We start from the raw sequence: 72,089 nt of genomic DNA, 5'->3' as shown, positions 1-72,089 counted from the left end.
GGACCACAGAGGAGGGAACATTTAAGCTGGGACTTTGAAAGTGGATAATATGATTTATTAGTTCAAGTAAAACTGAATTGCTGTCCCTCTATCCACTGGGTTTTTAAAAACATGCCTCAAATCTGTGGCTTAGTCACACTTCCTCCCATACAGCCCTAAGAAAACTGTTATAAATTCCTGTCCTTTACATTATTTTTCCTTCCAGTTTTATTGAGATATTGACATACAGCACTGTATAAGTTTAAGTACAGCATAAAGATTATGTACAGCATAAAGATTTGACTTACACACATCATGAAATAATTAACACAGTGAGTTTCAGTTCAGTTCAGTTCAGTTCAGTCGCTCAGTCATGTCCAACTCTTTGTGACACCATGAATCCCAGCACGCCAGGCTTCCTTCTCCATCACCAACTCCCGGAGTTCACTCAGACTCACGTCCATCGAGTCAGTGATGCCATCCAGCCATCTCATCCTCTGTCGTCCCCTTCTCCTCCTGCCCTCAATCCCTCCCAGCATCAGAGTCTTTTCCAATGAGTCAACTCTTCGCATGAGGTGGCCAAAGTACTGGAGTTTCAACCTTAGCATCATTCCTTCCAAAGAACACCAAGGACTGATCTCCTTCAGAATGGACTGGTTGGATCTCCTTGCAGTCCAAGGGACTCTCAAGAGTCTTCTCCAACACCACAGTTCAAAAGCATCAATTTTTCAGCGCTCAGCCTTCTTCACAGTCCAGCTCTCACATCCATACATGACTACTGGAAAAACCGTAGTGAACATCATCTCATATAGATACAAAATTAAAGAAATACAAAAAAATTTTCTTTTGATGAGAACTCAGGATTTATTCTAGTTACAGCTTTCATAACATACAGCAGTTTAATTATATTTATCATGTTGTATATTACATCCCTAATGTTTATTTACCTTATTACTAGAAGCTTGTACTTTTTAGTCAAAAGGACCACCTTCAGCCAATTTCCTCAGCTCCTATCCCTCCACCCCTAGTAACCACAAATATGATCTTTTTTCTGTGATTTTGTTTATTTGATTGTTCTTGAGGTATAATTGACCTACAATACAATGTTATTTTCCTGGTACACAACACAGTGATTCAGTCTTTCCATATACATTTTTATTGGCCATGCTGTTGGGATGTGCGATCTAAGTTCCCTGACCAGGGCTCAAACTCATGCCACCTGCAGTCAAAGCATGTATTCTTAACCACTGGACCACCAAGGAAGTCCTTATTTCTATACTTTTAAAAATGATCACTATGATAAGTCTAGTTGCAATATCACCACACAAAGATATTATTTAGATGTTGGCTATACTCCCTTCTCTGTATATTTCATGTTTGTGACTCATATTTCTCTCTGCCCCTCAACCCTCTATACTCTGGCAACCACCTGTTTGTTCTCAGTATCCATTATGCTCTGTTCATTGATTTTTAGATCCCACATATAAGTGATATAGCACAGTATTTGACTTTCTCTGACTTATTTCATTTTGCAAAATATCCTCTAGGTCCAGTGCACCTTACCAGTCAACGTACAAGAAACATAGCAGAATCACTCTGATTAACTGTGTGAATGTGCATAGCTGTGTATGTAATAAGGGACTGGAAGGCCTGATTCTGCCTCTTGTGCAAAGTAAACTTCAATTATACCTACTATATCCATTTAACACTGCTGCCCAGGCAATGTTCTCAAATCTATACTCATTGATACTTTTAATCTGCACATCCTTCCTATGTTGTGGGTTTGCTTTAGTCCAGTTTTACAAAGGAAAGAAGAGAGGCACAGAAGGATGATTGTCCTAGTCCAAGGATATCAGGTAGGTAAATGTGGTCTTTTAGCAGGAGCTTTAAACCATGGTACTGATCTTCTAGAAGTTATACTTTTAACTGGTCCACAATAATCTTTCTGCTAATAGAGTTAATAAACCCAACCAAAACTTTGCTAAACAGAAGATATCCTGCCTTTTAAAATAAATAATTTCTTACAAGCTGTATCCTAGCAATCTCTTTCATCTTGACCTTGTGTTTCTCCTTGTGCAGCATCAGCTAGTACCAGGAATTACATTGATGATAGGTTCAAAGTTTACAAGGAGGAGGGTGACTTAGTGAAACTGGCAAAAATCATATTTTTAAGGTTCCTCCTTAAATACTGGTGCTATGTATAGTTGGTCATTCTGTTCCAGTTGACTTAAGAGATACTTGTTGCTATTGTTCAGTCGCTCAGTTGTATCTGACTCTTTGTGAACCCATGGACAGCAGCACACCAGACTTCCCTTTCCTTTACTAAATCCCAGAGTTTGCTCAAACTCATGTCCATTGAGACGATGATGCCACTCAACCATCTCATCTTCTGTAACCCACTTCTCCTCCTGCCCTCAATCTTTCCCAGCATCAGAGTCTTTTTCAGTGAGTCAGCTCTTCACATCAGGTGGCCTAAGTATTGGAGCTTCAGGGGCAGCATCAATCCTTTCAATGAATATTCAGGGTTGATTTCCTTTAGGATTATCTGGTTTGATCGCCTTGCTGTCCAAGGTACTCTCAAGAGTCTTCTCCAACACCACAGTTCAAAAGCATCAGTTTTTGGTGCTCAGCCGTCTTTATGATCCAGTTCTCACATCCATACATGACTACTGGAAAAACTATGGCTTTAACTATATGGACCTTTGTCAGCAAAGTGATGTCTCTGCTCTTTAATTTGCTGTCTAGGTTTGCCATAGCTTGAGTCAGGATCAAAGTAAGGAGGACTCATGGGAAGTGGGAAAAGTTCCCCACATGAGAGGAAAAGGTGAACATAGACCACATTCAATTCTGAAAATGTTTTTCTTTACTCAGGTTATCAAGGCTCTACTTCCCATCTTCAAAAGAGTCTTTTTTTTTTTTTTTCATGAAACCTCATAAGATTGAGTGAAAATGTTGACTTTTCGAAATGTAAAATCATCATAACCGTTGTGTTGAAGCTGTGTGGGCCTCAAGGTGATGACTAAATTAGCTCTTTAAGAATTTTCATCAAATTGACTGACTTGTTATTGATAGCACATTCAATGTATCTGTATTCTTATTTGGTTAGTGTTAGTGGTTATAGTTTGCAACAGTAGGTACAGTGTGTAAACATTAGGTTATTAAGTAATCCATGAGATAATTAATGAAAATTATATATTTTGAGAAGTTATGCATAATACTGAAGAGACCTCAACAGGAAAAAAGTTACAAAAAAATATTCAAAGGAGTCCTGGGAGCAAGGAAAATAGACAAGCTGTACAGCAACACATCATCAGATGGAACAGTGTTCTTACAGTTGTTTCCTGGGCAATAATGTTCATCCATGGAGAGAAACAATAAGACTATATCCACAGATTTTATTCTCCTGGGGCTCTGGCCTGGGTCCAGCCACCTTGTGATCCTTATCTACCTTATCCTTTTGGTCTACTGTATGGCTGTTATGAGCAATGTTGTTCTCATTCTCCTCATCTGGCTAGATTTGCATCTCCACTCCCCCATGTACTTTCTGCTCAGCCACCTCTCCCTCATTGACTTGGCCTTGATTTCAACTTCTGTCCCCAAAATGGTCACAAACTTCTTCTCAGGGGAAAGAGTCATATCACAGGTAGGTTGTGGAACCCAGATCTTCTTCAGCTTAACCCTGGGAATTGCTGAGTGCCTCCTGCTAACTCTCATGTCTTATGACCGCTACATTGCCATCTGTAACCCACTTTGTTACTCAGTCATTATCAGCCATGTCACCTGCAAAAAGATGGTCATTGTGTCCTGGGCAGGGGGAGCAATAACTTCCTTGGTTCATACAGCCTATGCTATGCATTTTCCCATTTGTCACCCCCGAGAGATCCTGCATTTTTTGTGTGAGGTCATGGCCCTCTTGAAGCTCACTTGTGAGGACATTTCAGCCTATGTGAAGTCAGTGGTGGTCTCAAGCTTTCTGGTGGTCCTCATCCCTCTAAGTCTCATCCTGGCCTCCTACACCCTCATCTTTCTTGCTGTCCTCCACATGAACTCCTCTGAGGGCAGGAACAAGGGTCTGGCCACCTGCTCCTCCCACCTTTGTGTGGTCAGCCTCTACTTTGGCCCTGCCATATTGGTCTACATGAGACCAGGGTCTTCTAAGACTCCCAGATTAAATCAATCTCTTTTTATGTTTAATGCCATCCTTACCCCTATGCTTAACCCACTCATCTATAGTCTGAGAAACAAGGATGTTATACAAGCTTTGAAGAGTAGAGTCATCAATAGATTCCCCCTGAGGAAGATGAAAAGACATCTACATTGCTATACATGATTATAATCTTATGTTAGCATATTTATTTAAATTGCTTTCAGGAGCCTTTAAGACTTGAAAAATTCTGTTATAAATTATAGAAATGTTAAAAGTATTTATTTCAATCCTTTTGTTGTGTGAAAATAAAACACAAAAGAATCTGTCCATGGTCTCAGAGCACCATCAAAGAGCCAGTTCTTCTGACATGAAATTCTGAAAACACACTTATTTTCTAAATAACACAGAGCATCATTTTTGCTCATGTATGCCCAAGTTATGAATGCACTCATCCACTTAAATATACCTGTGAAGAAGGCATGAGCTGCTCCTCAGAACGAAGCAGAACTTCTGATATATACTTTCAACAACTGTGATATTAAAATAGTCTGATCTTTCTTGAATGAAGAAAAGCAGCTTTTAGACTGCCAAAATATCATACACATTCAACCTAATGTCAGCATTTTGTTTCATGGGAAACAAAGGGTAAATCTGTCTTTTCTTTCTCTTGGCTCCAACAAAGGTTTTTTTTTCTTTGTGCTCCTCCTTCTGAGATCAGACCCATTGTCTAAGGCAAACACAGCACTAAATAAGACTACAAAATTCTGACAATTTGAGAAACTGGGATAAAATGATGGTACCTTCTATCTAGCACTGCTAAGAGGATTAAACAAGTTATAGTGTGTAAATCAGAAAAGAAAGCAGGAAATGAGTGCTATGTTACAAATGTCTGCGCAACTGAAGGCCGGGCACTAAACTTAGCATTCAGTAGGGAAGTAAGAGAACTAGACTCTTTAAAGCCTTCCTTCTAGGTATGGCATATTGAACTTTATTTTAAAGATAATAAAGACTTACTATATTCACTTTAGGAGGAATGCAAAATGAGTGCTAAAATCAGCCCTAGTCAAAGCTGAGAGAAAAAAATTAAAAACTTTCTCCTACAATGTAAATAAATTAATCTGTATCATTTCTCTATATTCCATATATATATGTATTAATATATGATATTTGTTTTTCTCTTCCTGACTTACTTCACTCTGTATGACAGACTCTAGGTCATTCCACATCACTACAAATGACCCAATTTCATTCCCTTTTATGGCTGAGTAATATTCCATTGTGTATATGTAAAATAAATCTAAAATTGTATTCAAAAAATATAAATGATATTGGTGCTTTATTTTAAAAAGTTGTAGTGAAATTTTAAAATATTGTAATTATTGTAGAGAATGATAATTTCTCAGCATTATCAGCTCCTATAATCACTGTATGGTAAATATTTAAACTGATAAATATCTTTTACTATTTTGATTATGTAACTATTATTCACTTAATACCATTATACCACTATTGGTCAACACAAAATAATAGAATTCTATATCACTAAAACTACCATTCAATAGAAAAACATGTAATTATTTTTAAAAATCCAGATGGGTATCAGAATTATTTCAGAATTTTTGGAAAAATACAAATGCCCATATATTGACATTTTTCCCCCAAGGCTCCAGGTGTGTTTTTAATGAGCAGCCATGTTTCAAATTCAAATTGTGGCGCCAGAGAAGACTCTTGAAAGTCCCCTGGAGAGCAAGGAGATCAAACCAGTCAATCCTAAAGGAAATCAACCCTGAATACTCATTGGAAGGACTGATGCTGAAACTGAAGCTTCAATACATTGGCTGCCTGATGTGAAGAACCAACTCACTGGAAAAGATCCCAATGCATGAAAGATTTAAGGTAAAAGAAGAGGGTGGCAGAGGATGAGATGGTTGAATAGCATCACCAGTTCAATGGAGATGAACCTGGGCAAACTCCAGGAGAGTGAGGGACAGGGAAGCCTGGCATGCTTCAGTACAGGGGGTTGCAAAGAGTTGGACATGGCTTAGGGACTGAACAACAACATGTTTAAAAACAACTGGATTACATGATGATGTTTTACTTTTATCTAGTTTGTTTTACCTTTTCTACTTAATATTCAGTGCTCCCATTTCATTTAGTTTAGTTTTTCAATTTCTCTCTGTTTTGTTGTTGTTCTTTCTCAAGGCTTTATCAAGCAGAGAAGAAAAGTTTTCGTATATGTATGTATGTTGTGGTCATTCAGTCGCTCAGTGGCGTCTGACTCTTTGTGACCCCATGGACTGCTGTATGCCAGGCTTCCCTGTCCATCACCATCCCCAGAGCTTGCTAAAACTCATGTCCACTTAGGCAGCAATGCCATCCAACCATGTTGTCCTAGGTCATCCCTATCTCCTCCTGCCTTCAATCTTTCCCAGTATCAGGGCTTTTTCTAATGAGTCGGCTCTTCTCATCAGGTGACCAAAATATTGGCACTTCAGCTTCAGCATTAGTCCTTCTAATGAATATTCAGGACTGATTTCCTTTAGAATGGACTGGTTTGATCTCCTTGCAATCCAAGGGACTCTCAAGAGTCTTCTCCAACACCACAGTTCAAAGGCATCAAATTCTTCAGTGCTCAGCTTTCTTTATGGTCCAACTCTCATATCCATACATGACTACTGGGAAAACCATAGCTTTGACTAGAAGAACCTTTGGTGGCAAAGTAATGTCCCTGTCTTTTAATATGCTGTCTAGGTTTGTCACAGTTTTTCTTCTAAGGAGCAAGCATCTTTTAATTTCATGGCTGCAGTCACCGTCTGAAGTGATTTTGAAGCCCAAGAAAATAAAGTCTATCACTGTTTCCATTGTTTTCCCATCTATTTGCCATGAAGTGATGGGACTCGATGATGTGATCCTAGTTTCAGGGTAGCTACAAACAAAAAGAAGATACACACAAAAGATAGAAAGAAATCAAAGCATGACATTACAGAAAATCATCGAAACACAAAGAAATGTAGCAAGAGAGGAAGAAAGTAACAAACAAACCAAGAAATAACCAGAAAACAACAAAATGACAAATATAAGTCCATACTTATTAATAAATATTTAAGTGCAAATCACTTCATGGGAAATAGATGGGGAAACAGTGGAAACAGTATCAGACTTTATTTTTCTGGCCTCCAAAATCACTGCAGATGGTGACTTCAGCCATGAAATTAAAAGACGCTTACTCCTTGGAAGAAAAGTTATGACCAACCTAGACAGTATATTCAAAAGCAGAGACATTACTTTGCCAGTTAAGGTCTGTCTAGTCAAGGCTATGGCTTTTCCTGTTGAGGCTGAAACTCCAATACTTTGGCCACCTGATGCGAAAAGCTGACTCATTGGAAAAGACCATTATGCTGGGAAAGATTGAGGGCAGGAGGCGAAGGGGACAACAGAGGATAAGATGGTATTATGGCATCATCGACTTGATGGACATGGGTTTGGGGGGACTCCGGAAGTTGGTGATGAACAGGGAGTCTTGGCATGCTGTGGTTCATGGGGTCACAGAGTTGGACATGACTGAGTGACTGAACTGACTGAATGCAGAAAAAAAAAGAAGACCAAAATTTTGCTGTCCATAAGAGACTTACTTCATGTATTAGGCCACACATAGCTTCCCTGGCAGCCCAGGTGGTAAAGAATTCATCTGCAAAGTGGGAGACCTGGGTTTGATCCCTCAGTTGGGAACATCCCCTGGAGCAGGGCAAAGCAACCCACTCCACTATTCTTGCTTGGAGAATCTGCATGGACAGAGAAGCCTGGTGGGCTACAGTCCAAGGGGTTGCAAAGAGTCAGACACTACTGAGTGACTAAGCACATAGACTAAAAGTGAAGAGATGGAAAAAGATATCCCATAGAAATAGAAACAAAAGAGATCAAGGGCAGCTATACCTATATCTGTATAAGTATATAAGGAGGAGAAGTAAAAGTATATAAGGAGGAGAAAGGGACGACAGAGGTTGAGATGGTTGGATGGCATCAGCTACTCGATGGGCACAAGTTTGAGCAAGCTCTGGGAGTTGATGACGGACAGGGAGGCCTGGCTTGCTGCAGTCCATGGGGTTGCAAAGAGTCAGACACGATTGAGCGACTGAACTGATAACTTGTATCGCATTAAATAGGCCTTAAGAAAAAGCTATTACAAGAGAAAAGGAAGATTATTATATAATAATAAAGGTGTCAATTAATCAGAATGAGATAAGAATCATAAATGTATATTCACCCAACATTGAAAAGTGAAAGTGTTAGTCACTCAGTTGTGTCTGACTCTTTGCAACCCCATGGACTGTAGCCCACCAGGCTCCTCTGTCTGTGGAATTCTCTAGGCAAGAATACTGGAGTGGATAGCCATCCCCTTCTCCAGGGGAACTTCCCGAACCAGGGATCAAACGTGGGTCTCCTGCATTGTAGGCAGAGTCTGAGTCACAACATTGGCGCACCCAAATATATAAAGCATACAGATATTAAGGGGGAAATTGAGAGTAAAAAAATAATGGCAAGGGATTTCAATAGCCCACATTTAACAATGGATAGATCATGCAGATGGAAAAATCTATAAGGAAACATTGGAATCAAACTACTTAATATCAGATTTAAACAGTAGAATATACATTGTTCTCAAGCTCACATGGAACATTTTCAAGGATAGGATATATTAGGCTGCAGAGCATCCCTAACAAACTAAAAATGATTGAAATCATATCACACATCTTTCCAACCACAATGGTATGAAACTAGAAATCAATTACAAGAAGAAAATCTACAAATATGTGGGAATTAAACAACATACTTTTAAACAACCAGCTGGCTAAATAGAACTAAAAAAGAAAATCAAAAGTCAAAGACAAGTGAAAATGGAAATACATTATATCAAAACTTAGCAGCAAAAGTAGTTCTAAAAAGTTTATAGTGATAAATGCATATATTAAGGGAAAAAAATCTCAGATAAAAATTACTTTATAGACATTCCTGGTGATCCAGTGGTTAAGAGTTCACCTTCCAATGCAGGGGACACAGGTTCAATCCCTGGTCTGGGAAGATTCCACATTCTGTGGGACAACAAAGCCAGTGTGCTACAACTGCTGAGTCTGTGCTCCATAGCCCATGAGCTGCAACTGCTGAGACTGCATGCCTCAACTACTGAATCCCATGTATTCTAGAGCCCATGATCTGCAATAGGAGAGGCCACTGCAATTGGAAGCCTTTACACCACAACTAAGGGTAGCCCCCTGCTTTCCACAACTGGAGAAAGCCCACACACAGCAATGAAGACCATAACCAATACAGCCAAAAATAAACAAATAGTAACAGCTAATTTCTTTAAAAAAAAAAACAAAAAACTAATTTTAAACCTCAAGGAAAAAGAAACTTTGAGAATCATAAGAACTACTATGAACAATTACATGACCACAAATTAGATAACCTAGAAGAAATAAATTCCTAGAAATGTAAAACCTACCAAGATTTAATGAAGAAACAGAAAATCTGAACAGACCAATTATTATTTAATTAGTAAGAGGATTGAATTCATAGTCAAATACCTCCCACCAAAGAGAAGTTCAGAATCAGATGACTTGAAAAATGGAATCTACCAACATGTAAAGAATAATTAATGCCAGTTCTTCTCAAACTCTTTCCAAAACTGAAGAGGAAGGAATATTCCCAAACTTATTTTATGAGGCCAGAATTACCCTAATAGCAAAATCAGAAGAACACTGAAGGACAAGAAGATTACAGACTAAAATCCTTGATAATATAGATACAAAAAAATCCTTAACTAAATAGAGTCCCTTGGACAGCAAGGAGTTCAAACCAGTCCATCTTAAAGGAAATCAACCCTGAATATTCAGGGTTGAAAGGACTCATGCTGAACCTGAAGCTCCAGTCTTTGGCCACCTGATGCAAGCAGCCAACTCATTGGAAAAGACCCCGATGCTAGGAAAGATTGAAGGCAGAAGGAGAAGAGAGTGACAGAGGATGAGATGGTTGCTTGACATCAAGAATGCAATGGACAAGAACTTGGGCAAACTCCGGGGGATGGTGAGGGACAGGGAAACCTGATGTACTACAGTCAATGGGGTTGTGAAGAGGCAGACATGACTTGGGGACTGAACAACAACAAAAATACTGGTAATCACTTCAACAGCACATTAGAGGAATATATACCATGATCAAGTGAAATTTGTGCCTAGGATGCAAGAATGTTTCTACATACTCAAATCAATAAATATAACATATCACATTAATAGAATTAAAGGTAAAAATTATATGATCATCTCAATAGATAGTGAAAAAAACATTTGGCAAAATTCCCAATCCATTCATTACAAATACCCTCAAAAAGTGGAAATAGAAGTAACATATCTCAACATAATAAAGGCCATATGTAACAAGCTCACAGCTAACACCGTATCCAATCATAAATGGATTCTTCATTCATTCAGACTGAATGTTTTCTTTTGGGATTAGGAATAAGAAAAAGGTGTCTATTATCAACTCTACTTTTCAAGATAGTACTAGAAGTCCTAGCAAGAGAGATCAAACCAAAAAATGAAAGATAGACAAACTATGAAGTAAAATTATTTGTTTGCAGATGGAATTGCCTTCTATAAAGGAAATCCTAAGGACTAAAACAAAAAAAAAACAAACAGTTATAACTAATAAACAACTCAGTAAAGTTGTAGAATAACAAAATCAACATAGAAAAGTTAGTTGTTTTTCTATGCATCAAAAATGAACTGTCTAAAAAAGTAATACAGAAAACAGTCTCATTCATAACAGCATCAAAACAATGACAGACTTAGAAGTAAACTTATCCAAGGAGGTGAAAGATCTGTACAATAAAAATTATAAGACATTGACAAAGAAAACTGAAGAAAACACTAGCAAGTGGAAAGATACCCTGTGTTCAGTGGTTAGAAGAATTTATATTATAAAAAATATCCATACCTCACAAAGCCAACTATAGATTCAATGCAATTCCTATCAAGATTCTAAGGGCATTTCTCACATAAACAGAAAAGACAACCCTAAAATTTGTATGGAACCACAAAAGATCCTGAATAGACAATGAAATCCTGAAAAAGAACAAAAGTGAAAGCAGACATCACACTACTTGATTTGAAACTATAATACAAAGCTATAGTAATCAAAACAGTATGATAATGGCATAAAAACTGACACATAGACCAATGGAACAGAATGGAGAATCCAGAAATATATTCAGGCGTATACAATCAACTAATACTTGAAAAGGGATCCAAGAATACTTGATGTTGAAGTGATAGTTTCTTCAATAAATGATTGGATATGCAAATGCAAAGGAATGAAATTGGACTCCTATCTTGCATCATTCACATAAAATTCATAGGAGAAAACCTAGGAGAAAATCTTCCTGACATTGATTTTGGCAGTGATTTTTTTTGGATATGACCCCAAAAGCACAAGCCACAAAAGCAAGAATCAACAAGTAGGACATCAGATGAAAAATCTCTGCACAGAAATAGAAACAATCAATAAAAATAAATAGGAAACTTACAGATTGTGAGAAAAAAAATTTAAAAACCACATATCTGATAAAGCATTCCAAAATATATTGAAGAACTCATACAACTCAGTAGTGAAAACTCTAATAATCCATTTTTTTTAAAGGGGCAAAGGACCTGAATAGACATTTTTCCCAAAGAATACATTCAAATGGTCAACAGTTTCTTGCAAATATGCTCACCACACTAATTTGTCCCAAATGCATGAAGAAAGTAACTGAGGATAGGGATGGTTATGATTCATTTTTTGGTAAAATTTCTAACTTGAAACCATGTAGTCTAAAATTTTAATTTATCAATGAGGACACAGAGCTCTAATAAGGCTCTGTTTTCAGATGGTATCATGCTATTAACTCACTCAGCCTAATGTCTAACACACAAGTCGGAAAATCCAGGAAAATAAAACTTCAAAAAACAGAGCCAATGCCACTAGGATCTCTGTCTGGGATCTGGGATATGGAACCTACTGCTCTAATCCCCAAAGGTGATTGGAACTACCCAATAACCAGGTTGAATGGCACTTTTCCTGCAAACCCTAAACCAACAGTAATACCAAGTTAACAACTATTATTGAGCACATTTGTGGGTAAAGGTTTTATATCAAGTCTCTGCCTGTATCCATACATACTCCAGCATGGAGGACAAACACATTCAGGGTCTTTCATTTTCACCCTCCATGTCTCCTAAGAGCAGCAGATTTAATCATCTATTGGGAGGAAAGAGGAAACAGTGTTTCTTTATGTTACCTACATATTAGAACAAGGGTGGGAGAAAAGTTACTAATGGTAAGGATATACCACCCTGTTCTTGAATGATGCAGACAATTTCTCCCTGCAGCCAGCGTTAAGATCTACCACCAGGAGCTCTGTCCTCCACTATCACTTTTTGGTGAGCAAGTAAATCTTCCATTAATCAGTTTTTTGCCACATTTGTCTGGTGGTAATGACAAAGAGACCTTGATAAATACACATATTCCTGACATTTTGATTCAGGAACATTAGAATTCCTGTGTTTCCTCAATCGTCAGGTGATATCTACAACTGAACACGCTGGGGAGACACTGGTATAGAAAAGACACTACAGGAGTAACCTGGGCTATTTTTACCTAGTGATATCGGCAGTGGGAGGGACAGTACACCGACTCTCAGTTGTGAGTTAGGGTAATTAAGGCTCTGATTGGTTCTGTTATAGAGAAGATTTGTCAAATTCTGGAGAAGATTTGGCTGCACAAGATCTTCCTGTGTTGAGCACCTTATTATTTGATCCACTGCAGTGCAGTGAGGAGGCTCAAGGAGAAGTGAAAAGAATAATCTTGATGAAGACCAAGTCAGTCATCCAGATGCCACCAGGTCTAGACCTGTACTGAACAGAGCAACAACACCATGAAGGGACCGTGAGGATTTCAGGTGAGATGAGGCACAAAATGACAATACTAGTAAGGATACTTTCTAAACATTCACATTAAGATTGGAACTTTCTGCTTTCCAATTTTGACTTCACTAAGTATGATATGCAGGTCAGGAAGCAACAGTTAGAACTGGACATGGAATCACAGGCTGGTTCCAAATAGGAAAAAGAGTACGTCAAGGCTGTCTATTATTATCCTGCTTATTTAACTTATAGAGTACATCATGTGAAATGCCGGGCTGGATGAAGCACAAGCTGGAATCAAGATTGCTGGGAGAAATATCTATAACTTCAGATATGCAGATAACACCACCCTTATGGCAGAAAATGAGGAAGAACTAAAGAGCCTCTTGATGAAAGTGAAAGAGGAGAGTGAAAAAGTTGGCTTAAAGCTCAACATTTAGAAAACTAAGATCATGGCATCTGTTCCCATCACTTCATGGCAAATAGATGGGGGGACAGCGGAAAGAGTGGCTGACTTTATTTTTCTGGGCTCCTAAATCACTGCAGATGGTGATTGCAGCCATGAAATTAAAAGACGCTTACTCCTTGGAAGGAAAGTTCTGACCAACCTATACAGCATATTTGGAAAAGGAAATGGCAACCTACTCCAGTGTTCTTGCTTGGAGAATCCCAGGGACAGAGGAACCTGGTGGGAGGCTGTCTATGGGGTCGCACAGAGTCAGTTGGACATGACTGAAGTGACTTAGCAGCAGCATATAGCATATTAAAAAGCAGAGACATTACTTTGTCAACAAAGGTCCATCTAGTCAAGGCTATGGTTTTTCCAGTGGTCATGTGTGGATATGAGAGTTGGACTATAAAGAAAGCTGAGCTGAAGAATTGATGCTTTTGAACTGTGATATTCCCTGGTGGCTCAGATGGTAAAGCATCTGCCTGCAATGCAGGAGACTCGGGTTCGATTCCTGGGTTGGGAAGATCCCCTGGAAAAGGAAATGGCAATCCACTCCAGCACTCTTGCCTGGAAAATCCCATGGAGAAGGAGCCTGATAGGCTAGAGTCCATGGGCTCACAAAGAGTAGGACACGACTGAGCGACTAGACTTTCACTATTGGAGAAGACTCTTGAGAGTCCCTTGGACTGCAAGGAGATCCAACCAGTCCATCCTAAAGGAAATCAGTCCTGAATATTCATTGGAAGGACTGATGCTGAAGCTGAAACTCCAATACTTTGGCCACCTGATGCAAAGAGCTGATTCATTTGAAAAGACCCTGATGCTGGGAAAGATTGAGGGCAGGAGAAGAAGGGGATGACAGAGGATGAGATGGTTGGATGGCCTCACAACTCAATGGACATGGGTTTGTGTGAACTCCAGGAGTTGGTGATGGACAGGGAGGCCTGGTTCATGGGGTCGCAGAGAGTCAGACACGACTGAGCGACTGAACTAAGCTAAACTGAAGTATATGATATTACATCTACAAACCCAGGTAGAAGAGAAATGTTCTCCATGTATGCATTGTCCACAAAAGAATTAAATTTTACTATCCTATTTTGCAATGGGCTTTATAAGAGTTGAGCCTTTGATCTGCCTCTCAAAGAATCGGAACATTCCATTCTTCTTCCACAGAAAGCAAAAGTGTGTCTCCTGAAATTAAAGGAGACAGAACATCCTATATCTAATGACAATGAAATTTTCTTGCCCAGATAGTGTTCTACATCTAGCGGCTATGTACAAAATGCTATAAAATTGGGTTTACAGTGATAAGTGAAAACCATATTCTCCACCTAAACAAAGTATGCAAGAATTTTGATGTTCTCTGTTTGTTAGAGAGTGGGAGGAAAATAACCTACTGAATGAAATATAAGACTAAGAGGCCATCTAAAGTATACATAAGTAAATGAATCACCTAAAAAAATTCATACCTATGTTTACACACAAAATACACATACTCCTCCAGAGATGAGATTTTAAATAATTTAATTACAAAAACAATGACTTACAAAATGTATTTATACATACTTTCCTGTTACCTAAACAAAATATTCCATGTTTAATCAGTTGCATGTCAATCATTCTCACAAAGTGCATTCCAATTGTTTGATTCTATTCCCCTCTAGTTTGTGTTTCCTCATGTCCATGTTCTGGTTTTTTGCTCTTCTCAGCAATTTCTTTTGAATCTATCTTGTGCATTTCCTGAATTAACATTGGCATTGATCTGAGAGTTTTTGTTTTTTAGATTCCTTTTATACTTTGTTTTTAATAAGAATATGGTCTATATAATACTTTCCTTGTAAGGTGCAGAATTAGCATACCTTTCATCTTCTAGATTTGACTAACTGCTCATAAGACATCTTCTTCTATTATACCTTGGGAGAATAGCCATCCTTACCTCTTTCCAAAACTGTTTTCTATCCTGGAACTTCACTTAGCTTTCACCAGCCTCTTACTACAGACGTTTATTTAATGCCACACCACTTGTTCAGAAATGAATAAGAAATAAACACTTACTCCTCAGACTTTCAGTTTCAGACAAGAGAAAAATTCTCACTTAGTTTTCCCTTGATATTCTCCTCACTTGCCGGAATAATTAAAACTCTAATATCCCTCCGTGGCTAGAGTATTTTTGGTGTTAATTATAGAAAGCATTTTGTTAAAATAGAGAATGAAAATCACTGTATTACTATCATCTTACTTGCACAGGAGAGTGCATTTTGAGAGGAAGATACACTTGAGCACAAGATTCCGTAGGTTCAAGCATCTTTTTTCTGACCAACAGCTCACTTAACTTCTTGGAGTATAAACTTCTTAGTTTATGGTATAGAGGGGGGGAACACCTGCTGTCTCTATCCCAGTGGTTTTTGTGGCTCATCCAACCAGATAATATTTGTAAACAACCAGATTCTGTACAGAAGAAAGCGGTTCAGTGATGAACTTGTCAAGTGCTTATTTCTCCTAAGTAGTTCTGTATCAATTGTTCCTCAAGCTAAAGCATCTCCTTCTGGACACACCAACTTCACTGTACAGCTAAAGTGAGTGAAAACACTGTCATCCAGTGAATGAGCTGGACCATACTGTATTGGGCCAATGAAGTAAATTAAAAACAAAAAGCTTTAGCTTGGCATATCTGAATTCCCACTTCTTTACTGCCTTCTGGGGAAGAGCCACCATGCAAAATGGTTTTGCTGGTTCCTGGACGTGTTGTATCTGCTCTAGACAGCCAGGATTCCAGGGATATTCACGCCTTCTACATGTGGATCATGAGAAATAACACTGGAACTTTTTTCCTTCATCGAGCCATTCAATCTAGATTAGAATGGACACTGAAGAAATGAACAAATAAGCTAATCTTTTTGTGTGCTTTCTCAAGATATTTCATGTACATAAATATTATGATCAGGCTACCCCTCCCCCCAAAAAAAGAATCTTTTTAAAAAAGAGAGAGATAGAGATAGAGAAAGAGATAAATTCTCCTGTAGAGTCTGTGCTCCAGGGACCAGAATTAAGATATGTTAGACTTCATTTATATTATCAGTCAACTCATATGACAGTTTTTTTAAAAGAACAAAACACTGGTATGTGGCCTCAGAATCTAAAAATATTGGTAAAAGTAGAAGAAAGAGAAAACCTCAAAAGGTTACCAGTTTCAGTGTGAAAGTATTTCACAGTATCAGTTAGGTTTGGTGCTCAATTGTCTTAGAATCAAAGAATATTGAACTAGATGAGCTCTTAGGTTCTAGACCAGAGGCTCTTAAATGTTTTACTTAAGAAGAAATAGATAATCAATAATTAAAGATTGACAAGATAGAATTGTATTGGTGGAAATAGTGTCTTGCTATTTAACATGGTGAATAGTAGAAATGGGTTGCTGCAAGTAAGATTAAATGTAACCCTAATATATGGATTAACTATTAAAAGTTGTCTTAGATACATTCTCTACTCATGAGCAAAGCTTGGTTATGTGTATGCTTTCTTTTAATTATGAGGGATCTAGGCTAAACTCACCAGCCAGGCCATACCAAGCCTTAAACTCTGGATCCTGTTTGCACAACGCTGGCTTTCTGGATGCTAGAAACCTACCTCTCATTGTTGAATGAATGAAATGAATCGTTCATACAGAAGATGTTGAGAACATCTAGGAAGACTAGGCTTCCTTGAACTCACAGAATGGGTTCCAGAATGTTTCTTGTGAGCCTGTTTCTTATACATGTTTGGTCAATAAATACCTGTAGGTTTGGCAGGATTTAGTCTGAAACTTGCGAAGTTGCTTCCTTATTTATTTTCCCCCAGTTTTAGTGGGGTCATGGGGAAAAGAGCTAACCCTCTGTCACCTCAGTACATCTTTGGCTACTTCCATAATCTTTAATACATACACACAAAGTGTAGTTGGTTTAGGAAGATTTATAGAAGTGGTAAAATTCATACTGTGGGCCTTTGAAACTACTTATTGGAAAATTTGGAACAACAACTTATATCAAGTCACCAATATGACTGTGTTCTCCATAGTTTGTTAAGGTAACACACTGAAGCAATAAATTATTTTGGCATTGATCATTCATACAAAGGCATCAAGCTGGTATCAGTTCACTTTGGTGACTCTGAGAGGCAAACTCCATTGACAGTAATAAATTCTTCATTTGAAAGAGAGAATGCAGACTATTTTAATCACCTGGGCATCCATGAAATGTATGGACATCAAGGTATATAATAGCATTTTATCAGATCTATTGACTTCAGTTAATAAATCTGATATGTGACACAGAACTATAGTAATTATTCCACTACTGCCTGTGGTTACAGGATCAAAGCTCTGCAATAATCTAAAGGTACCAATCAATTCAGTTAGTTATGTAGTTTAAGAGAAAATATGAAATACAATTTATGCATGTGTCTCTGGGGTTAAGAGGAGAATGTAACACAATGCACAGATATCACTACTGAATATGGACCCTATAGCTTAGCCAGGGGGCTTCCCAGGTGGCACTAATGGTAAAGAACCTGCCTGCCAAGGTAGGAGATATAAGAGACTTGGGTTCAATCCCTAGGCCAGGAAGATGCCGTAAAGGAGGGCATGGCAACCCACTCCACTATTCTTGCCTGGAGAATCCCATAGACAGAGGAGCCTGGAAAGCTACAGTCCATAAGGTCACAAAGTCAGACATGACTGAAGTGACTTAACACGCATACACAGACCTTCTCCAGGACCAGGCTTCTCAAGCACAGCCTATATTTCCAACATCAGAATCACATGGGCTCCACTTACAGATGAAGGTTTCAGGATCTCATCCTAGACCTAAGCATCCAGTTCTCTGGGAGTACGTTTTATTAATAGTAAGCAGTCCATGTGGTCCTGGTACATAGTGAAGTCTAAGAGCCACAAGTAAAAGCTCAAAGTGGTCCAAGAAACCAAGTAGAAAGAAAGAGACAGGGCGGCACCTCCTCCCTCTGGCTGAGGGACTCAAGGCAGAGGCCATTGTGTTCACAGAGATTCAATAAACTACTTGATCTGCATTTCACTCAGATATTTGGGTATTTCTTTTTCTGATGGATTAGGTTGGCCATCAGTGCAAAGGGTAACTGGGGGAAGCTGTAAACCCTTGAGGCAATTTCCTTGTTTCTCTCTATATAAATGAAATAACATTCCATCCAAGTTGACTCTAAAATACAGTAAGAATGGGCATCAACTTTAAAAGTTGTGTCCTTTCTTATCCTTCCGAGAGATATCAAATTTAATCTTTGATGCTTGTTTAATCTCTGAATACATTTGGTGCAGGAAGACTTAGAAAACCCATCCTACTCAGGGCAAATTTTTCTGAAGACCTAGTATATTTCAGCATTCATTGGCCCCTATCCTGAAGGAAATTCAACATCAAGTCAAATATGTGATATTAGAGTTTCCCAAAACACAATTGTTAACTTCAGGAGATGTGTTTAGTTCATGTTATACCTAAATTATAGATTTATTTCATTAAGGTATCCTTGTGTGATACCAAGATTGCATTGACTGAAACTAGGAATATGAAAAGATGCAGAAATATTAGAATTGTTCATATTATCAGAAGAAGATAATTAAAAGTGAAAACACTTGCCTACAGGAAGGGTTAGGACACTGGTGGGGAAAAAAACCTAGTGTCACTTTTATGCTCTAGTTATTAATTTTTCTCCTATGGTTTTAGCATTTTTATGAAGCAGATAAAATTCTGTTTTCAGTCCTTCCAAAATGTTCTATGTTATGCCATCACTTACTAAATTTATGTTTCTGGTTTAATTCCTTTCTCATTTACACATGTGTTTAAAAGTCTCCGTTTTCTTTTAGGTGAAGCTGGTAAGGAGACAACATGGAGACAGGAAACAAGACATTGAGCACAGATTTCATTCTCTTGGGCCTTTTCCCAGGAATGAGACATACTGATCTCCTTGTCTCTGTTGTCCTCCTCATCTACATCGTTGCTATCATAGGAAATATCAGCGTGATTCTTCTCATCTGGACAGATCCCCACTTTCATACCTGCATGTATTTTCTGTTTAGCCAATTCTCTCTCATTGACCTGATTTTCATCTCTTGCATAGTCCCCAAAATGTTGGTCAACTTTTTCTTAAGGAAGAGAATCATTTCCCTGATTGGCTGTGGGGCCCAGATCTTTACCTCGACTCTTGGGATGGCAGTGTCTCTTCCTGACACTCATTGCTTATGACCGCTATGTGACTATCTGTCATCCTCTCAAATACTCAATCATTATCAGCCACTGGGTCTTCCAGCTGATGGCTGTGGGGTCCTGGGTGGGAGGGGCTCTGGCATCCTTGGTCCACATGGCTTATGCCATGCACTTTCCCCTCTGTAGTTCCTGAGAGCTCTACCACTTTTTTTGTGAAGTCAAAGCCCTCATGAAGCTGTCTTGTGAGGACATATCTGCCTATGAGAAAGGACTAGTAGTGACCAGCATTGTTGGGGTTCTTCTCCCCACAAGCCTCATTCTGACTTCCTATACTCTCATCTTCCTCCAGGTCCTGCAAATGAACCCCCCCGAAGGCAGGAACGAGGCCCTGGCTACTGCTCCTCCCATCTTACTGTGCTCACGTTTTATTATGTCCCAGCCATGCAAATATACACGAGGCCTGGATCTTCTCACACCTCTGTTCTGAACCAGGCTCTCTTTGTTTGACACCATCCTCACCCCCATGCTGAACCCCCTCATCTATAGCCTAAGGAACAGGGAAGTTGTGGGTCAATAAGGAAGATGCTCAGGATGTACCCTATTTCAAAACAGGCTCCTATGTCCCACTGAGTAGACAGTTCAGAGTTAAAATCTCCCTGGAGGCAGTAGGATCTGATAAAACCCAATGAAACTCTCCCTGTCTTCATTTTCTCTCTACAAATGTTGGCTTTATACCCTCTCTCCTGATAAAGTTAGTTTTAAGTAACTAAATCAGTGAGTTCTCTGAGAGCAGAGGAGCACAAAACTACACCACTTCAAAGTAAATATATACGAGGCCTGAATAACAACCCGTTCTCTGTGTAAAAATAGCCTTTCTCCTAATCCCCTCAGCTTGCTTCATTTGTGTTGCTGGAGTGATAGGTCCCTCTTCTTTCATTCATTTTTTAAAACTTATTTGATGACTGGAGGAAAATTGTTTTGCCATGTTGGGTTGGTTTCTACCGCACAACAACACAATTCAGCCATCAGTTCAGTTCAGTTGCTCGGTCGTGTCTGACTCTTTGCGACCCCATGGACTGCAGCATGCCAGGCCTCCCTGTCCGTCACCAACTCCCAAAGTTTACTCAAACTCATGCCCATTGAGTCGGTGATGCCATCCAACCATCTCATCCTCTGTTGTCCCCTTCTCCTCCCGCCTTCAATCTTCCAGCATCCAGGTCTTTTCTAGTGAGTCAGTTCTTCAAATCAGGTGGCCAAAGTATTGGAGTTTCAGCTTCAACATCAGTCCTTTCAATGGATATTCAGGACTGATCTCCTTTAGGATGGACTGGTTGGATCTCCTTGCAGTCCCAGGGATCTCAAGAGTCTTCTCCAACTCCACAGTTCAAAAGCATCAATTCTTTGGTGCTCAGCTTTCTTTACGGACCAACTCTCACATCCATACATGACTACTGGAAAAACCTTAGCTTGGACTAGATGGACCTTTCTTGGCAAAGTAATGTCTCTGCTTTTGAATATGCTGTCTAGGTTGGTCATAACTTTCCTTCCAAGGAGTAAGCATGCTTTAATTGCATGGTTGCAGTCACCATCCGTGGTGCTTTTGGAGCCCTCCAAAATAAAGTCTGTCACTGTTTCCACTGTTTCCCCATCTATTTGCCAAAAAGTGATGGGACCAGATGCCATGATCTTAGTTTTCTGAATGTTGAGTTTTAAGCCAACTTTTTCACTTTCCTTTTTCAAATTCATCAAGAGGTTCCTTAGTTCTTCTTCACTTTGTGCCATAAGGGTGATGTCATCTGCATATCTGAGGTTATTGATATTTCTCCCAGCAATCTTGATTCCAGCTTGTGCTTCATCCAGCCCAGCATTTTTCATGATGCACTCTGCATATAAGCTAAATAAGCAGGGTGACAATATACAGCCTTGAAATACTCCATTCCCGATTTGGAACCAGTCTGTTGTTCCATGTCCAGTTCTAACTGTTGCTTCCTGGCCTGCATACAGATTTTCAAGAGGCAGGTCAGGTGGTCTGGTATTTCATCTCTTTAAAAATTTTCCACAGTTTGCTGTGATCCACACAAAGGTTTTGGCATAGTCAATAAAGCAGAAATAAATGTTTTTATGGAACTCTCTTGCTTTTTCAGTCATCCAGCATATGTTGGCAATGTGATCTCCGGTTCCTTTGCCTTTTCTAAATCCAGCTTGAATATTGGAAGTTCATAGTTAATGTACTGTTGAAGTCTGGCTTGAAGAATTTTGAGTATTACTATACTATCATGTGAGATGAGTGCAATTGTGTGGTAGTTTGAGCATTCTTTGGCATTGCCTTTCTTTGGGATTGGATTGAAAATGGACCTCTTCCAGTCCTATGGCCACTGCTGAGTTTGCCAAACTTACTGGCATATTGAGTGCAGCACTTTCACAGCATCACCATTTAAGATTTGAAATAGCTCAGCTGGAATTCCATCACCTCCACTAGCTTTGTTCATCGTGATGCTTCTAAGGCCCACTTGACTTCGCATTTCAGGATGTCTGCCTCTAGGTGAGTGATCATACTATCGTGATTATCTGGGCTGTGAAGATCTTCTTTTTATAGTTCTTCTGTGGATTCAAATGAGTCATCTCTTCACATCAGGTGGCCGAAGTGATCAACATCAGTCCTTCCAATGAACACCCAGGACTGATCTCCTTTAGGATGGACTGGTTGGATCTCCTTGCAGTCCAAGGGAATCTCAAGAGTCTTCTTCAACACCACAGTTCAAAAGTATCAATTCTTTGGTGCTCAGCTTTCTTTATAGTCCAACTCTCACATCCATACATGACTACTGGAAAAACCATAGCCTTGACTAGACGGACCTTTGTTGACAAAGTAATGTCTCTATTTTTTAATATGCTGTCTAGGCTGGTCATAGCTTTCCTTCCAAGGAGTAAGCATCTTTTAGGTTCATGGCTGCAGTCACCATCTGCAGTGATTTGGGAGCCCACAAAAATAAAGTCTGACATAGTTTCCACTGTTTCCCCATCTATTTGCCATGAAGTGATGGGACTGGATGACATAATCTTAATTTTCTGAATCCAGGTCAAATCAATATTAGATATTTTGTAATGTGATTGACTCCAAAAAATTCATCTTAAGGCTATTATGGCCAATTAGGATATACTGTTCACACTCAGTATTACATTTAGCCATGAGGGCAATTCGATGAGAAAGTCTATTGTTATCACCAATTTGTAGATGAGGAAACAGAAGTGAGGAAGTCAGTGGAAATTTCCCAGGTCATGCAGGTACTAAAAAGTGGTGAATCAGAGTTTAAATTTCACTTTGCTTTTTAACCATCATCCTGCTGAGCAGATGGCTGAGAGTGACTTTTTTCCCTGAATGAATTTGGCTTTGCCCCCTGGTAGCTGAGCTAATTACCTACCAGGGCTGGACTGAGCTGACACATTCCCCAGAGTGTTCACGGTATCTCTCTTGTCCACAGTGCTGTATTTAATCTCTGCTTCATGGCCTACCAGAGATATTCTGGATCAGCTATGAGCTTGCAGTACCAACTTCACCAAGATCGTCAGTTGTAAGACTTTATTCCACTCATAAAGAGCCTAATGTTTGACTTGATGAGCTGCACAATACAAAGGAAGGTATAGAAGAATTAAGAATCTCCAGAAGGTGACAAGGATGACAACACGTATGATAACAAGGTAGCCCACAGTGGAGAAACAAGTAATTGTCTTACGCTCTTGTGGGGAGACACAAGAATTAGAAATAATTTGTGACCCTCTGTGTGGGTTAACATCTTCAAAGTGCTTCAGAATAAACTCCCAGCTGTATGATAAAACCCTCCTGGAGAGTTGAGCAGCTGCATGAGAATTCAGTGAATTGCCAGACCCTGAGGCAGATTATCGGAGAAGGCAATGGCAACCCACTCCAGTATTCTTGCCTGGAAAATCCCATGGAGGGAGGAGCCTGGTAGGCTGCAGTCCATGGGGTAGCTACAAGTCGGACACGACTGAGCGACTTCTCTTTCACTTTTCACTTTCATGCATTGGAGAAGGAAATGGCAACCCACTCCAGTATTTTTGCCTGGAGAATCCCAGGGAGCGGGGAGCCTGGTGGGCTGCCGTCTATGGGGTCACTAGAGTAGGACACGACTGAAGCGACTTAGCAGCAGCAGCAGCAGCAGCAGCAGAGGCAGATTATATGTGATAAGTTCATGGGTCATCTGTATTTACATATACACAGTTTATAATGCTATTAAACTGATCAACTACTAGTTAGTAACTGGTGAGTTTAAGAAAAATAGTTAAACTCTTTGTGTTATAAACACTGGTGCAATCCTTTGTTCTCAGAAATGTGGTTTAGAGTCCCTTTTTTGCCCACCTGAAAATAAACATTGTTAATTGTCTGTATTCCAATATAAAATAAAAAGTTTTTCTTTTAAGTTATCTTTGTTGTTTTCTAGGCTTTGGAAAGAAGTTCTAACTAAGCCAGATTTCAAAAAGAGCATCTTATTATTCAGGCTTCCTTGGTGGCTCAATGGTAAAGAATCCGCCTGCCGATTCAGGAGCTGTGGATTTGAACCCTGGGTCAGAAAGATCCTCCAGAGAAGGAAATGGCAACCCACTCCAGTATTCTTGCCTGGGAAATTCCAGGGACAGAGGAGCCTGGTGGGCTACAATCCACAGAGTCCCAAAGAATCAAACACATCTTAACATCTTTGTTGTTTTCTAAGCTTTGGAAAGAAGTTCTAACCAAATCTAGTTTCAAAAAAAGAATATTATTCAACATAGTCATAAATATTTAAAATACTGGCTTCAGATTTACACATTCACCAATGTATGCTCAAATTCATGCTTGAATTTGTAAATTCAACATACAGTCATAAAGGCCAGGGCAGGGCTGCATAGAACCCTCTCCCTAGTCACTCATTTGTGAGATGAACCCAGTTCATTTGCTTACTTTAACACAAGGCTATCATGTTGGAAAATCACTTTTTCAATTCTTTAAACTCAGAGATATGTGTGAGATAGCCATATCCAGAGCTGGAAAATTCACATTGTTCATTTTGATTTTGCACAGGCCACCTCCCCTAAGTCGAAAGTCAGCTCCACTCCACTCCTTGCTGAGCAACTCTAGGACCTTAGTTGTGCATAGAAGCTGGAGGAGCTGAAGAATGAGGCCAACTTGGATTTGGAAAATCATGGAAAAGGCCAGCAGATAAAGTTTCTTGGGAGTAGAACAGCAATGTCAGCATGTGATTAAGCCATTTATATAATGATACTCTGCTAGGAATTCTGTCTTTATCCCTGTTTTTTCAACTCTCTCTCTATGTATAGAAGCTTTTCATCCTTTTCTGTGTCCCGTAAATTCTGATTGAGTGCCTGGTACCTGCCAGGTTCTTTATTGGCACTGAGGAAACAATACTTAATACTTTGCCCTCAGAGAACCTGCATTTTTATGGGGGGAACAAACAATAGATAAATAAACATGCAAATAATAGTAAGATTTCAGATGGTAAAGGAATATAAAATAAGGGCTAAGGAATAAAGCAAGCCAGTGATACGCTTTCAGTAGAATGATCAGGCAGACATATCGTGCGAATAATGTTTGTGAGAAGATGGATTGAAAAAGGATACTTCTCCCATCACCAGTTGTTACTTGTCATTCTGTGTTGCCATCATGTCTTTCCACTTCCCAGATTTCTCCCTTATCCTTACTTATCCCACCTTCTCTTCTTGACATCTTTCTATACAACTAGGCAGTAAAATTTCTCACCCATAACCAGGCCACCTGCTTGTGATCTCTGAGTTCCCTAAGGATAAATCTAGACTTAGTTGGAGAATCTATAAGCAATAAATATGCTGACATTCCAGATCCCAGTGGTGGCTGTGCATTAAAATCCACTTCAGAAGAAGTCTGGGCGTATATCACACCACCAAGATGTATGGAATTTTCATACTGAATGAAGATCACACTTCTAATCCTTAACAAAATTATAGCCACAATGTGCTAAACAATGCTAAACAATATGACCAAAATATATTTTCTTCATTTGCATTGACTATCCTGTCAGATGGATTGCTAAATAATGTTTTTAAATATCAGTGGATGCCAAATCATTAATCTTGCCCACATTTAAATATACTACTATATATTTGAATTCACTTCATAAATATTTGATTTTCAGGAAAAGATAAAAGTCAGTGGTATATTTACAAAGGAAGGGCAATCTTACTTTCTGTGCTTTTCTCCCTCGATCCTCCAGATCAAACCAGTCAACTAAGACATGAAGCAAGGAAATGAATCCTCCATTACTGATTTCATTCTCCTGGGCCTCTTCTCAGACTCCAGGCATCCTGGCCTTCTCATCACCATAATTCTGTTCATTCTTGGGGTTGCCATCACTGGAAACTCAGTCTTGGCCCTACTGATCTGGGGTGATGCCCACCTTCACACTCCTATGTATTTCCTACTCAGCCAGCTCTCTCTCATGGACCTCACCCTAATCTCCACCACTGTCCCGAAGATGGTCAATGATTTCTTCTCTGGACAGAGTTTCATCTCTCACATTGGCTGTGGAGCCCAACTCTTTCTTTACTTGATCCTAGGAGTGGCTGAGTGTGTTCTCCTGACACTCATGGCCTTTGACCGCTATCTGGCCATCTGTTACCCCCTCAGATACCCAGTCATCATGACCCCCAGAGTCTGTTTGCAAATGGCCATTGGCTCATGGGTTGGGGGTATGCTTATCTCCCTTATGCACACAGTTTATGCCATGAATTTCTCTACTTGTGACTCCAGGGAGGTTCACCATTTCTTCTGTGAGGTTATGGCCCTTCTGAAGCTCTCTTGTGAGGATACCTCAACCTATGAGAAGGTGGTGTTGGCATCTGGCATTGTTTTCCTCCTCATACCTTTTGGACTCATCTTGACCTCCTACATCCTCATCTTTCTCACTGTCCTCCATATGAACGCCCCTGAGGGAAGAAACAAAGCTCTGGCCACCTGCTCTTCCCATCTCAGTGTAGTGAGCCTCTACTTTGGTCCAGCTATGATCATCTACGTGACCCCAGGTTCCTCTCTCCCTGCAGATGTGGACCAGTGTCTCTTTGTGTTTGATGTTATCATCACTCCCATGCTCAACCCCCTTATCTATAGCCTGAGGAACAAAGAGGTATTGGAGGCTCTGAGGAACATTCTATGGAGAAAGCTGATGTTTATAGTGAAAAGATGATGCCACTTACAAAAAAAAAAAAAAAAAACGAACTCATATTCTCTATTGTTCCCCATTTAATACTGGTGCTATTAGGAAAAAATTAACTTTGAATTTCAGTTTTCAACAATATTAAAGAAATGACACTTTTTCTTTCAGATTTCAAGTAATGTGAACCATACTACAAAGGCAACAGGGGAATTCCTATTTAACAGTGTTATGCTATGTGACTGATCATAACATAAATATCCAATTTTCCCAGAGCTCACAAATCAAATTCATAAGGAAACTGATGTAGGCATATATATTCAACAAGCTTTACAAGATTCAAGATAACCTGATAAATAACATGGTCCTAATGTACCTTTTCTAGCTGCTTTGGTGGCTCAGATGGAAAAGAATCTGTCGGCAATGCAGGAGACTCAGGTTTAACCCCTGGGTTGGGAAGATCCCCTGGAGAAAGCAATGACTACCCACTCAAAGTATCCTTGCTTGAAAAACACCATGGAGAGAGGAGCCTGGCAGGCTACAGTTCATGGGGTTGCAAAAAGTTAGACATGACTGAGAAACTAACCATGCATGCACAAAGTAGCTTTTCAATCACATGTCCTACACTTACCATCAATACACTCTAATTTGCACCATATTGGTATATGCAGGTTTGCACTTTTCAGATCATTTCATGAGTTCTCAATTTTATCATTCAGTTCAGTCCCTCAGTCATATCCAATTCTTTGCGACTCCATGGACTGCAGCATGCCAGGCTTCCCTGTCCATCACCAACTCTTGAAGCTTGCTCAAACTCATGTCCTTCGAGTCAGTGAAGCCATCCAACCATCTCATCCTCTGTCATCCCCTTCTCCTCCTGCCTTCAATCTTTCACAGAATCAGGGTCTTTTCTAAGTCAGCTCTTCGCATCAGGTGACCAAAGTACTGGAGCTTCAGCTTCAGCATCAGTCCTTCCAATGAATATTCAGGACTGATTTCATTTAAGATTGACTGGTTTGATTTTGCAGTCCAAGAGATGCTCAAGAGTCTTCTCCAACACCACAGTTCAAAAACATCAATTCCTGGGCACTCAGCTTTCTTTATGGTCCAACTCTAACATCCATACATGACTACTGGAAAAACCATAGCTTTGATTGTGTGGACCTTGGTCAGTAATGTCTCTGCTTTTTAATATGCTGTCTAGGTTTTTCATAGCCTTTCTTCCAAGGAGCAAAATCTTTTAATTTCACCACTGCAGTCACCATCTGCAGTGATTTTGGAGCCCCCCAAATAAAGCCCGTCATGGTTTCCATTGTCTCCCCATCTATTTGCCATGAAGTGATGGGACAAGATGCCATGATCTTTGTTTTTTCAATGTTGAGTTTTAAGCCAGTTTTTTCACTATCCTTTTTCACTTTCATCAAGAGGTTCTTCAGTTCATCTTTGCTTTCTGCCATAAGGGTGGTGTCATGTGCATATATGAAGTTATTGATATTTCTCCCTGCAGTCTTGATTCCAGCTTGTGCTTCATCCAGTCCAGGATTTCACATGATGTACTCTGTACAATGTAAGGCTCACCACACTGAGGTGGGAAGAGCAGGTGGCCAGAGGTTTGTTTCTGCCCTCAGGGGAATTCATATGGAGGACAGTAAAATAAGTTAAATAGGCAAGGTGACATAATACAGCCTTGACACACTCCTTTCCCAATTTGGAATGAGCCCATTGTTTCATGTCCAATTCTAACTGTTGCTTATTGGCCTCCATAGACATTTCTCAGGAGGCCGGTCAGTTGGTCTGGTATTCCCATCTGTAGAAGAATTTTCCACTGTTTGTTGTAAGCCACGCAGTCAAAGGCTTTAGTATAGTCAATGAAGCAGAAGTAGATAAAGCAAGATCACTCTGATGGACTATGTGAATGTGCACAGCTCTGTGATTTACAAGGGATCTGAAGGCAGTGATACCGTCTCTTGTGCAAGGGAAACTTCTAATTATGCCTAATATATGCATTTAACACTGTTGTCTGTGCAATGTTCTAAAATATATACTCAGTAATTCTTTTAATCTGCACATCATTCCTGTGTTGTGGATATGTTTTAGTCCAGTTTTAAAAAGGAAAGAAGAGAGACATCAAAGGACGATTCCTCTAGACCAAGGATATTAGGTAGATGTAGTTATTTGGCACGTGCTTCAAACCCTGGTACTGATCTTTTAGAGATTATATTTTTAAATTGTTCCACAATATTGTTTCTGCTTATAGAGTTTATAAATCTAACCAAGTGTTTGCTAAACGGAAGCTATTCCACTATTTAAAACAAACCACTTCTTGGAAGCTGTTTCTTAACAATCTCCCCCATCATGACCTTGCGTCTCTCCTTGTGCAGCATCAACTAGTACTAGGTTGATGCTGCACAACTTTACACAGGTTTAAACTTTACACAGACTAGGGTGACTTCTGGGAAACTGGCAAAAATCATATTTTTCAGATTCTTCCCCCAATACTGGTGCTATGGTTAGTCATTCTGTTCTAGTTGAGCTGACTTAAGAGATGCTTGAATTGGGAGGATTCATTGGCAAATGAGAAAATTCCATATATGAGAAGGAAAAGGTGAACACAGACCATATTCAATTATGAAAATGCTTTTCTTAACTCAGATTATCAAGGCCTCTACTATCCATCTTCAAAAGAATCTTCTTTATTTTCCATGAGGCCTTATAAGACTGAGTGAAAATAATGACTTTTTAAAATGTGAAATCATAATGCTTCTGTTGAAGCTGTGTCTGCAAAGGACCTCAAGGTGATAATTCAATTAGTTCTTAAAAAAATACACATGATACGTGTGAAATAGAGAGCGAGTGGGAAGTTGCTGTATAACACAGGAGCCCTGTCTGGCACTCTGTGATCACCTAGAATGTGAGATTGGAGGAGTGGAAGTAGGGGATATGTATACACACACACACACACACACACATATAATTACTTTGTCAACAAAGATCCATCTAGTCAAGGCTATGGTTTTTCCAGTAGTCATGTATGGATGTGAGAGTTGGACTATACAGAAAGCTGAGTGCCAAAGAATTGATGCTTTTGAACTGTGGTGTTGGAGTAGACTCTTGAGAGTCCCTTGGACTGCAAGGAGATCCAACCAGTCCATCCTAAAGGAGATCAGTCCTGGGTGTTCATTGGAAGGACTGATGCTGAAGCTGAAACTCCAAAACTTTGGCCACCTGATTTAAAGAGCTGACTCATTTGAAAAGACCCTGATGCTGGGAAAGATTGAGGGCAGCAGGAGAAGGGGACAACAGAGGATGAGATGGTTGGATGGCCTCACCGACTCAAGGGACATGGGTTTGGGTAGACTCTGGCAGTTGGTGATGGACAGGGAGGTCTGGCATGCTACAGTTCATGGGGTTGCAAAGAGTTGGACATGACTGAGCAACTGAACTGGAACTGGATATATATATGTACATGTATACATATATATAAGAAGAAAGAAAGAAAAGATGGAGATCTCAAATTAACAAAATATAATGAAAGAGAAAAAATAATAACCAATATCTCCCAAAATACAAAAAAGAAATCTATAAGAGAATGCTATGAACATTTGCCAACAAATTGCACAACCTAGAACAAATGGACATGTTTCTAGAAAGTTTCTAGACATATACAGCTGACCAAAACTGAATCAAGAAAAAACTAGATAATTGGAACAAATCCATCACTAGACATACAATCAAATTTGCAGTTAAAAAAAAAAATAACAACTCCCTGCAGACAGAAGTCCAGGACTGAATGGCTTCACTGGGGAACTCTATCAAACATACAAAGAAAAACTTATACCAATATTTTTCAAACTCTTCCAAAATATTGAATGAAAAGGAACATTCCCAAAGTCATTCTGAGAGACCACAATCACTATGATTTCAAACCAGACAAACATACTCCCAAAAATATATACATAGGCCAATATCTTTCATTAATATAGATGCAAGGATTCTGAACAAAACATTAGCAAACTGAGTCCAACAGCACATAAAAAGAACCATACACCATGATCAAGTTGGATTCATCCCAGGGTCACAAGGATGATTCAGCACATGCAAATCAATCAGTGTGATACGCCACACGAAACACCACAGAAACACATGATCGCATGAAACACACGATACACCACAGAAGCCACACGGTCATCTAAATAGATGCAGAAAGATTGTTAGACAAAATTCAACATCTATTCATGATAAAAAAATCTCACCAAAGTGGGAATAGAGGGAACATAGCACAGTAAAAATCTCTACATGACAGACTCACAGCCAGCATAATACTCATCAATGAAAAGCTGAAACCATTCCTGCTAAAATTTGCAATAAGACAAGATGCTCACTCTCACCACTTCAATTCAGCATAGTGTTGGAAGTCCTAGTGATAGCAATCACACAAGAAAATAAAATAAAATATATCCATATTGGAAGAAAAGAGGTAGAATTGTCATTATATGTAGATTACAAGACACTCCATATAGAATACCCAATAGACTACATATGAACACTATTAAAAAGGATAAGCAAACTCAACAAGGTAGCAGGGTACAAGATTAACATACAGAACTCTGTTGCATGTCTTCACACTCATAATGAAATACCACAAAGAGAAAGTAAAAAGGAAAAACAACTTTTAAAATCACATCAAAAAATCAAATGAAATACTTAGGAATAAACCTGACCAAGGAGGTGAAATACTCTATGCTGAGAACTATTAAACACTGATTAAGGGAATATTCCATGCTTTCAGATTGAAAGAATTCATATTGTTAAAATGTCCATAATACTCAAAGCATTCTACAATTTAATGTGATCTAGAAGGCACAGTGATAAAGAATCTGCTAGCCAATGCAGAAGATGCAAGAGACATGGGTTTGATCCCTGTGTCAGGAAGATCCCATAGTGTAGGAAATGGCAACCCAATCCAGTATACTTGCCTGGAACATTCCATGGATAGAGGAGCTTGGTGGGCAACAATTATGAGACCACAGAGTCAGATTCGGACATGACTGAGCACACATGCAACTCACTATCAAATTATCCATGACATTTTCACAGAACTAGAGCAAATAATCCTAAAATTTATATAAAACCACAAAAGATCCAGAACTGTCAGAGCCACTCTGAGGGAAAAGAATAAAGCTGGAGGCATAACTTTCCCACACTTCAGACAATACTACAAATAGATAGCAATCAAAAAAGCATGATATTGACAAAACAGACACATAGATCAGTGGAACAGAATAGGAGGCCCAGGAGCAAACACTCACACCTACAGTTAGTTATTCATTTTTTGACCAAGGATGCAAGAGTATACAATGAAGAAAAGACAGTGTATTAAACAATGAGGGTTGGGAAAGCTGGACAGCACAGGTAAATCAACAAAGTTTGAAAGTTCCTTCACACCATACACAAAAATAAGCTCAAAATGATGTAAAGACTTGAAAATAAGGCGTGCCACCATAAAACTCCTAGAAGAGAACACAGGCAAAACATTCTCTAACATAAATTGTAGCAATAATTTCTTAAGTCAATCTCCCAAGGCAAAAGAAACAGAAGCAAAAATAAGGTGGCTCAGACAGTAAAGAGTCTGCCTACAGTGTGGGAGAGCTGGGTTCGATCCCTGGGTCAGGAAGATCCTCTGGAGAAGGAAATGGCAACCCACTCCAGTATGCTTGCCTGGAAAATCCCATGGACAGAGGAGCATAGTAGGCTACAGTCCATGGGGTCGCAAAGAGTCGGACATGACTGAGCGACTTCAATTTCACTTTTCACTTTCATGCATTGGAGAAGGAAATGGCAACCCACTCCAGTGTTCTTGCCTGGAGAATCCCAGGGACGGGGGAGCCCGGTGGGCTGCCGTCTATGGGGTCACACAGAGTCAGACACGACTGAAGCGACTTAGCAGCAGCAGCAGCAGCATGCGGTAGTTTGAGCACTCTTTGGCATTTCCTTTCTCTGGGATTGTAATGAAAACTGACCTTTTCCAGTCCTGTGGCCACTACTGAATTTTCCCAATTTGCTGGCATACTGAGTGCAGCCCTTTCACAGCATCATGTTTTAGGATTTGAAACAGCTCAACTGGAATTCTATCACCTCCACTTGCTTTGTTCATAGTGATGCTTCCTAAGTCCCACTTGACTTTGCATTCCAAGATGATTGGATCTAGGTGGGTGATCACACCATCATGGTTATCTGGGTCATGAAGTTATTTCTGGTATAGTTCTTCTGTGTATTCTTGCCTCTTCTTAATATCTTATGCTTCTGTTAGATCCATATCATTTCTGTTCTTTATTGTGCCCATCTTTGCATGAAATGTTCCCTTGGTATCTCTAATTTTCTTGAAGTGATCTCTAGTCTTCCCCATTCTATTGTTTTCCTCTATTTCTTTGCATTGATCACTGAGGAAGGCTTTCTTATCTCTCCCTGCTAGTCCTTGGAACTCTGCATTCAAATGGGTATATCTTTCCTTTTCTCCTTTGTCTTTCACTTCCCTTCTTTTCTCAGCTATTTGTAAGGCCTCCTCAAACAACCATTTTGCCTTTTTGCATTTCTTTTTTTCTTGGGGACGGTCTTGATCACTGCCTCCTATACAATGTTATGAACTTCTGTCCATAGTTCTTCAGGAATGGCCAGTCAGAGAGGCCCTCATCAAAAAAACCTACAAATAATAAATGCTGGAGAGAATGGGGAGAAAAAGGAACCCTCTTGCACTGTTGGTGGGAATGCAAATTGATACAGCTACTATGAAAAACAGTATGGGAATTCCTTAAAAACTAGGAATAAAACTACCATATGACCCGACAATCCCGCTACTGGGCATATAACCTGGGGAATCATAGTTGAAAAAGACACATGTACCCCAATGTTCATTGCAGCACCATTTACAATAGCTAGGACATGGAAGCAACCTCGATGTCCACTGACAGATGAATGGATAAAGAAATTGTTGTATATGTGCACAATGGAATATTACTCAGCCATAAAGATGAATGCTTGTGATTCAGTTCTAACAAGGTGGATGAATCTAAACCTGTTATATGAGTGAAGTAAGTCAGAAAGAGAAAACAATATTGTATATTAATACATATACATGGAATTTAGAAAGATGGTCCTGATGAACCTATCTGTAGGGCAGCAATGGAGATGCAGTTTAGAGAGCAGACTTGTGGACACAGCAGGAGAAGGAGAGGGTGGGACAAACAAACTGAGAAGGCAATAATGAAACATATACATTACCATACGTAAAATTAGATAGCCAATGGGCATTTGCTCTATGACGCCTAGTGCTCAAATCCAGAGCTCTGCAACAACCTAAAGGGGTGGGATAGGGTGGTTGGTGGGAGGTAGGAGAGGGGTTCATGAGGTAGGGGAATATGTATACCTAAGGCTGATTCATGTTGATATACGGCAGAAACCAACACAATAATGTAAAGCATATATTCTCCAATTAAAATAAAATTAGAATCTCAAAGAGATGTCTGCATTCCCATGTTCACTGCAGCATTTTTCATAATAGTCAGGATATAGAAATAACCCAAATGTCCATTTGACAGGAGAACTGAAAAGAAAATGTGGTATACACATATAATGGAATATTGCTCAGTCTTTTTTAAAAAGAAGGAAATACTGCCATTTGTGACAACATGGATAAACCTAGAAGACATTATGCTGACTGCAATAAGCCAGACAGGAAAACAAACACTGTATGATCTCAGTTCAGTTCAGTTCAGTCCAGTCGCTCAGTCGTGCCTGACTCTTCACAACCCCATGAGCCTCAGCACGCCAGGCCTCCCTGTCCATTACCAACTCCCAGAGTTTACCCAAACTCATGTCCATTGAGTCGGTGATGCCATCAAACCATCTCAACCTCTGTCGTCTCCTTCTCCTCCTGCCCACAATCTTCCCCAGCATCATGGCCTTTTCAAATGAGTCAGCTTTTTGCATCAGGTGGCCAAAATATTGGAGTTTCAGCTTCAACATCAGCCCTTCCAATGAACACCCAGGACTGATTTCCTTTAGGATAGACTGGTGGGATCTCCTTGCAGTCCAAGGGACTCTCAATAGTCTTCTTCAACACCACAATTCAAAAGTATCAATTCTTCGGCACTCAGCTTTCTTTATAGTTCAACTCTCACATCCATACAAGACCAATGGAAAAACAATAGCCTTGACTAGACGGACCTTTGTTGACAAAGTAATGTCTCTGCTTTTTAACATGCTGTCTAGGTTGGTCATAACTTTCCTTCCAAGGAGTAAGCGTCTTTTAATTTCATGGCTGCAATCACCATCTGCAGTGATTTTGGAGCCCCAAAATATACACTGCTTCCACTGTTTCCCCATCTATTTGCCATGAAGTGATGGGACTGGATGCCATGATCACTTATTTTAAGATAATAAAAAAGAAAGACTGGACAAAGAAAATCCCGAGGCAAAGCTCTCATCCACTTCCTCACTACTGTCAATGTCACATCCCTTATCAACAGACTTCCGGTAAATGGGATGCATAACCAACTCAACTCAGCAGTTAGGAAAAAGACAAATGCAGTCCCACTGCCCCTGAAAAGTTCATTGACCTATCACAAATCTCTCTCCATGGAGAACGAAGCCACATGGCAGAAACCACTTCTTTCTGATCTAATTGGAAACCTCTCTCTGTGTGTGTTAGTTGCTTAGTCATGTCCAACCTTTTGCAACCCCATGAACTCTTCTGTCCATGGGATTTTCCAGGCAAGAATACTGGAGTGGGTTGCTGTTCCTTTCTCCAGGGGATCTTCCTGACCCAGGGACTGAACCCAGGTCTCCTGCATGGCAGGCAGATACTTTACCGTGTGAGCCACCAGGGAAATCTCTGAAAATGTCTTAAAAGAGAAGATAAAGTTATCTAGTGCAGAGAAATGAGATACTACAAAAGGTAAAAAAGACTAGGAAAAGACCTGCAACAGAGTGAGGGTAAGGCAGAATGGGAAACCAACTTTTCTCTTTTTAGACTGGAGTTTCTTTGGAAGGGAGAGTCTCTAACATAAACTTAAACCTCACTGAAACAAAAATTAGTCTTTGTAGAAGACTGAAATTGTCACTGGTCCCTTATTGCCCTCTTCCTCTGAAATGAACAATTAGATGAACAGCATCCTCACTATCAGACCAAGCTGCATCACTGAATATAGTAAAGTCATTCTTAAATTCTAAATAATTGATCTAGCATGATTTCAGTTCCTTTATTTGAATCTATTTCCTTCCATGAATGATCTAGATTCCACCTCATTTGCCATTTTTATTGTGATTTAACCAGCCTCCCTGCCCCTCTGTTTTCACTTAACAATATAAATGCTAAGAACTAACTTTCTAATACTATATATATATATATATACACACACACACACACACACACACACATATGTATAGTGTTCCAACCCTGAATGATTCCAGAATTCTGTATTAGAGATGCCCAGTGGTGAACCAATTGCAGAATCATCTCAGGAAAAGAGCATAAACAGCCCCCAAGGACAGGACTTTTCTCAGCAACCATCTCAGGACCTTTCTGTGAGTGACGACTATGCTTTCTCCCAAGTTTTTCTTACAGCAGCCTTAATTTTGAAGACTTCATACAATGCTAGAGATGCAATGACACAAATTTTAGATGAGGAAACCAAACCCATCAATGTGAGAAAGAATTTGAACCAAAGAATTAAAGCTAGAAGGAATGTCAAAGATTCAGAGTGAGGGAAACAGAGACAGAGAGAGACTGAAAAGGAGGAAAGTAGGGAGGTTGAAGATATATTTTCTCTAAGTTAATGTAACACTAGATGACTTTATTCCAAAGATTTGACACTAGAATTTCTCAGATTTAATTCATATGACACCAGCAACAAGAGTGCAAAACAAAACCACTCAGTTACAGTGACAGAGCTACCAAGTTGCTGTCACAGTTGGTTCTGCACAATCATCCACCAAGGATGAACCCAAATGTAGACTGTTACATGCAGTTTTCTGCACTGTCAACTCTGTTCATCCCCACGATGGTTTATTGAAGTACCTGACACTCCTGGATCATTTCTGGACCATGCTCACTAAGATCAAAGCTGTTATGTTCTTGGGGTGACCTAGGTATTGTGTAAGAATATTACATTCTTGAGGTAATCCAGGCAAGAATGGCCTCTTAATCCAAGGTTCATCAAACCAGGTAGCTGTTTAATATCAATTAAAAAATTGCCATCTTCCACACGTTCAAATATTACCACATGTTTGAACATACCTAATAAATAGAGCCAGAAGTAAAATGTTTATATTAACAAGATAGAAAAGCTTTGCAAAAATTTACAAAACCACACACTCTGGTTTTCCTTCCCACAATTTTTCAGATGAAATCAATCAAGGCTAAACTATGAGGCAAGGAAATAAAAGTTGACACAAGACTTCATTTTCTAGAACTATTCTCTAGAACTTCCTTGCTACCTCACTTCCACTCACCTTCTCTTCAGGTTGCTTGTCCTTGGAAACACAGATCTGACTTTCCTTCATTCAATCTGCACCTTCTTCCCTGCCCTGCTTCATCCACCAACATCCCCAAGACAGCCTCCAGCTTCTAAAGAATAAGGAAGCACACTCAAAAGGGCTGCGGAGCACATATTTTCTTTCACTGACATCTTATTTGCTGAATGTTTCCTCTTCTGTGTCTTCTGATCTATGGCTGTCACCCTTCCACTGGTCCTGCTGAGTGCTTGGTTAGGTGGCTTGTTTTTTCTAAACCTTATGGTTTGTGCCATATATTCCACCACCAGTGTTCTGGAGCTGGTTCACACTGACTCACAAGAGCGAATTGTTAAATAATACTGCAAGTTGGTTGTTAAACCATTGATAGCATGGTGGAGGTATTCAGACTATGGCAGCTGAAAAAGACTATAAACTAATGCTTTTTATTTATCTTTTTGTCTTGGAATATTTTTTTCGAGAGCTAATTTACCAACACATCACTGTCTCCACCTACACCTTGAAGGAGAGCATCATCATTTCTTCTGTGAAATCACTGTCCTCCTGAAATTCACTTCTAAATTTCACTAGACATAGTTTTTGATTTCAGGGTTTGTTTAACCTATCCTTTTTATAACTTACCCTCCTCAACCCCTACAAGTACTCCGCCCAAGTGCTGAGCCCCTACTCTTGTGCTGCCACTGTTACAACCCCAGAGACCACCCATGTACACAGGGAATTATTTTTCCCTTTGATTCACTGCACACCAACACCCCTCATTTATCATTTAAGAAACAAGGACAGTTATTCTATCATTCAAGAAATAAGTGAGAGGGTAACAGGCAGGACGACCAGGGGTCTCCAAATGGAGGAAATAGGCTGCAAGCGTCAGACATTTTTTTCTCTCTCTTAAGTGGCAGGAGGAAACAAACTAGCGATACATTTTCCCTCCCCTCCTCTATATAAATTTAAAAAGAGGTTTCTCCTAAAATACTGTGTTGGCATAATGACACCTGGTTCCACCTGAACTTAACTATTCTCAAACCTTGAGTTAACCAATGCATTTTTCTTATGGAAATGTTTGTCTTAAGCTATGTTAATGTACTACACATTTACCCCAGCCTTTGTCTTCAAGTTGGTTCTGCCTAATGGCTCAGAATCAACTTGACAAACCAGTATGTTATACTCAGACATTGTTTCTCTAATCTATGTAAGTGAAACTATTTGTATGGTAATCTGCCTTTCTACAAGATTCAAGTCAATTCGTTTTATGTCCCAGGATGACTCATCTGGTGCCAAGATACATCTTATGGATGAGGGGCCTGGTGCCATTCTCTGAGTTTTAAGACATTCCTTTCTTTCATTAACAGACTGCTAGTAACTATATAATATCCAGCTAAAACTAGCAGGGGGGTATTCTTTCTGCCGTCTTCTGATGTCTATGTCAGAAGCTTTCTCTATCTCCTTTATACTTTAATAAAACTTTATCACATACAAGCTCTGAGTGATCAAGCCTCGTCTCTGGCCCCAGATTGAATTCTTCTCCTCTGGAGGCCAAGAATCCTGGCGCCTTTTCGTGGCTCAGCAACAACCTTTCACAAGGACAGTTCTATCATTCAAGAACAGTTCTGAAGAGTATTAACATTCAACAAGGACAGTTCTGAAGAGTATTAAGATATTTAAACAAAACATTTGATGAAAACTGAACTGACATACCCAAGAAGCTCAAATATTCCCAAGCAATAGGAAGAAACAGGAAGAAAACTACAAAGAACAGCATAATAAAATTGCTAAAAATCAGTGATAAGGAGACAGCCTTAAAGCACCTGGGGAGAAAGACACATTATGTACAGAACCAGGAGAATAAGAATTACAAGAGACTTACCAAAACAACAACAACGCAAGCCAGGAGACAATGAACAGGTATCTTCAGAGTACAGAAAGAAAAACTTGTTTATGCAGCAAAAACAACTTTTCAAAACTAATGTTAGTAAAAATGCCAGAGGAAGGACTTCTGAAAATAAATTTCATACCCATAAAAGCAGTGAAAACACTGGACATTTTTCCACAATCAACTTTTTCAGACTTCTGAAAATTAAACAACAGCTTTCAGCAATCTGGTGACGATTTACTTGAGAAAAATGGCTGAAAGTTACTAAATCTGTGAGTTTTATGGCCTTTTAACTCATCTATTCTTATTGTTCCCTCTCCTGTTTAGCTATAATCCTGAAAAACAACAGCCTGAAATGGAAAAAACAGGAGCAGGGCAATAACTGGAGTGGCAAGTCAAGACTGGATCTCCTTCAAAGACCAATCCCCAGAGAATTATCATGTACTCTGTTTGCTGATTCCCTGGAAGATCCCCACTAGCAAAACCATCTATATTTGATCTGACTCAGCACTCATCCAGTACAAATAGGCTCCATAGGCATTTTGAAAAAAACAATCAAAGGTGACTCTTGGAACATAGTGACTACCAAAGGCAATATATACTATTTGGGCAAAAATTGGTTAACCAAAAGACTTCAAAAGAAAACTTGGGCAACGAGATATCTATAGCAGACTCTGAAAAGCTTTCACACAGTCCTGGGATTCTTGAAGGCCGTGTGCTTTCATAGGATTGTGTACACTGCCAGAGATGTGTGCTTACTCAGGAATACCTCAGAAGCTCTAAGCACTCACTTCTGGTTAACAAGGAGGCTCAACAAAAGCTGGAGGTGAAGGCTGAGGTGAAACTGCACACTGCCTGACTGAATGCTGAAGGCAGGTCCCAACATGCAAACTGCGGTCCACAAAAAAGACTGGGAGACTTATGGGTTATAGGCTGAGGGAAGAGGGAAAATGAGTTGTTGTTCAACTGATACAGTTTCAGTTCTACAGATCTTTTGCACAATAATGTGAACATATTTAACACTACTGAACTATATATACTTAACAATTGTGAAGATAGTAAATTTTGTATGTTTTACATTTGTTATTTTATAAAGACATAATTGTCTGGTAATCAATGAAGCCTTAAGACAAAGTTGTTTTCATTGTTCATTAGAAGAACTTCAATGTTATACATGTTTCCACAGTCTGGTATGCTGTTTTTTGTTTGTTTGTTTTTGTTTTAATTTTGTCCAGCTTCTTAACAACTGGAAGGATTTTGAAATGTCATTCAGAATAATCAGGACAACTTTCATATCCTTTCCAGTTAAAAGATTCGTGAATGGTTCTGCCAGAGTAGACAAGGCAGACACTCTATTCAAGGGCTTCCCTACTTGTGGGATTGGGGACCAACCATAGTTTCATTTTGTACCCTAAATTCCTTTGGGAGCACGCCAACAAGGAATGTCATCTGGCCTTGACTGCCAGTTGTGATACTTGGTACTGTCTACACAGATTCTACTGTAGATCTGGCACCATTCAGTGGCCTGGAATAGTCGGCACATGTTCCTACATCAATTACAACTTGAGACTATCCATCAGTCTCAGCGGCAATTTTTCCTTTAGCTCTTAAGAAAGTGTTAGTCACTTAGTTGTGTGTGACTCTGCGACCCCAGGGACTGTAGCCTGCCACGTTCCTCTGCCCATGGAATTCTCCAGGCAAGAATACTGGAGTGGGTAGCCATTCCCTGCTCCAGGGGAGCTTCCCGACCCAGGGATTGAAGCCGGGTCTCCTGCATTGCAGGCAGATTCTTTCCCATCTGAGCCACCACAGAAGTCACAATTGGCCATTCTGTAGCTTCTGGAAGCTTTACAAACTGTTCTCACAACCATTCAATTAATTCAGTTGGATGATTAGTTAGGTAAAAAATACCTGGTAAGTAAATGCTAAAATCTCAGGATCATTATGATGCAAGAGACGAAAACTGAAAAGTAAAATTTGATCAACAAACTTCTTAAAACAAATGCTTTTAAGTGTCCAGGCTAGATTCCTAAAAATGTGCCAAAGGTATAAATATTTTTTAACGTCCATTTTGAAAGCATTTCAAACCTACAAAAGTTCCAGTGGTACTAGATAGCTAGCTCCTATTACCTATCTTCCCCAGATGTTGCCATCCTACATAATCATAGTACAATTGTCAAAGGCAGGAAATGAATATGAAATGGTGTAACCTCAGACCTTATTCAAGTTTCATCAGTTATCCCACTAAACATTTTTTGTGGAACCTGGCCAGTATCACACATTGTATTTGTTATACTTCATTGGTCTCATCTAATCTTGGACAGATCCTCCTTTTCATTTTCTTTTACAGCCTCAACACTTTCAAAAGGTATTAGCCAACTGTTCTATGAAATGTCCCTCAATTTGGGTCTATCTTGTGTTTTCTCATGATTTAGAATTCAGGTTCTATCTTCAGGGCAGGAATATCACAGTGTACCTACCATACCTGAGGTGAGATGGGTAGCATAGGGCATCTATATCTCAACAGTGGTAGTATGCTGCTGCTGCTAAGTTGTTTCAGTCGTGTCCGACTCTGTGCGACCCCATAGACGGCAGCCCACCAGGCTCCGCCGTCCCTGGGATTCTCCAGGCAAGAATGCTGGAGTGGGGTGCCATTTCCTTCTCCAATGCATGAAAGTGAAAAGTCAAAGTGAAGTCACTCAGTTGTGTCCAACTCAGTGACCCCGTGGACTGCAGCCCACCAGGCTCCTCCATCCATGGGATTTTCCAGGCAACAGTACTGGAGTGGGGTGCTATTGCCTTCTCAACTTTGTTTGATTGTGGTGGTGTGCCTGATTTTCCCACTAAGTGGTTACTGTTTATTCCTTCTGGAAATCTTGTAAGGAAATTCTTGGCCCTAAGGTTAGCATCTATGGATAGTCATTGCCTGCAGAATGACTGCTGTGACATTTGCCAAATAGGAGTATTTTATTTCCATCCTCCCTTCTCCATTTATTTGTTGGGATTCTACTAAAAGAAGGATCTGTCCCTTTTCTCCCTTTTATTTATGTCACAAGGGACCAGACATTTGCTTTTCTGTGGGCATAAACAATTTTTAAGATTTTGGATGGACCTGTTAGATCACCTTCAGAAAGGCTGTGCAGATTCATGCTTCCTCAGGTACTGCATGAGTCTGTCACCTTTCTATACCCATACCAACAGGAATTATGTACAGATAAATTAATTGGTTTAAAAAAGGATATCTCAGTTCAGTTCAGTTGCTCAGTTGTGTCCGACTCTTTACAACCCCATGGACTGCACCACCCCTGGCTTCCCTGTCCATCACGTATGTATCTTCAGTGTTCATCTTCCATTTGTTCTTTTATATATAAGCGCACATTTTATTCTTGCCACCTATGTGTTTATAAGATCTTTTGGCACTGAAGATACTACTACAAATGGAATAATGTGAAACACATCTTCTTAATTTCCTGGTGTTTTCCTTTGCTAATGGATGTTTTAGTTTTATATGGTCAAATATATTAATATACTCTTTTTATTTGTGCTATTGTAGCAAGTTCTTTCCCAAATAAAAATACTCAACATGCTCTCTTAGGTTTTTTATTAAGTCCAAATTTTTATATGTATTTCTTATATTCTTCTGGATTATATTCCACTAGGCTTTCCAATATAAAACTTTTTTCTTTGTTTCAATACTTTCCCCCAAAGTTCAGGAATTTTTAAAGGCAGATATTAAATCATTGGGGAAATATATTTAATCTTTAATAAATGATGCTGACCATCCTTTTGGGTGAAAAAATTCCCTCCTTCACACTATTTATAAAAATGGATTCCATATGGATATACATGTATTAGGAAAATATTTTTTATCAAGAAAATACAAACTCTATAAATCTAGTCAGCTGGATAAATAATGGCAGATTATCTATCCCTGGAAAGTTTGCTAGCATTAGATAAAAGTGAAATAAATATGATTAAGATATCCTTCATCATATTGATACAATATTGCCTATATCAGATTAGTATAACTGATAGCATATACTATAAATTCTTTTTACTGTTCACAAGTTTCTCTAAGGTTTTGGTTACATTCAATTGTCCTTACCAGACAGCTATACCCCAAAGGAAGAATTTTATTTGAATAAAAAGGGCCCATAAGTTGAAATAAATAGCTGTATAAAATATATCTTTACAAAAATTTATGATTACTAATATAAATATTAATGTATATTACATGTAAGCATAATAGAATATAATTAAAAGGTAACTGTAATGAAAATGGGGAAAAACACAAAACCAAATCAAGGACTCAGGTCTCTTTTTGTCAACACCACACATAAGTGCCCCAAATGCTCTATGTAATTAGCTGTAAACATCTCATTGCAAACCAAATATCCAGAGGGCTCCCTTTGCCCATCAGGCATTACCGGATGTGGTATGCCCTGAAGCACTTGGCATGGACGCCCTTCTGGCACTTCTCGCAGCGGGTGTTGGTCTGTGAGTGGCACAGGGCACACCGGGTCCTCTTGTCCTGGTGGATGATCCAGTGCCCAATCATGTCGAAGCGGCTCTCAGTTTCCAACCGCCTGCTTCTCCTCCCTTGGGATGATGTGTCTGCATTGCTCTCTAAGTACACACAGGCCACATATCTTCGGAAGGCCAGGAGGTCCACCTGGGCATCACGGCAGCATATCCTATGCAGCTGCCAAGCATTGTTAAGAGCTGCATCAATAACATAACCAATGAAACTCGAGTACCACTTCATACCCCGGATCTTCACCTTGTACTTGGCAATGTTCTGGTCCATACGGCCGACACCCCCCACCTTCTCCTGGTACAGTCTCAGCAGGGATGGCTGATGAACCTGGGTCTGCATCTTGGCTGCTCCTGAGTGATGGCTCGTCAGCCCCACCGGCTCTATGCCCACAGCATTGGAGCAGATGTTGACCACACTGCTATCGTGCCAGCGGCACACAATGATCTCCTCACTCTCATCAACTTTGTAATCAAACGAACCCCTCTTCATTTTCTTCAGTTCTTTGGGATCTTTAAGGGGACAATGCTCAGTTCTGTACTCACGAACAGTTCCTGTGGCCTTCACGCCTTTCTTCCTTAAAATGGACATCAATTTGACACTTGTAAAAACCTTGTCAAAAAATATGTGGTATGGCAGACAGCCACGCGTCTGAAGTGCGTCCACAAATTTCACTACCATACTGCCTCCCAGGTCCAGGCCCCTGTCTGGCTTAGTGAACAGTGTGCCCTGGGAGGGCTCAAACCACACCAGATAGCCCCTGCTGGTTGTCCCACACCAGATCTTGTAGCCCAGCCGCACAGGCTTCCCTGCAGGCAGCTGCTTAGACCCCCGGTATCCAAAGTATTCACACATGGATTCGCCAAAGCTATAGAACTCTTCCAAGGGTGCATGTTTCCGGAAATTGTAGTTCATGCGTACGATGAGAGGCCTGACCTTGGCAAACCTATCACTTTCATCAAGTTCATTGTTATCTGCAAAATGCAGGTATGAGAAGATCAGTTCAAATCTGTCCCTTCGAATTGCATCAGCCACAAGATGGTGATGTGAGTCAGGAGATGTTTCCCAAAACATCCTTCTCCTTGGATAAGAGATATACCCACTTAAAATCAAAATGCCCAAGACACACTTCAATTCCTGGGCTGTGAGACCCAGGTTGACATTTTTCTGCCTAGCATAACGATTGGTTTCATTAACAATAAAATTAATCGTTCCTTCATCAAAAAACAGTTCAAAGAGACCTACAGGACTCAGTTCCTGGCTTTTGAGATCTTCCATATGAGGATCTGTTGCTGTCCAACTGCTGAAGTCCGGGCGGATATCTCTTTTGGTCCAAATACGTTGAGGTTCCACTACTGCCTTTCGCTTCTTCGTGGCTGGCTGCAGCTGCAGGTCATCCTCCTCCTCCTCCCCGGTGCCAGAGTCCTCAGGGACCACAAGAGCATGCAGCACATTACCAGGTACATGGGTTCCTCGCTGGCCATCTTCATCACCTGAGTCTTCATCAGTGAAGTCCCCTGCAGCATTTTTGGGTGGTGCAATGAAGATCTCCTCCCTACTGTGGCCAGATTCCTCCTCTTCCAGAGCATTCAGAACCTCAAGTAACTTCACAGACTTCAGCTTTGAGCTGGTACTTCTCCCAGTAGAGAGGCCGCTGCAATGACAGGAAACAGAATGAAGAGAGGCCACGCAGGAAAGCTAGTGCTTCAGCAGAAAACTCCACCAAACCACTGCTCAAGAGGGGGGCACACCCACTGTAACAGCATCTCAGATCCAACACCACCAGGCAATGTGCCAGATAAGTCAATGTTCCAGACAAACACAGATTACTCTTCTAATCTGTGCTTTAATAAAGGGAGGCATTCTAAAGAGGTATTCCATACTTCCTTTCCTTCTCAAGTCTTTGAATAGAGGATTCCCTCTAGTGATGAGTCCAGACGCCACTGTCATCACCTGGTTAACAGTAACTGCCGATGGGAAGGTTGGGCTGCTGAAGTGACCTCCACTGATGTCTCTTGACTTAGTGACCAGAGCAGCCCTGCTTTTGTGCTTCTGCCTTACCTCTCTCTTCCCTTGTTCTTACTCGCTTGACAAATATAAGTTTCCTCACTTCCCAAATTCTCATTATCCCCACCTGAACTCTCACTACCCAAATTCAAGACCTAGCCAGATTCAGACAGATTTTCAGATGGCTCCCTCAACATCTGTATACTGCCTGCCAAATGGATTGAAAACATGGAAACCCCTGCTATTCTAATTCTGCCTGTCCATGTGGGAACCAAATACAAAAACATGGAAACCCCTGCTATTCTAATTCTGCCTGTCCATGTGGGAACCAAATACAAGAGATGTTTGTATTTAGTGCTGCTCAGGGACTACAGTGGCCATACTCCACTCCCCAACCTGCATAGCACTTGTTTCCAAATGAAGGAAACAAATGACATATCAACAAGCAAGTAGCTATACAGGATGGCATCAGGTAGTGATGAGAGCCATCCTGAAAAAGGGACAGAGAATACAGCTGTATTCAAGTAGCTGGGGGTGCTACTTTAGACAGATGATGAGGGAAGGCTTACAGGGCAGACAGACTGGCAACATGAAGGAGTGAGCCTTGCAGACAGTTGGACACAGGGTATCCCAGATGGAGAGAACTGCAGGTACAGGCACAAGGCCCTGTGGCCGAAGGGACTTGATGTCTATGAAGAGCAAGGAGGTTAGTGACACTGCAGACCACAGTGAGGGGAGAAGAGTAGAGCAGAGGTAGCTAGGTCCAGGGCCAAGGCTCCACAGGGTTCCAGAGTGCTGATGAGGACTTCCAGGTTATCAGAGGAAGTCCCTAAGGGGGATGGAGCAGGACAGTGAGCAGTCAGTACATCACTGTGGCTATGAGAACAGACTGGACTTGAGAAGGTGGGCACGCTGATGTCCTATTTCCTGGCCACTGCATGAGAAAAGCCACACACCAGAGGGAGGATGAGATTTTACCATGAAGCTATTTCCCTGCAGGCCTGCTTCTAGTTTTGGAGTTTAGGTTGCATTAGAGACTCACTCCAATCTCACTTTCAGGGCATTGGCTCCACCAGCCCCCATGCTAGAGGCTAGGGCACAAGACATCTGACCTCTGGGGAGATGAAGTACACCTCAAGCTCCCTGGGCCAGCCAGAAAGGGAGAGGAAACCTGAAGCTCTGCCTCTCCACAGACCTCAAACGAAGACATGTTCTCAAAGAGCATCAGCCCTTTTCATGCCTCCTCCAGCCACCCATGGTCTATAGCAGCAGATCCAGACCTGCCCAGCCATGGTCTTGGCTAATCTCACCACTCAAGCTGTTGTGCACCCACAGGCCCTCAAACACCTTCTCTGCCTGGCTATTCACACCCTATAGTGAGAAAGCCTGCAGGAACTGAGGCAGCCCCACACAGAACCCTCTTGTGTCTTGAAGGATGGGGAAAGCAAATCACATCTTTAGATCAAGTGTGGAACTAGAGCTACACAGCTGCATCCACACTCCCTTGTCTGCCTTGCCTTTTCTCCTATCTTCCTTTCTCCTCTCCCTCCTTGGTGCTTCATAGACAACAAGTGCTTAGGGTGGCTGGCAGGACTGAGAGGTGAAAATGTTATAAACTTGGCCATTCTAAAGCAAAGGGGTAAATACAGTTAGCCTTGAATAACACAGGTTTGAACTATGTAAACTAAGAGAAGACTCTTGAGAGTCTCTTGGACTGCAAGGAGATCAAACCAGTCCATCCTAAAGGAATTCAGTCCTGAATATTCACTGGAAGGACTGATGCTGAAGCTGAAGCTCCAGTACTTTGGCCACCTGATGCAAAGAACTGACTCACTGGAAAAGACTCTGATGCTGGGAAAGATTGAGGGCAGGAGGGGAAGGGGACTACAGAGGATGAGATGGTTGGATGGCATCACTGACTTGATGGACATGAATTTGAGCAAGTTCCGGGAGCTGGTGATGGACAGGAGGCCTGGCGTGCTGCAGTCAATGGGGTCGCAAAGAGTCGGACACAACTGAGAGACTGAACTGAACTGAACTCTGTGAGTTCACTTATACGCGGATGCTTTTTCAGTAAATACGTACTAGAGTACTACCCGATCCTCAGTTGGAGCCAGCAGTGCAGAGGGCTCCATTATAAAGTTACACACAGATCTATGAATGCACAGAGGTGAGCAACCCTAGTACCCATGTGTTGAAGAGTCAACTATACTTGCATAAAGCCTTTCATCAAACATTATTCCTACCTTGAAGATGAAGCCATGATATACTGGGAACACAGGTTATCTTTACTTGCAGAGTCTAAGAATCTGTAAGAAAATGGAAGTCAGTTTTAAGAAATCATATGCAAGACAATAGGACCTTCTCTATCATTTGAGGGAAAAAAACCTCCAGATTCACTACCAACCAGAGGGAACTGGATCAAGTACACACAGAAAATAATGTGTAGTTGACTGGCTAGTCAGAGGAGAAAAGAAGAAGCTCCTCCATCTCACACCTCACAACAAAACACATTCTGGGACAGGGTTTCCCATAATCAGAACTATTGGCATTGTGTTTGTTGTAGCGGGCTTTCCTATGTATTATGTGATGTTTAACAGCATCCCAGGCCTCCATTTATTACATACCAGTAGAACAACTGTCCCACTGGTTGTGAAAAACAAAACGGTTTCTAGACATCACCAAGTGTTCCCTACTACTGTCCTACGTCAGTGCTGCCAATAGAACTTGCCACAATGATAGAAATATTTTGTATCAGTGCTATCCAATAGAGTAGGCATGAGACACATGTGGAGATTAAGCACCGGATATATGGCTAGTGTGACTGAGACACTGAATTTTTAATTTGATGTAATTTTTAGTAATTCTAATTTACATAGTCACATGTGGACTGTAGCTACTTTTTAGACAGTGAAGTTCTAGATTTATTAAGCACTAATTGCAAAAAAAAAAGGAAAACTTTAAAACTTTTGAAGTATATTAATGACCACAGCATGGGGAAACTTTTCTTTTAGAAAACACAGAAACTCAAAGGAGGATGGACAATTTTAACTATATCAAACTTCCAACAAATCTGTAGTAGGCTGTTTTTGAACTGTGGTGTTGGAGAAGACTCTTGAGAGTCTGTTGGACTGCAAGGAGGTCAAACCAGTCAATCCTAGAGGAAATCAACCTTGAATATTCACTGAAGGACTGATGCTGAAGCTGAAGCTCCAGTTATTTGGCCACGTGATATGAAGAACTGTCTCACTGGAAAAGACCCTGATGCTGAGAAAGACTGAAGGCAGGAGAAGGGGACGACAGAGGACACAATGGTTGGATGGCATCACCGACTCAATGGACATGAGTTTGAGCAAGCTCCGGGAGATGGTGAAGGACAGGGAAGCCTGGTGTGCTGCAGTCCATGGGGTCGAAAAGAGTTGGACATGACTCAGTGACTGAACTGACTGATCCCTAGAAGCCAACACAGTCCCTGGCATGTAACAGGCACACAGTAAATACTTTCTGAACTGAACAACTTCTGCTGAAGAACAAATGGCCATACTACAGGGCATTCTCCTAATTCTATAGCAGGCTTTCATTTTCATTTTAACTTTTTGGCTTTAAGACAGCTATTTACTAAAGTACTAAGGAACTCAATACTTAATTCACCCTAACAAAAATGCATTCCTAAAGATTCTCTAAAACTTTGCATAGGAAATGTCTAGCAATGGAGAGCCAACTGATACAGTGGACTCAAACAAGAACAGAAGGGATAGCTAGGCAGAAAGGGTAGGAAAAGCCATTTCTCTCTTTCTCTGGCTGTGCTCCTCAGTCCCTCCATTTCCTATTGTATGGCCCTTCCATCCTTCTTGCCCTTCTTGACAGAACCACCAGAGGAACTGGACAAGAGTAAACAGTGCCTCTGCAGGCTAAGCAAATTCCCAATGGGAATGATTTCCAGAAAGAGACACTCCTTTAGCAAACACATAAGTGACTACTAGACACCTAAGCATGTATAAAATCACTACTCTAACAAGGCTACCAAAAAGAAGAGGTAGGCGAGATTAAGATCTACAAAACAGGACTTGGTTAGATCTAGTCAGGAAAGTCACAGAACTTCTTTCTAAGGAAAGGATAATTAGACCTCCCCTAGGAAAGAGACCCTCCAAAAGAGTACAAATTCCCCGAGGAGGCAGAGCACAGCATCCCAAGCAGAGGAAACAGCAAATAAGCGGGAAAGCAAAGACAATTAGGACAGGGTAGAGAACCCAAGGGAGAGGGTGTACAAAGAGACTGGATCAGCTATGCCATGTCTTGAAGGCACTGTTTAAAGAGACTTATCTTTATCGTAAAGCAAAGGGAAATCAAAAAAGGTTATAGGCAGAGCATGACACAGTGGGGTTTACATTTTAATGAGTTTATTCTGACTGTGGTATAGACAGCTGAGTGGGGGCACCAAAGCAGATGTAGGGAGATAAGAGCAATAATCAGGATGGTGGGGCTTATGGCAAAAAGTGGGCCAGTCCAAGTAGGATTCAAAAAGTAAACCAACAAGTTTGGATCATTGAGGGGAAGGGAGAGGGCTGATCAGGGAGGCCTCCCAGAGTTAAGGCTTAGTGGCTAGGGTAGGGTGGTGCCATTCACAGAGGCCAGGAGCACAAGAACGGCATGAGATGTGGGTGATTTGGAGCTGTGTCTTGCACATATTGGGATGGAAATGCCTTTGAGATAACCCAGAAAGGTACTGAAAGGCCACAGTCCCTCTGGGTCTGAGAAGTGGCCTGGGCTAAAATCATTAGTGAGTCAGTTTTCTGAGGATTCGTGGAAGCCCCAAAGCCACAAGAATCCCTGAAGCCACCGGTGATACCCAGGGAGGAAGCCCACATTGAAAGAGAAGCTGGAAAAGGAGGACATCTTCAGAGATGTCTAAGAGATCTAAGGGCAGGAGGTTGACCTGAGAGATAGAAAAACCAGGAGATGCTGAGCAGTCAAGGGCCAGATGTGTCAAGGCACAGGTGTGCAAAGCTGTGGCTCAGTTGGACATTCTCCGTTGGACATTCCCAGAGGCTCAGCTGGACATTCTCAACTGGCTCTGGCACCCAGGAAGAAAAGGCTCTTAGATTTGAGATCTGATGTTCCTAGAGCCATTCTGAAGGATCTTGGAGGTGAAGGGACCTCTAGTGCTTAAAATATTAAATTTTCCAATGAGACAGGACATCTAGATGGAACTAAATCCTTACTTGGATCCTATACCACAAAAAGGAAATGGTTGAGAAGAGCAAAAAAATTCTGAACAAGGCCTGTAGCTCTTTGGTGTCCTGGTTCCGCTAACTGCTCTCTTAAGTAAGATGTTAACATTTGGGGAACCCAGGTGACTCGAATGTAGAAATTCTTTGTATTAGTTTTCAAAATTTTCTCATTTTTTAAAGTTACTTAGAAAAAACATTTTTTAATAAGACATTTTATAAACGTAAATGCCTCAAAGTCAAGCCAGGTGCAACACGGCTCAAGAATGGCCTTTGTGAGTGAGATACGGGGGCCCTCCTTCTCATACTCATCTCAACGCTAAACAAAAAAGGGGAAGAGAGGAAAACAAAGATGCTATGCAACCTCAGCGATCCCAGAAGCAGGCAGAAACTGTGGAAATGCCAAAAGCGCCCTTCACACAGCGAATCCCCACGCAGAACCCCCTCTCTCCCTAAAGGGCAAGGCCTCTAAGCCCGCCCGATCCCGCCGACCCCGCCCACAGATGTCCACCCGCTCCGCCCCCAGCGTCAGCCCGCCCCAGCCCCAGCTCCGCCCACAGCAGTCCTTCCAGCCCCAGCCCGGCCTTGCCCCGCCCCCGATCCCGCCCAAGGGCCCTAGCCATTCCTCCCTTGGCACATCCTGCGTTAGCGGGCCCCCGCTTCTCCCACAGCCCAGCCTAGCCCAAAGGCTCCCACTCCCACGCTCGCTCCGCCCCAGTTGACCCCGCCCCGGTGCCGGCCCCGCCTTCCGCCCCAAAAGGGGACCCCCTCAAACGGCTCTCTGAACTCGAAGCCCCGAGGTCCGTTGTGCCTGTACCAGTCACACCTACTCACCGTCCGCCCGCGGCAACGAGGCCCAACGCCTGGGGCACAGTTGAGAAAAAACATCGCTACGGTCCGCCGCTCCCACATCCAAGAGAGGTATAGTAGGCGGTGCAAGCGGAGCGACCTCGACCTGCGATGAACAGACTGGAGCCTCGTGGTTCGTGCCAGATACCACTCGTGGCGCGGAGCCTAGAGCGCCTCGGCGTTGCTGGCATCGGCCGTCGCGGCAGCGCAACGTCCGGCAAGAGAGCGCTCCACTCGCCTTCGGCCCGCCTTCCGCTCCCCGCCCAAGACACACCCCTGCTTAGGACACGCCCCCGATCCCAGCAACCAACGAGACTTTGGGGCTTCCGCGGTGCTTAGGGGAAACCCGGAAGTGCCTCTGAAGCCGGGGCCAGGGCAGTGAAATATACTCGGCCCCTCTTGCACCCTCCGCTCGCCCGGTTCCTTTACTTGCTAGCCTAGGCACTTTCCTCTCTATTACTAACGGAGCCACTAAACCTTTTTTCTCTCTAGGTGGGTGGTTCTCCAATATAATTCAACAACAGCTTCGCTTGGGAACATGATAGAGATGCATATTCTGGGGCTCCATCCCAGAAATACCTAATCAGAAATTCCGAGGCTTGGCCCAGTAATCTGGATAACCTGCTCAACTTTACACCTTGGACTTTTTAGTTTGGATAATTCTTTGTAGTGGAGGCCTGTCCTGTGTATTGCGGGTAGGATCACCAGATATAAATCAGGGTGCTCAGTTAAGTTCGACTCTCAGATAAAATAAATACCCCAAGGTTAATAGATTGGCATGCTGCAGTCCATAGGGCAGCAAAGAGTTGGACAAGACTAAACAATAAGATTAATCTAGCAGTTAAGTATTTCATCTGGTGACGCTGTTGTTCAGTCCCTCAGTCCTGTCCAATTCTTTGTGACTCTATGGACTGACTGCACGCAGCATGCCAGGCTTCCCTGTCCTTCACCATCTCCCAAAGTTTGCTCAAGCTCATGTCCGCTGAGTCGGTGATGCCATCCAACTACTTCATCCTCTGTCTCCCTCTTCTCCCCATGCCCTCAATCTTTCTCAGCATCAGGGTCTTTTCCAATTGGCTTTTCCCATCAGGTGGCAAGGTATTGGAGTTTCAACTTCAGCATCAGTCCTTCCAATAAGTATTCAGGGATGATTTCCTTTAGGATTACTGGTTTGACCTCCTTGTTGCCCAAGGGACTCTCAAGAGTCTTCTCTAGTACCACAGTTCAAAAGCATCAATTCTTCAGCACCCAGCCTTCTTTATGATCCAAATTTCACATCTGTACTTGACTACTGGAAAAACCATAGCCTTGAATATGTGAACCTTTATCAGCAAAGTGATATCTCTGCTTTTTAATGGTAGGTTTGTCAAGCTTTTCTTCCATGAAGCAAGCATCTTCTAATTTCATAACTGCAGTCACCATTCACAGTGATTTTGGATCACAAGAAAATTAAGTCTCTCACTGTTTCCATTTTTTCACCATCTGTTTGCCATGAAGTGATGGAACCAAAATGCCATGATCTTAGTGTTTTGAATTTGGAGTTTTAAGCCAGCTTTTTCGCTCTCCTCTTTCATCAAGTGGCTCTTTAGTTCCTCTTTGCTTTCTGCATAAGGGTGGTGTCATCTGCATATCTGAGGTTATTGATATTTCTCCTGCAAGCTTGATTCCAGCTTGTGATTTATCCAGCCCAATGTTTTGCGTGATATACTCTGCATATAAGTTAAATAAGCAGGGTGACAATGTGCAGTCTTGACATATTCCTTTCTCAGTTTTGAACCAGTCCATTATTCCATGTCTGGTTCTAACTGTTACTTCTTGACCAACATACAGGTTTCTCAGGAGGCAGGTAAGGTGGTCTGGTATTTCCATCTCTTTAAGAATTTTCCAGTTTGTTGTAATCCAGACAGTCAAAGTCTTTCTCATAGTCAGTGAAGCAGAAGTAGGTATTTTTCTGGAATTCTCTTGCTTTTCCTGTGACCCAACAGATGTTGGCAATTTGATTTTTGGTTCCTCTGACTTTTTAAAATCCAGCTTGTGCACCTTGAAGTTCTTGGTGCAAGTACTGTTCAAGCCTAGCTTGAAGGATTTTGAGCATTACCTTCCTAGCATGTGAAATGAGCACAGTTGTGCAGTAGTTTGAACATTCTTGGGCATTGCTCTTCTTTGAGATTGGAATGAAAGCTGACCTTTTCCTGTGGCCACTACTGAGTTTTCCAAATTTGATGGCATATTGAGTGCAGCCTTTTTATACTGTTCATGGAGTTTTTGTGGCCAGAATACTGGAGTGGTTTGCCGTTCCCTCCTCCAGGAGATCAAACCAGTCAATCCTAAGGGAAATCAGCCCTGAATATTCATTGGAAGGGCTGATGCTAAAGCTGAATCTCCAATACTTTGGCTACCTGATGTGATGAGCCAACTCACTGGAAAAGACCCTGATGCTGGGAAAGACTCAAGGCAAAAGGAGAAGAGGGCAGCAGATGGTTGGATGGCATCAGTGATTCAATGGACATGAACTTAGTGAACTCTGGGAGATGGTAAGGGACAGGGAGGCCTGGTGTGCTGCAGTCGATGGGGGCACAAGGAATCAGACACAACTTAGCGACTGAACAACAACAATGAGTGAAGCACTTAAACAGAATCATCTTTTAGGATTTGAAATAGCTCAGCTGGAATTCTATCGCCTGCATTAGCTTTGTTCATAGTAACACTTCTTAAGGCTCACTTGACTTCACACTCCAGGATACCTGGTTCTATGGGAGTGACCACACCATCATGGTTATCCAGGTCATTAAGACCTTTTTTGCTGATTCTACCTATAGGTATTTTTATTTGCTAAATCTAGTAGCACTGAGTTAGGATTTTGAGCATCCCTTGGCTGTATCCACTAGGGGCCAGAAGCAAACCACACCCCCTGTTCCACCAGTTATGATAACATCAACTACAAATTGGTACTTGCCATGGGTGCTTTCCATCTACTTCTACAAGGATTAAGTCATGTGCTGCTGCAGCCGCTGACCTTTAACACCCCCTGAAGGAGTTGAGGCTGGAGAGAAGAAATGAGGTGCTCTGTGCTCAGAGAAAAACTGGCAGGACAGGTTCTTCAGATAGTTAGGTATTCTCAGGAGCTGATTTTATGAGCCAAGTTCTCATATCATCTCATATCTAGAAAAGCACCAAAATCTTCATGGTGATGACTGTTTCTTGTGACCCGCAGAAGCTTCACGAGACTAGTAGAAACTTTTTGGAAAATATGTGCTCGATTGCAGGTTCTCCCCCCATTACTAAAATCACATATATACTGATCTTTCTCCCTTGCCTCTGTGGAGCAGTTTCTCAGAGGTATCTGAGGTGCTGTCGCCCGACCTGCAGTCCTCATTTTTGCCTCAAATAAAACTTAACTCTCACATTGTGCCTTTTTTTTTTTTTTTTTTTTAGTTGACAACAACTAAAATTGTCTGCAGGTGCTCTGAAGGAGGTGGTGGGCAAAGTCCCCCTTCCACCCAGGATTACCCCCATCTCCTCCCTATACACACACTTTGAGACTCAGCTCCATAAGGTATATATGAGTGTACTTTACAGTAAAAGGTGCCTTGACCTCCAAGGGATTTTCTAAACACAAAAATCCCTGGGACCAAATCGTGCTAAATATTCAAGAAGGGGGCCAAGTAGTAAAGATTCTGTATTGGCTTCTCTAAGTTGGCATTTCTCCATAAGGATTTTGGTTAGTGTAAAGTGTAAACCACCTAGGTCAGGAAAATAAGTCATCATCCTCATTTGTGAGATTCTGGAGCCAAGGGCACACTCAAGTTTGTCATTGTTTATTCCACAAATCTGTATTGATGGCCTGCAAACAAGATACAGCAGAGAACAGAAAAGTTCTTATTCTCATTGGAGTCTCTTTTGAGTACAAGAGGCACTCAAGAAACAAATAGTCTCAAAGGTGATAGGTGCTGTGAAGAAAAAGGAAGTAAGTTAAGTGGGTAGATGAGTTCTGGGAGGGTGGGGTGCTATTTTAGGTAACATAAGTGCAGTGTTTCCTATCTTCCTTTGTTCCCCATACCTACATCTCATTCATTCACACATTAGGCAAGATCTGTTGCAGTAAAAACAGAAATGAGTGGGTGGCCTTTGGCACATACCAGTCAAACAGGCCTGCAGAAGTTAAACAATCTTTGTTGTTCTTTAGCTGTTGCTACTAGCAAACACTTGTAGCTGAACTTGTCCTTCACAAAGCTAATCACTCTCTGACTGATATATAGATTATACTCTGCACCTGGCATTCTTTGCCTCCTACACTCTTGTAGCATTCTGCATTTCAAAAAGAAGGTCATGGGCCAATAACTGCAGGGTCACTAGACCCAGTTGCTGAGTTGCCTGATGGCAGCTGTGGCCATTTTGAGACTACAGAAGAAAAAAAATAAAAAGCAAGACCTTTAAGAGGATATAAAACCTCTCCCTATTCTTGAGCAAGGGGGGCACAGCTCTTGAGGAGCTAGCCAGCTGTGTTTCCCTTTTCCTTGGCAAAAATAATAAAGCTACTCTTTTCTGTTTACCCCAAACTCTGTCTCTGTATTTCTATTTGGCATTGGCAGACAGGGAGCCAAGATTTTGGCAACACAGCTACTGAATGCCCATTCTGTGACAGACACTGCTTACATTCCAGTGAGAGAAACAGATAATAAACAAACTGGTAAAATATGTGATATTTATTATAAGTGGAAAGTTCTATGGAAAAAATAAAATCAGAAAAGGGGGATGTTGAATCCTGTTTTAATAGTGTGGTCATGAAAAATATCCCTGAAAAAAATTATATTTGAGGGAAAAGCCAAAAGATGTGAAGAAAAAGCCACTCAGAATTCAAGCAGGGAAATACTTGAGATGGGGAGAATAGCATGTTCAAAGACCCTGAGGTGGGATGAACCCCGACACTTTGGAGGAAGGGAATAGCTGCAGCTGAGTAAAGAAGGGGAATCAAAACAGTGAAGTTGGAGAGATGATAAGTTATATGCCAGATATGTGGCCAGCCTCTGCATGCATTTAGGGTTCTAGTGGAGGAAGAATGCAGTCTGATGAAGCTTTTATAAGCGCCCCCTGAGGTGAAGCAAGAGCAAAGAACCAGACAGGAGTCTACTGCAGTGGTTCAGACCAGAGATGATAGTGACTTGGAAGGTGCGAATGGTGGAGCCAGAGAGAAGTGTAGCGTTCGGAAAGTATTTTCCAAGTAGAGTCAAGATTTGCTTATAGATTGGATGTAGAACATGAGAGTAAGGAGTCAGGGAACACTCAAGGTTTGGGGCCTTCACAGGTAGAAGAATAGGGTTGTCATTGACTGAGAAGGGCAAGATGGCAGAAGGAGCAGGTTTGGTGGGAGATGAGGAGTCTGGTGTTAGATACATAATCCTCAACATTCAAAAAAATAAGATCATGGCATCCAGTCCCATCACTTCATGGCAAATAGGTGGGGAAAAAAATAAAAACAGTGACAGACTTAATTTTCATGGGCTCCAAAATCACTGCGAACAGTGACTGCAGCCATGAAATTAAAAGACGCTTGCTCCTTGGAAGAAAAGACATGACAAACCTAGACACGTATTAAAAACCAAAGACATCACTTTGCTGACAAAGGTCTGCATACTCAAAGCTATGCTTTTTTCCAGTAGTCATGTACACATTGAGGTTTGGCCCATAAAGAAGGCTGAGTGCCAAAGAACTAATGCTTTTGAACTGTGGTGCTGGAGAAGACTCTTGAGAGTCCCTTGGACAGCAAGGAGATCAAACCAGTCAATCCTAAAGAAATCAACTCTGAGTATTCATTGGAAGGACTGATGCTGAAGTTGAAGCTCTGATAATTTGGCCACCTGATGGGAAGAACCAACTAATTGGAAAAGACCCTGATGCTGGGAAAGATTGAGACCAGGAGGAGAAGGGGGAGACAGAGGATGAAATGACTGGAAGGTATCACTGACTCAATGGACTTGAGTTTAAGCAAACTCTGTAAGATAGTGAAAGACAGGGAAGCCTGGTGTGCTGCAGTCCATGGGGTTGCAAAAATCAGATATGACTGAGTGACTGAACAACAACAACAACATAATCCTCATTCTTTCGGGACCTTGCTTCACAAGTTAGTGGGGGTGACTGACTGGCTTTCTTTTCTAGATGGAGAAATACTCAACTCATACCCACCTCTGTCTTAATTGATGGTTAGGATCCTGAGCTAAGTCATATTCTCCTGCATAAATGCTCAGTAAAAATCTGAGATTTTGCCTGGATGACTGGTTTGTTACACTCAGAATTTATCTTTCTCATATAAATAATGAAAATATTCACAATCCCTGGCTGATTCATAGAGTTTAGCCTGGGAAGAATTACACGGAACCATACCCCTCCATTCTAGATCCCCAATTCCTTCCTCCTCAGATAACAGAAAGGGTATGCGAAAGGATTTCACTATTCACACAGCAGTACATGTGCTGGCAACTGTGGCTCTTCATTCACAAATCACCTCAAATAGAGGATGGAGGACTCTGAGAATAAGAGGGCAACACTCTTCCAGAATAAACCTGCATACAAACCACTAGAAATATCAGATCCCTCTTGTGGGATATTAGGATCATAGAGATCTGGGGGAGAGGGGGTCTAAGATACAGGGAGAAATAAGCATAGATCAAAATTGAGAAGAAAATAACCATGAAAAGATGGACTGAGGTGGAAAAAAGAAGAAAGAGGGGAATGATGGGATAGTGCCAGGGTCCTCAAAGTGAGCCCACCTAGTAACTCAGGTGCTCTCTCCTTGACTGATGTTACCTTAAAACAATAAAACAAGCAAGTATTTTACCAGCAAAAATGAGTTTATCGGGGGGCAGCAAAGAACTGCAATTATGGAGAACCACATGCAAGTTCTATAAAATGAGAATAAACCTTTTATAGAAAAAAAGATGTTGGGATGGGCTGTTACAACAAGTCCACTGAAGTAGAGTGACTTTTCATTGGCTGAGTTGTGACAATGTCACGTTGGTTTTGCTGTTGCCAAACAACATCTTCCTTTCTCATGCTGGCAGTGGGTAAAGTAGGGTCATTTCCAGCCAGAGATGCAAAGCAGGTGTCTTCCTATTGAGATTTGTATTGACATGGAGTGGTATATGTGTGAAGCTTCCCATTCTGGCCTCCCAACTCTAACACAGTTCCCTTTTATTAATTTTGACACTCAGCTGCCTTCTCAGAGTACACTGAATGAATTTTTTAAAATAAACATTTCTTTGCTAGCGGTATTGGAAGTCTTAACCAGCACTGTAGTATATTGATTGATGCTCCCTCAAAAGCTGTATCCACCCAGAACCTCAGAATATGACCTTATTTGGGATAAGAGTCTTTGCAGATATGATAAAGGTGAAGTGAAATCATCATGGATTATGGTGGGCCTTAAATCCAGTGATGAATGTCCTTGGTGTTTTTTGTCTTGTGGCTGCATCAGTTCAATCTCTGCCTCTTCAACATGTGTCTACGTGTGCCTTCTGCTTATCTGTCTTTTTATAAGGACATCCATCATCTCACTGTTGTGCTTTAAGCTGTTGCTCATAGTATTTTGGCAAAACAAACAAAAAATGTGTTCTGTTAGTTGTCTAGGTTTAGGGCTCAGCATGGTGGAATCGTGGTTTTCATGTATTTTAAAACGTTAAAATCACTTTTGTAGATTATTTTTATTTTAGCTAGAGCTTTTTTGATGGCTTTGGTTAAAGTTTAACTTTATTTCTTATTTCTCTTTAATACACTTTGTGCCAAATTTTGTTGAGTTAGCATATGCTCACAGCGACTGGTATGAAATTTATCAATCCTTATATATGCTTCTGAGTATAACTCAGTCAAACTTTCATTTATTGCAGAATTTTTATTATTGCTGTGTCCCATGAAAGTGAATTGAGCAAGGAGTAATGAGCTACGAAAACGCTGCATAGACAGCGTGCTCAGTGCTTGCTCCTTTCAGCTTTTTATAATGTAGAGAGAATTCTGAGAGCGTTCGCATCCAGAGAGCATTTGTCACCCAGGGAGCATTTTGATAATGTTACATGTGAATGCTAGCACGTGTAACTTTGTCAAAAACTAATTACAGATGTTTGAAGAGCCCATGTAGACATTTTCAGTGCCTTGCTTGGAATTAAGTACATTAACAATATTTAAAATTTGAATTGGAGACTAAACAATATGCCACTAAATAACAAAGAGGTCACTTAAGAAATCAAAGAGAAAATAAAAAATACCTAGAAACAAAAGACAATGAAAACCCAACCCAAAACCTATGAGATGCAGAAAAGCAGTGCTAAGAGGGAAGTTAATGGCAATACAAACCTACCTCAAGAAACATGAAAAAGTCTCAAACAACCTAGCCTTACACCTAAAGCAATTAGAGAAAGAACAGCAACACACCCCCACCCCCTCCACCCGGCCTCAAATCCTCAAAGTTAGTAGAAGAAAAGAAATGATAAATATCAGAGCAGAAATAAATGCAGGAGAAATGAAGAAAACAATAGCAAAGAGCAATAAAACTACAAGCTGCTTCTTTGATAAGATAAACAAAATAGATTAACCATTGTGTTAAATCACTTCAGTTGTGTCTGAATTCTTTGCTACCCTATGGACTGTACCCTGTCAGGCTCTTTTGTCCCCGGGATTCTCCAGGCAAGAACCCTGGAATGAGCTGCCATGCCCTTCTCCAGGGGATCTTCCCAACCTGGGGAGGGAATCCACATCTCTTATACCTCCTGCATTGCTAGGTGGGTTCTTTACCACTAGTGCCACACTAGCCAGACTCATCCAGAAAAAAAGTGAGAAGGCTCAAATCAATAAAATTAGAAGAGAAGAAAGGACAAATTACAATTGACACCACAGAAATACAAAGAATCATAAGAGACTACAAGCAACTATATGCCAATAAAATGGACAACCTCAAAGAAATGGACAAATGATTAGAAAAGTACAACCTTCCAAGTCTGAACCAGGAAGCAATAAAAAACATGAACAGACCATTCACAAGCACTGAAATTGAAATTGTAATAAAAAATCTTCCAACAAACAAAAGTCCAAGGCTGGATGTGACAGGTGAATTCTATCAAGCATTTAGATAAGAGTTAACACTTATCCTTCTCAAACTCTTCCAAAAATTGCAGAGGGAGGAATATCCTCAAACTCATTCTATGAGGCCACCGTCACTCTGATGTCAAAACCAGACATAATATTACACAAAAAAGAAAATTACAGTCCAGTATCAGTTAAGAACATAAATGCAAAAATCCCTGATGGAAAACTAGCAAATAGAATCCAATAATACATTAAAAGGATCATACACTACAATCGAATGAGGTTTACACCAGGGGTGCAAAGTGTATATATGCAAATCAATCAATGTGATACACCACATTAACAAATGAAGAATGATGTAAAAAAATTGGGGATGAAAAGGAGGAAAAAACCTACACAATAGAATTAGAAAAATCAGCCCTTTAAACCAGAATTCTTTCTAAGATGTAAATTTTGAAATTGTCTTTAATTGAGAAATAGGATGTTTTAAAGAAAAAAATTTGGAAAAAAAGTTTTAAATTTATTATCTTATAAGCAAATTTCAAATAAATCTCTCGTAGCTCATTTATAAATGAGCTTCAGGGGGTTGATGATTTTTTTAGGGTGTTTGTAAAAATGCCGTAAGACATATTTAAGGAGGAAAAGGAACGTGAGGAATTAAACTTCTATCTTTATTTAAGTGATCACTGACTTTATTTCACGTGTATGCACATACATCTACATGTGTATGTGTGCGATAAATTTTTACATATTAAAATTATCATGTCTGCCAAGCGTGAACTAAATGACACTTTACAGTTGATGATATTGATAAATAACATTCAGTTATAGCTCAGCTACCTGAGCTTAAGTGTCAAGGCCTTCATTAGCCATGAGAAGAATCACAGGCTACTCAACAATTAAGTATGCCACATGCATGACATCACAGCTCTATGGGACCACTAGCAGGTTAGTCATCTGTTCGTCAAGGTGTCTTATTTAGGGGAATGCATGAAGTTTTTAGGCAAGATGGCTCTGAAGAAAGAATCAGATGCCAAGTATAGAGTCAAACTAGAATCTCTTGCTATTAACAGGCCCAGGGCCACAAAAGTGGCATTAACCAAGAGGCTGCTGTTTCCCCAAACTTGCTTGTTAATGGATGATACTGACTGTGATATACATGCTGATGAGAATTGAACTGATTGAATGCACTCTGTATGATTAAGGAGTTAATGTCCTATGTAAAATTTAAAATTACTATTGGTAAAGAATATCCATGGAGATGATAAACACATGCACCATTAAACATAATATGTATTATGTAACACCAAGAATACAATGTACATGCTTATGGTAATATATTTATATTATATAGTATTAATTCCATGATACTTATGTATGACAACATATAGTATATACTATACAAAATTAAACATACGTAGCATTAATAGAAATATTAGTGGGGAAAGACACGGAAACTTGGCATACAGAGGAATATGTCACTCTTTTTCACATCTTCTATATAGATATAGCACATGAAAAGAGTTTTGAATACAAAGAATTCATGTATTTAAAAAAATATATGTCCTTATATTTAAAAAATATTATTTATCCGAATTAAATACAGAGTCTGACAATCCATGTATAATGCCCTTCCCTTCATTTAAACACTTGAAGGAGACATGGTCTCTAACTGCCATGTTGACAATAGACAAGTAGGGGCCAGCAGTTGCAAGGAGAGAAGCTGGGAGGCTACAGAGAAATCCAGACAGAAGATGGTCATTGGTACCAGGATGGGAGAAGGGGAAGTGCTGAGAAGCAGAAAGTAGAGCTGATGGAATCTGCTGATGTGAGTGTGAGAGGTGTCCAGAACGACCCCCTGCATTTTGTCTCGAGCAGCTGGAAGTGTGGGGATATTTTTATTTAAACTGGGAAGATAGCAAGTTTGGGCTGGGATGGACAGAAATCAGCAGATCAATATGACCTGTGTGAGGGGCTTATTAGATATCCCAGTAGACTCATGTAGATCTGCTGGCTAGACAGATAGACTGGGGTAGGCAGAATATAAATGGTATTGAAAGCTGCCAGCCTCAAGGAAAGCACAAACCATGCGGGTAAGTGGATTGGATTGCAGGGTATAAGTGGAGCTTCTTCCAGGCCACCTGTCCTCCCAATCAGGGAGGCTGAGCTGAGTGAACTTCAATATCTCAGTGGCCTCAATGCCTACCTGTGCATGCAGGCCAGATCTCAGCTGCCAACCTGGAGAGAACAGGATTCTGGTCTCTCTGACATGGCCTGGGAGCCCTTACAATTCAGACAAATCTCAAAGAAGGAGCTTAGGGTTCTGTATTTAATTCAAGTTTTTGTTATGTGAAGATAAAACAGAAACGGGGTTGAACTCTTCCTGAAACACACTGATCTGCTCATAGTCTGGCAACAACCACTGAGTCACTCACAAATCATTCATTTTTATTAGAATAAGGCCCCTGAACTTGGACCTCTCCAACAGAAGCCAGGCCCCCCAGGCTATAGTTCCCAAATCTCTGAGTTTGCTCATTTCCCTGTAATTTAGCTCCTCCCACCTCACCCTAAAAGGGATATCAGAAAGTTACATTTCCAATTAAATGAGGGAGCTGATTAACAGGGTTCTGAATAAAGCAAGGGTTGACTTTGTTTTTCCTGCTCCACCAAAGACAGACAGGAGTCTTTCTCCACCCTCATACCTAGGTTGCTGCTTCTCCTTCAGCAGCTTTCTCAGGGTCAGAGTCCATCAGTCACAGCATCCTCAAAGGCAGTCTTGCCACAGATTTGCTGCCTTGAGCAGCAGACCCCTCACTGCTCACATCTTCCCCCTTATATTTTATACCCAAGTGTGTGTTCAGTTGGGCTGGCAATATGGCCTCTGCATGTATGGGGGCCACTCATACCAAAAAGCACTAACACTGCAGGGTTGGGACTGGTCTCCATGAAGTCAGAGCAAAACTAGATAGCAGCCACAGTCACACCCCTCTGGCTGCTTTCTGTTTGAATTCCCAATTAACAGCATGTTGTTGGGGATCCCCAAGACAGTTCTCAGCTTCAATAGAAGGATTCACAGAACTGAGAAAATCTTTTATATTAATTGCTAAGGTTTATTACAGTGGAAGGATACAGAGTAAAATAAGTCCAGGTTTCCCCCAAAACATACAGGGCCCTGAAAAGACCAGGAGCAGGCTTCCAGGTGTTCTCTCCTGGTGGAGTGATACAAACAGTGCTTAGTTCTCCAGTGATGACAACACAAAATACTATCATCCAGAAAAGCTCACCTGAGCCTTGATGTTCAGAGTTTTACGGAAGTTTTTATGGTTGACCTTAGTCTCCAGCCCTTGCAGAGGTCAAGTTGACACTGCATGGCCCAAGGTACCCAATATAACTCAAGTTATTGTTGTAGACTATATGAAGTGGCCCAAGCCCCAGGCAAACAAAGACTCTCTTATCAGACAAGTTATTCCAAGTTCTTATAAGTTACCTCCCAAGAGCCAGGCAAAGCCTTCTTTGGAATGTGCAAGGTTTGGAAGCTCCAGACCTCTTTAGTCTTTAATGCCTAGACCTCATAAAGGGCTTAGAAACTTTCATTTCGTTGGTCATTTCCTAGAAAAGAAGAAATTAGCTGTAAAGACTTTGACTACAAGGGGTTGGGCTTTTCTTCAAAACATATTTTAAAAGTATCTTTGACGATTTTCTTGTGACTTTCCATCAAAGCACATAATTCTTATTAAGCAAAAGGAATCATGGGGCCTCCCTGGTGGACCAGTGGTTAAGAATCCACCTGCCAATGCAGGGCACACGGGTCTAGGAAGATTCCACAAGCCTCGAGGCAATTAAGCCCATGCGCTGCAAATGCTGAACTTGCAACTAGAGAAAGCCTGCACACAGCAACAAAGGTGCAGAGCAGCCAAAATATATAATTAATAATTTAAAAAGAATGGTAAGTTACTGAATCAAAATCTTCAAAATTTACAAGAGGAAACTCAAAAAATTTACCCCATATTCCACTCTCATAATTACAGAGTTTCCCAGAAATATCTGTGACACAGCCAGTCCACATAGTCCTTACCCTCTGGCCCCAGGGTCGACACCTAGAAGAAAGTACAGTGCGAGCATCTCTCGGGCTAGTGGGTTGCAGGCAGGGATTCCCCGTCCTTCAGAGAACCATTAATGTCCAACATTTTGAAAAATGAAATGGAAGACAAGATGAAATTCAGGCATCACACCTGGTAGAGGCAGATTCTGTATACCTTCTATTTCAGTTATGTTAACTGTAAGTATGAGTATCTGTGTGTGTGACTGTGTAAGTATAGGAGAGTGTGTGAGGAGGTGTGTGTACATGAGTGGGCTGGGTCCTTTCTTGATGTATATTACTCTTATGGCCCTTTGGCTGGTTGGAAGAAGCATGGTTAAGTGGTGAAGGATAAAAGTCAAAGGCCCAGAGGCATGGCCTTGAGTCCCAGCCCTGAGTCCCGGCCCTGCATTTTAGGGATTTCGTGACTTTGGGTAATTTTCTTGATCTCACTGAGTTTCAAATTCTTAAAAAAAAAAAAAAAAAGTAACTACCTCAAAGTTTTCATAAGGACTGAATAAAAATTAAATGTAAAGCATCTAGTACCATGCCTGGCTCAGTAAGTACTATTTATTTTATTTTCATCATTCTTATTACTGTTGCTATTATTATAGATCATGGTCAAACATGAGAAACAGTGTTTGAGAAATAGTAACCAAGAGGATAGGATTAACAAAGCCAAAGTCAATGCCTTCCATCAAGCCAGCCCGGTTTTTTAACACCTGAAGAAGGGATGGTGGTTTTGCATAACTCAAGCCTGAGGGATAGATACTCACTTTAGGTTTGAGTTCCCCTGTGGGCAGTGAGTGGACAGACTTACTTCCCAAAGCAATGGCTGGACACTTGCCCAGGCTGGAACATTCCACTTTTTGTAACACATGTTCCTCCCACCACCTCTTAACTCAGAACCTGTCTTTGCTAATCAAGTTTAACATCATCATCAGTAACAAGACAGACTGACATCAGGTATCCCCTAATATAATGTTTCGGGAAAGACACAACATCCTTTCTGTGACACTTGACCAGAATGTAAATCCTCATTTAACAATGAATAAAAAGCCAAAAAAAAAAAAAAAAACCCAATCTGAGAGCCATTCACAGACTTAGAGAATAAACTTATGGTTGCCAGGAGGAAGGGATAGCTAAGGAGTTTGGGATGGATATGCACGCTGCTGTAACAAACAGGGACTTACTGTATAGCACATAGATGTCTTCTCAGTGTTATGTGACAGCCTGGATGGGAGAATGGTTTGGGGGAGAATGGATACACGTATATATATGGCTGAGTCCATTCGCTGTTCACCAGAAACAATTACAATGTTGTTAATTGGCTATACAAAAATTTTTTAAAAAATCACGGTATCCTTGATTGGACACAACACCAAAAAATGCAATACGAGATACTCTTTGGACATTAGTGAAGAAGCTCGTGAAATGTAAGTAAAGCCTATAGTTTAGTTAACTCCCTGCTTTTGATAACTGTACTATGGTTAGCGTTAGGAGGACCTGACTGAAAGGGATTCTCTTTTTACTATTTTTGTAACTTCTCTGTAAGTTTAAAAGTTTTTATAAATAAATAGCAGACGTGTCTATGTGTGTATACAGACATACACATATATGTATGCATGCATATAAACATATATATGCATATATGTATGTGTGTGTGTGTGTGTGTGTGTGTGTGTGTGTATATGATCCACGCTGAGTGAGTTGGCTGCCAGCAAGCCACAGGGTTTTACCCTGTTGAGTTTTTCTGATTAGCCTGCTCTTTGAGAAAGCATGATTCTTCCACTGCAAGTTCCCTGTTGACTGTTTGCATTATTACAGAAAAGTAAGCATCTATTTTTTTTTTTAAGTTTCCTATTAAACACTCCAGGGAGGACCCATGTGGCGCTGGTTAGGGAGGACTTATTATGCTAAGTCCCTAGGCCCCACCAACATTCCTTGTCGCCAGAAGGCCAGGCCACATGTGCTGTGGGACCTGAGCCACACATGAAAACCAAATCCTCCAACCCCCAATTTCCCATCCCAACATCTGGGAAGATACTTTTCAGTCATACTGTGTGTTCAAAACCTGAGTCTGTATAATTTTAATTCAAAGAGATCAAACTTTCAGATGGAGCAGAAACAGTCCCTAAAGGAGTCCTGAAAGTGATGAATCTCTTGGTACCAAATTAACAATCACCTTCATTTCTCAGCTCAAAAGAATAATTAGTCCCAGAGGATAGAACTCATTTAGTTGATGACATTAGGATGGATATAGACAACGCTATTTCTATTAATGGATGTACCCTTAAGTATCAGGCTGATGATATTGATACTAATAACATCATTAACAAGAATTCAATGCATACCACTGACAACTCTAATTTCTACCTTTATGCCAAGAAACTGTAAGCATCCCCCATAGAAACCTGGCAGGAGCTGAGAGTTCTGTCTTCATCACTTTGCCAGTTTGGATGTGGGGCAAGTTTTGCAAACCAGAGATAATCTCAGCAAAGCCTTTGGCAACCACTGTCTGCACAAAATATCTTAAAACAGATTATTAAAGGGAACACATCGTACTTTGATGTATGCATGCAGGATAGGAAAACTTGCTAGGAAGAGATCAATTTCCAAGCTAGCTAAGAGCAGAAGCTTGACGGGGACTTGACAAGATGAACTTGTGAAAAATGTTCACCCAGCAAGGACTTTGTACAAGAAATTTTGTTTTAACATCAAATTTAATATATAGGCTGGTCTCAAGGGCTGCATGTATTTATTTAGCAATTACTATGTATTTGATTGTGTAGCAGGATACTAAAATAGGATTCTTTCTGTTTCAGTTTAAACTGAGTCACTGGGAGTTCCCTGGTGGTCCATGGTTAGGACTCAGTGCTTTCATAGCTGTGGTCCATGTCCAGGTTCAATTCCTGGTCAGGTAACTAAGATCACAAACACAGTGTGGCCAAAACAAAGAAATAAACTGAGTCACCGATCTGAGAGACATCAGATACCACACTGTGAGACAGATCTCTGGATGCAGAATTTAGGAAAGAAGCAATTGGGGAACCATTCCCTCTTTTCTCTTCTTATCAATGTAGATGGATGGGGGTGGTGATGGAGATCAACAGGACTGATGAGATTCTTTGTCAAGCCCTGTTGATGGTGAGAAATGGGGTGGGATCCTTTTATTAGTCTTGAGTCTAATAATGCAAAGGGGTGTTGTTTCTGAACTGAGACTAGGTTTGAAAATTCAAATGATGGTAAATCTGTAAAATAGCAATTTTCTATTGCTGCTATAACAAATTAAATGCAAATCTATTGGCTTCAGTTCAGTTCAGTCACTCAGTTGTGTCCGACTCTTTGCGACCCCATGAATCGCAGCACACCAGGCCTCCCTGTCTGTCACCAACTCCCAGAGTTTACCCAAACTCATGTCCGTCGAGTCAGTGATGCCATCCAGCCATCTCATCCTCTGTTGTCCCCTTCTCCTCCTGCCCCCAATCCCTCCTAGCATCAGAGTCTTTTCCAGTGAGCCAATTCTTCGCATCAGGTGGCTAAAGTATTGGAGTTTCAGCTTCAGCATAAGTCCTTCCAATGAACACCCAGGACTGAGCTCCTTTAGGATGGACTGGTTGGATCTTCTTTCAGTCCAAGGGACTCTCAAGAGTCTTCTCCAACACCACAGTTCAAACACATCAATTCTTTGGTGCTCAGCTTTCTTCATAGACCAACTCTCACATCCACACATGACCACTGGAAAAACCATAGCCTAAACTAGACAGACCTTTGTTGGCAAGGTAATATTTCTGCTTTTGAATATGCTATCTAGGTTGGTCATAACTTTCCTCCCAAGGAGTAAGCGTCTTTTAATTTTATGGGTGCAGTCACCATCTGCAGTGATTTTGGAGCCCCCCAAAATAAAGTCTGACACTGTTTCCACTGTTTCCCCATCTATTTCCCATGAAGTGATGGGACCGTATGCCATGAGCTTAGTTTTCTGAATGTTGAGCTTTAAGCCAACTTTTTCACTCTCCTCTTTCACTTTTATCAAGAAGCTTTTTAGTTCCTCTTCACTTTCTGCCATAAGGATGGTGTCACCTGCGTATCTGAGGTTATTGATATTTCTCCCGGCAATCTTGATTCCAGCTTGTGCTTCTTTCCAGCCCAGCGTTTCTCATGATGTACTCTGCCTATAAGTTAAATAGGCAGGGTGACAATATACAGCTGTGACGTACTCCTTTTCCTATTTGGAACCAGTCTGTTGTTCCATGTCCAGTTCTAACTGTTGCTTCCTGACCTGCATATAGGTTTCTCAAGAGGCAGGTCAGGTGATCTGGTATTCCCATCTCTTTCAGAATTTTCCAGTTTATTGTGATCCACACTCTATTGGCTTAACACAATACAATTTTTTGGTCTTACTGTTCTGAAAATCAGAAGTCTGGCACAGGTCTTGCTAGGTTAAAGTCAAAATGTTGGCAGGACTGTGTTCATTTTGGAGACTCTAGGGGCAGTATGTTTCCTTGATTTTCCAGTTTCTAGAAGCTATCTGCATTCCTTTGCTTATAGCCCCTTCCTGTATCTTCAAAGGATCATTTTTTTTTTTTTTTAGTGATTTTATTTATGGTTGTGCAGGGTCTTCCTGCTGCGTGGGCTTTTCTTTAGCTGTGGCGAGCAGGTGCTGCTCTCCAGTGGCAGGGGCATGGGCTTCTCACTGCGGTGGCTCCTCTTGTTGCAGAACATGGGCTCTGGTGCCCACACACCTCAGTACTGTGGTTCCTGGGCTTGAGAGCCCCGGCCCAGTGGCTGTGATGCATGGGCTCAGCTGCTCTGCCACGTGTGGTCTTCCCAGACCAGGGGTGGAACTCGCGTCCCCTGCTTTGGCAGGGGGCGATCCTTTACCACTGAGCCACCAGGAAGTGAAGTGAAGTCACTCAGTCGTGTCCGACTCTGTGCGACCCCATGGACAGTAGCCTACCAGGCTCCGCCGTCCATGGGATTTTCCAGGCAAGAATACTGGAGTGGGCTGCCATTTCCTTCTCCAGGAAAGCCCTCAGGCATATTTTAGACTCTAGTTTTCCACGCTCCTATCTGGTGAGAGAGGCCTGGGAGCCGGGAGTCCTCAGCCACAGTGCTCGCTCTGCCATCAAAAGCTCTGCCCCTCCCTCAGTCGTGTCTGACTCTGCCCGCCAGGCTCCTCTGTCCATGGGATTTCGCAGGTAAGATTACTGAATTGGATTGCCATTTCCTTCTCCAGGATCATTGTTGAGCCAAGTCCTTTCCATGTCACTTCACTTCTGCTTCCATCTTCCACATTTAAGGGACCTTTTGATTGTATTTGCCCCACCTAGATAATCTAGGATAATCTCTCTATTGCAAAGTCCATTGATTAGCAAACTTATTCTATATACTCCATGTGCAACCTTAATTCTCCTTTACTATGTTACATAATATATTCACACGTTCTGGGGATTAGAATGTGGATTTGGGGGGAGATCATTGTTATGCCCATCACAGATGCCTAAGAGTGAGTATAAGAGGCCTGAGTATGTGCATGTGTGCATGCTAAGTTGCTTCAGTTGTGTCCGACTTTTTGTGACCCTATGGACTGTAGCCCTCCAGGCTCCTCTGTCCATGGGATTCCCCAGGCAAGGTTCAGGAGTGGGTTGCCATGCCCTCCTCCAGGGGCTCTTCAACACAGGAATTGAACCCACATCTCTTATGTCTTCTGCACTAGCAGGTGGGTTCTTTATCACTAGGACCACCCAGAAAGCCCAAATGTGGCCTGGCCCTCTTCAAATTTTCTCCTGTAAACAGGAACTGACTATCCTTCTGAATACATTTTTAACAGACTGTAGTAGACATGGAAAATTGTGTTTAACCTTTCCACAAATGGTGATTGATTATGATGGAAGAAATTTTTACACATTGGGGTTTGAGATAGTCATCCTACTCACCACATTATAATGGCTGTTTTAAAGCTTTTGGCTTGTCACTCGATAAATCATTGACTGCTTTCTGTGTCAATAAGCTTAGCACTACACCATCATTTGTAGGGCTTCCCTGGTGGCTCAGATGGTAAAGAATCCGCCTGCAATGTGGGAGACCCAGATTCGATCCCTGGGTCAGGAAGATCCCCTGGAGAAGGGAATGGCAACCCACTCCAGTATTCTTGCCTGGAGAATTCCACGGATAGCGGAGTCTGGTGGGGTACAGTCCATGGGGTTGCAGCAACAAACACAACAACATTTGCAATATCTGAGAGGTATCCCATTATTCATTTAACAATGATTGTTTTAAAAATCCCTCAGTGAATGAATTGCATTTAGATTTTTTTCAACGTTTCTCGTATAAAAACAATACTTTCGGAGGGTCGCCCTTTGGCCTGAGTAGACTAAGACAATGCTATGTGGGTTGGGTGGGCGGCTGGGGGATTGGGCTGGAGAGGAAACAGTAAATTGGGAAGAGGACGGACGGGGCAGCCTGGGCGCTTGAACCAGCGTAGGGAGGGTTGACGACTGCAAGACCCGAGCAGCATCATCCTTTATACCAGAAAGCTGGCGGGCACTATGGGGGAAAAACAAAACAAGAAGAAAGTGGAGGAGGTGCTAGAAGAAGAGGAAGAAGAATATGTGGTGGAAAAAGTTCTAGACCGTCGAGTGGTAAAGGGCAAAGTGGAGTATCTCCTAAAGTGGAAGGGGTTCTCACATGAGGATAACACACGGGAACCAGAAGAGAACCTGGATTGCCCTGACCATTGCTGAGTTTCTGCAGTCACAGAAAACAGCACACGAGACAGATAAATCAGAGGGAGGCAAGCGCAAAGCTGATTCTGATTCGGAAGATAAGGGGGAGGAGAGCAAACCAAAGAAGAAGAAAGAAGAGTCAGAAAAGCCACGACGCTTTGCCCGGGTTTGGAACCAGAGCGGATTATTGGAGCTACGGACTCCAGTGGAGAACTCATGCTCCTAATGAAATGGAAGAACTCTGATGAGGCTGATCTGGT

At 41.1% G+C, this 72,089-nt stretch overlaps 3 protein-coding genes and 2 pseudogenes across 3 annotated transcripts; 4 read left to right on the top strand and 1 right to left on the bottom strand.

Moving 5' to 3' along the window:
* Positions 1 to 3,340: 3,340 nt before the first annotated feature.
* Positions 3,341 to 4,309, top strand: LOC128051361 (olfactory receptor 2AJ1-like). The gene has a single exon (XM_052643926.1). It carries the CDS (start codon positions 3,341 to 3,343, stop codon positions 4,307 to 4,309), a length of 969 nt encoding a protein of 322 aa, XP_052499886.1.
* A 15,107-nt stretch (positions 4,310 to 19,416) lies between these two features.
* Positions 19,417 to 20,311, top strand: LOC128051009 (olfactory receptor 2L2-like; annotated as a pseudogene).
* Positions 20,312 to 25,994: 5,683 nt separating this feature from the next.
* On the top strand, positions 25,995 to 26,966 carry LOC128051363 (olfactory receptor 2T2-like). The gene has a single exon (XM_052643927.1). It carries the CDS (start codon positions 26,019 to 26,021, stop codon positions 26,964 to 26,966), a length of 948 nt encoding a protein of 315 aa, XP_052499887.1. The 5' UTR covers positions 25,995 to 26,018.
* A 16,790-nt stretch (positions 26,967 to 43,756) lies between these two features.
* On the bottom strand, positions 43,757 to 51,990 carry PGBD2 (piggyBac transposable element derived 2). Its single transcript, XM_052643514.1, has 3 exons — positions 51,848 to 51,990; positions 48,121 to 48,183; positions 43,757 to 45,521 (listed from the first exon to the last, which is right to left on the bottom strand). Exons 1-3 carry the CDS (start codon positions 51,988 to 51,990, stop codon positions 43,757 to 43,759), a joined length of 1,971 nt encoding a protein of 656 aa, XP_052499474.1.
* A 19,635-nt stretch (positions 51,991 to 71,625) lies between these two features.
* The window catches only part of LOC128051580 (chromobox protein homolog 1-like), a 582-nt pseudogene continuing 118 nt past the window's right edge, over positions 71,626 to 72,089 (top strand).

The sequence above is a fragment of the Budorcas taxicolor genome, chromosome 7 (assembly GCF_023091745.1).
Source record: "Budorcas taxicolor isolate Tak-1 chromosome 7, Takin1.1, whole genome shotgun sequence".
Lineage (NCBI taxonomy): Eukaryota > Metazoa > Chordata > Mammalia > Artiodactyla > Bovidae > Budorcas > Budorcas taxicolor.
This window is presented reverse-complemented; position numbering and strand designations above follow the sequence as displayed.

Coding starts and splice junctions, on each gene's coding strand:
- LOC128051361 (XM_052643926.1), top strand. CDS start 3,341: ATGGAGAGAAACAATAAGACTATATCCACAGATTTTATTCTCCTGGGG.
- PGBD2 (XM_052643514.1), bottom strand. CDS start 51,990: ATGTTTTTTCTCAACTGTGCCCCAGGCGTTGGGCCTCGTTGCCGCGGG. Junction 48,184..51,847: donor GTCCCCTTTTGGGGCGGAAG/GCGGGGCCGGCA, acceptor ATTTTCTTACAG/ATTCTTAGACTCTGCAAGTA. Junction 45,522..48,120: donor ATCATGGCTTCATCTTCAAG/GTAGGAATAATG, acceptor CTGTCATTGCAG/CGGCCTCTCTACTGGGAGAA.
- LOC128051363 (XM_052643927.1), top strand. CDS start 26,019: ATGAAGCAAGGAAATGAATCCTCCATTACTGATTTCATTCTCCTGGGC.